The 72089-nt window shown below is 41.1% G+C and overlaps 1 protein-coding gene across 2 annotated transcripts; it reads right to left on the bottom strand.

The window, feature by feature from the left end:
* Positions 1-11134: 11134 nt before the first annotated feature.
* Positions 11135-34991, bottom strand: LOC148036191 (uncharacterized). 2 transcript variants are annotated; one of them, XM_087678198.1, is made up of 12 exons: positions 34160-34991; positions 33958-34003; positions 33662-33795; positions 14865-15008; positions 13784-13863; positions 13354-13392; positions 13203-13245; positions 13009-13113; positions 12815-12854; positions 12553-12655; positions 11814-11898; positions 11135-11686 (listed from the first exon to the last, which is right to left on the bottom strand). In XM_087678198.1, the coding sequence occupies exons 1-12, from the start codon at positions 34616-34618 to the stop codon at positions 11579-11581; spliced, it is 1386 nt and encodes a 461-aa protein (XP_087534324.1). In that variant the 5' UTR covers positions 34619-34991; the 3' UTR covers positions 11135-11578. The 2 variants fall into 2 exon arrangements, with proteins under 2 accessions (XP_087534324.1, XP_087534323.1); XM_087678197.1 differs by having other exon boundaries at positions 12815-12887; positions 34160-34989.
* Between the last annotated feature and the right edge of the window lie 37098 nt (positions 34992-72089).

Genomic DNA, 72089 nt, shown 5'->3' on the forward strand with positions numbered 1-72089 from the left:
TACTGGCATTCCTCTCTCAGTCATATGCCTCACCCAAAGTTCATAGTTTGGTCCAACAAAGTGCCCTTGACCTCCACAATAGTGGCATGCTCTCGTTTGGGTAATTGGCTGTTGTGCTTGAAATTTTCCCCAAGGTTGTCTTGCATGCATTCGTCTAGATCCCCTGAAGGGCCTCTAGGGTATGGTATCAAAAATAACCTAATTAACTACAGCTGGTTGAATAGGTCTCAACCTAGGCTGCATCAGTGGCATCTACTATGCCATCCTAACATTAGGATTATACCAACAAGTCCTAGTCTCATGGCCCTTTCTCTAACATATCTCACAATACTTTTCCTTCTTATTAGTATTAGAAAGACCCAAATCCTTCAACTTTTGTTTAATTCTCTTATCCAACTTGTTGTCCTCCCCCTTTTTCTTATCTTTATCCCTTGCCTTCCTCTTTTTAGTCATGGCTGATCTTGATTTCTTCTTTTTCCTCCTACGCTTCTTTCTGCTAAACTCATCATCATCAAAGTCGCTGGAATCATCCTCTGAATATGAACTATAATCATTGTCCTCATCATCACTATTATATGTAGCTAAATCTCAACTTGAATCTACATCAAAATCTGAATCCGAATAATCCTCGTCCTTATGGGTCTTTGATCTGGAGGTACCAAATCTCCTCTCCACTCTCAAAACAACCTTAAACAATGTATCCAAAGTATCATTTTGACCCATCTCCACATTGGTTATGGGGTTCCTAATCTTACCCCTCATGCCCCTCATAAAATAAGTGATCTGCATTTCCATTGAAGGTGCATCTTCAGCATCCAACCTATTTAACAATTTCTTAAACTTCTAGGCATACTCTTCTACCAACATAGTCTTTTTCTGAATCTTTTTTATCTTCCTTAAAATATCTCCGGGACATTTGTCCTTAGGGAACCTGCCTAAAAATGTTGTTTTTAAAGCATCATATGTATTGAAAGCTGCCATACCATAGCTGGCAAACCAGTCCATTGCCTTTCCCTGCTACAAGGTGGCAAAAAAATGCTACTTCTTAAGTTGATCCCCATACATCTAGTTGAATCCACTAGTTGTCCACCTTGTCTCAAATTGTGCCACATGGCAATCAGGGTTTTTCTTCTTCTTTCCTGAAAATTTAGATGCTCGAACCTTCAAATTAACAAGTTGATTTTCATTAGAGGCGTCGCTTTGTTGACTTCCTCTGAGGTGGTAAAGGATTAAAGTTCAAAAACCTCGGAGATGGGATTATAGCACTCCATAACAAAACCGTGCTCCTACCTAGGAGGAGTATCCTTCTATTTAAGAAGCAATATCCCCTCATCATCTGTCAAATTTCGAGAATTTGCTAAAGTGAAATGCTATCGAGGTACTTGCAGAGGTACCTCCCTCCAAAGAAGGTTGCCTTGCAACAATAAACTACTCTTCATCTAGCCTTCCCATGCCTTCTACTCCACTTCTATCATTCATCCCTACAACTAATTGTTGTTGTCTCGCAACCCTAAATTCTCGGGATCGACTCCTAATAATGATATGATTGGATAAATAAGGGTACTTGTCTGACATAAATCCTGCCCATATAAGGCACCAGATTCAATCTCAATGCCATCAGCATTCCGGCCACCTGATCCAGTAACTATTGATTCCAAGCATACATCTTAATCAAGGAATGATTTCCAAGATGATGGCAGGATCACCAAAGTGTTATGGGTATGCAGAACGAAAGCAAAGAATATATAAACACATGATTACGTTGGAATACAGAACATAAACTCAAACACAATTCATGCACAAACTCCAACAACCATAACCGAAAGCATTTATGATTTCATAATTCAAACACAAAGACTTAAACACTTAAAGAATATGGCACGGAGATTTAGATTAATCAGCAGTGACTATAAAGGCATTGTGCTGTCCATTCTCTGTATTTCAAATTCATACTACTCATCATCCAAAATACAACCGCCTGCATACTAGAATCAGCGCCTAACATACAGGTAACATGTCTCATGACATTTATGGACACACTTACATAGGCTGATCTCCAATGACTATATTCATATAATAAAGTCAAAAACTAAGACAACTATTGGGATTCAAGTTCTAGGGATTTGTGCCCCTAACACTCTCTCTCATCAAACTCAAAACTAAAGGCAATTTATAAAATTTGTAAAACGTTCACCTTTACACGAAGATAAGAAATCACATGCTTGCCTCACATGATATTTAGAAGTTTTAATGTTATACTGAAATGGATCACAATTGAAACAAAGACCATGCACCACAAAAAGACTTTCTCTAAGCGTGAATCATTTTTCTCTTCAAGTAGGATATTCCTAGTGAAGTAGAGTGAGATGCCATTATCTTTGGCCTCTTTCTACCAATCATGCCATGAAGGGAAGGAATAAGACATCCTACTTTCCATTAGCAAGCCACAAAGGCCAAGTTTCAGACATCCTATTTTCTATCCACACACACCCGCCAACTGTTTCCAAGGACCATAGGTAAATGGTCGATGCCAATAAAAAAAAGGCAATGTCTCCGAGGTACGTAATAGAAACAAAGCTTCCTCTTCTTTGAGGAATCATTAGCAAAATTACCATCCTCGAGCAAGACATGTGAAGATGAGGTAGTAGCTGATCCCATAGTTTCTACTAGTAATTGCATGGGGGAATGCGATAGTCTTACGTCTCTTTTTAGCATCTGCATTTGAACAAAATCATAATATAAGCACGAGAAACAACTAACAAAGACCATTTCATTCCCAAAATAATAATACATGGCTAAACATTTGTGAACCATTGAGTAGGTATACTCACAGACATTGATGAAGCATCACAAAACAACCCAAATCCTTGGACCCATACTTAAACCAATGCCTTGGTATCTTATTAGTATGAGAGCATTGAACCCTCTTATTGTGGTCCACCTCATACATATGCTCTCATACATATGCACCCAAAAACATTGCGTGTATCCACAATGTACAACTTCAATAAAAACAAGTAGCTTAATGTCTATATTGACATCATCATGTAAACACTTAAAAAATTTTGCAAGTGTCCTTATGATATCATCACTCGTTAGTGCATGCAATGTGCACTATAGCTCCTTTTGATAGTCAGAAGCCGGGTAATAGCCCCACTCTAGGGTAGGCATCTACAAAAGTCAACATGAAAAATAGCCCACTTCCAAAAGAGTGCATGCTAACCAAACATGGCATAAAGAGCAATTCACACATATGCCAAACTAGTGCCCCTACATAGTCATGTCAAAACTAGATCTTTGTAGAAAAAGTAATGCACATCATTGCACCTTCCAAAGTACATCCTTGTATACAATGTTTGTGGTCATATCCCTATTCTTCTCACCCAATAGGACTTTCACACCATGTGAAGATTTTACCCTTGAAAATATAATATACAATTGACTATGCATAAATATTGGCGCTTTTAGATTAAGCCTAACAATGGATAGAGTCTATCCTTGTGACTTTTTGATCGTCATAGTGAATGCTAATTGAATGGGAAACTACATGCGTTTCATAGTAAATGGCAGTTGCATAACATTGGAAATAAAATTAATCCTAGGAATAAAAACTCACTTGCCTATATTTACCCTTGTTATCTCAGCATCTATTGCTTTTCTATTGAAGGCCCTACAAACCAATCGTCTACTAATACGCAGACCCCTTCCTCCTGAGCTTAAGTTTCTAAGAAGAATAGCATGCGCATTTACCTTTAGCAACAATAAATGAGGAGGAAATCCACATCCAAGATCTAATGTAATTAAATACTCAACGAAGTACATAAATGAGTCATTTGCCTCTGCAATTGAGTCTACACTATAATACTGCATAACCTCCCTTGGCATCAATTGCAATGCATGTTCATTCAAAGTAGCTACCTCTATATTCTACAATGCAAGTATAGCCTACTCACTAAAATACATTGTATAGCCATCCACATTGGACACATCACCGTAAACACTACCAATCAAGGTTTTGATAGAGTGTCCATTTAACACCATGCCACGTGGAACACACAACTTATCATAGTTTTCATGGTAATGCCCACTCCATCCCCTATTCCTCAAATCCAACAAATGAACCCATTGTCCACCACATTACCAACTGTTGACACTTACATATTCCTAGATAGCCTTAAGTCCCTCACATAATGCCACAAATCAGAGTAACATAGTGCAACATTAACAATATCCTCATATTTTATTTACCGAAATTGGCAAGTCTTGCCTAAAATCCCCTCCAAATAAAACAACCGTTCCATCAAATGGCTCATCACAACTCATAACATCTCTGAAAGTTTTATCAACTACTTCAAAGGCATATCGATGGGTCATAGGAGCCTCATCCCACAAAATAAGGCTCAACTGTCTCAGCAACTAAGCAATGTTACTTTGAACAGGAATGTTATAGGTGGACCGATTATTTAAGTCTACCAAGATTTTAAATAGAGTGAGTTGTATGACCACCCAGTAGAAGCAAGGCAACAATGCCACACGATGTTGTTGCCAATATTGTACAACCACCACTGGCACCTTCACAAGCAAACACTTATACAAGAAACTCTTCCCAGACCCACTGGGGCCATCCAAAAAGAATATACCCCTAGTATTTGCATTAACAGCATCCATAACTACACTAAAGGAAATTATGTGTCCCTCATTCAATATTGCCTCCATAGATTCAAAAACCCTACGCTATTTCGATGTGTTGTATGCATATTCATCTTGCAAAAGGGAATTAGCATGCAGTTGAGAGTTTGGTTGGTGAGGTTTTGGCAACCAGTCAAAATCACATCCTAATGTTGCGCTTACCACCGCAGGACCTCTGCTTTGCTCCTTGGTGTTTGGTTTTGGTGGGGATGGGGGCTTGTTTCCTTCCACGATCATTGCTTTCTTGGATATTCTTATCTCACACATAAAATAAGATCTCTCGTATCACTCATTTCCAAAATTTCAAGCAGTGACACTCTCTTATCCCATAGGATACACCCTTCTTTCTCCCTTGGGATTAGTAACAAGGGGAGCTCTGTGCATAACACTTTGCCAAGACTAGCTACGATGGCATGTATTTTTGCTTCCAAAATAATGTGCAAATTAGGAAATGGCACCCATATAGGACACTCAAATAATAGAACTAATAGGAAACCATGGTAAAATGTCAACTAGATTACCCTTGTACATCACATAGCATGTTACCTTTGTATAAGACCCAACCAAACCTTGGTAAAACACTTTCCCACAACAAAGTGATCAAAGTACAATGAGCTTGAAATGTACCAAGGAACCATTTAGAGAACTCTTCATCAGTAGGCACATGGCCCATGAAGAAGAAAAACAAACTCATAGAAGAAAAGTCAAAGTATCTTTGGCATATGGCCTCCATAGGAAGCTCCATCTCTAGTTTATGAACCCTTGGTTGAAGACACCAGATATTGGCATCTCACATGACAATATTTTTGCATGTCACATGTGAATGCTTGAACCACATATTGCATATGAGGGTCCTTTTCCTTCATGTGAGCAGGATAAGAATCTACCTCCACCTCATCATCATTTCTTACCTTCCACATGGTTTTGTCAGAGTGCTCCTCGGAATTGTCCTCCCTTGTCTACTTAGTCTGCATGCAAGCGGAGGCAAGTAGTAACTTCAAGTGTGCAGATCTTGCTTTTTTGAGTTTCTTGTGTGCTCATGATGCTTCCCATGATCTCCCCTAGAAGATTGTTCAACCTTGGACTTTTCATCTTTATGAGTTGTATGAGAAGCAAAGTCCAATTGCCAAGGATGATCTAGTGGATTTCAAGCTCTACTCGAATGGGGCACTATGGAGGTATCTAAAAATTTGCTAGATATGGCATCACATTCTTTTAAAAACTACCCCTTTCTTTTTAAAGGGAGTGGAATGGCATACAACTATTTTTCTAAAACATTTTAAGTAATATATTTGTAGGCCTTCTCTAAAAGGGTAAAGCCCTTTCACAAGGTGTTGCAACCTTTAAATTTTAGGCTTGCATTGAGTGGGAATGAAAGTGTATTATCTCTAAGGTACTGAAGTGCCTCACTCCAAGAAGGTAATGAAAGCACACTATCTCTAAGGTACTAAAGTACCCCACTTCAAAATCATACTGAAAGCACACTCTCTCTAAGATACTTAAGTACCTCACCCCAAGAAGGAAAGAAAAAACCCTTCCTATTACAAAGGTAAAGGTGACCATGCATAACACACCCTCCCCACAAAACAAGTAAGAGGAAGACAATGTGTGCAACACTTGTTAGCCTTTGATGATAGTTAAGAGTCAAATTTTTAAATAAAATCTAGTCACTATGTTATTTTAGATACGCATGAGGAAGATGATGTGTGTACTACTAGTTAGACCTTGATGAAAATCGAGTGCCAATTTTTTAAATAAAATCTAGTCGCTAGGTTGTTTTAGATGCGACATGTGTCATCAAGGAATCAAAACAATGGGATAGGGCACATGTGATGATTGAAATGGTAAACATGATCTTCCAAGTGCATGTATTTACTGTGTTTGATTTTATACCTTAGGGCTAAGTTTTTCATTAAAGGTGAGCCCAATAAAGAGGCATTATATCCTAGTTTTGCACTGTATTTGCCAAACTTTATACATGAGTCTCATATTTTAGAGATGAAATTTGCTAACATGTTGCATTATTATTAGTATTGGACCAATGTGGTCCGACTCCAATGGTTTTAGTGTGGGTTTAATATCATACTTATCACCTTGAATAGAGCAAAGCCTACACAAGAGTAGTCAAAAAATATGAACTTGAATATAGTATATTCACATATAAGCCTCATGCTACTTTGCCATGACATAAAAAGCAAGACATAAGCAATGTATAACTCTCATTGAGACACATTCATTAAGGCTAATAGAAATTAGTCCTTAAAAGCATTTGCTCGAGCTTTTTTAGTCAATATCACATAGCATCCATTAGAATGGTTGCAATAATTACTCTTACATGTAAAGGTTCTTACAAATAGAGTTATCTGCTTATTTAGTTCCTTTTCACTCCTTTCACATTTACTTATTGTTTTACAATCACATTTTAGAAGAGTCACAATCTATGTTTGCATGATATGCTTATACCCTTCATTGCCTCTCATTGTGTGATGTGACCATAATCGATGTTATAGCTTCTATATTGACCTTAGTTTCTATAACTAAAATTGGCTACCATCTTGTAATAAAAAGTTTGTGCAAGACATAAGAGAGTGCCGCATTAATGTTAAGTGATTGTCACAACTAGCCTTGCAAGAAAATGTAAGTGCTTTTGCATAGACACAAAAGAGTATGTGAAAATAAATGAAGTGAAGATGTACTAGAAAGCTCTTAAAACTTTCTTTACACAAAGGAACTTAAAGAAAAGTTTAACAAAAGATGGACAATAACATAAAGAGTTTAACATAGTAGGAACAATCCAAAGATGTCTTAAAGAAATCCCACAATCCAAGTTTTGAAACCTAACAAACTCAAGTTGAATACTTTGGAAACTCTTTCATTAACTAGTTTGCATATGCCATTGCTTGGTTAAGGGGCCCACTTTCAAACTTTCTTTTATTTGTCAATTTTGAAATGTTTGATTAGATTTCATCTTGGTAAAGGCATCATGGAGTCACCCAATCATAGGATTTAAGCTCTTGACCTACCATTCCTCTAGTAATTAGAGCCAAGATATGCCTAGGTAAATTTTACTTCCACAAGTCTACATAGTCAAGTAAGTTTAATAATGTGTGGATGGTTTACTTAATCACTCTTAACCTATGTGTTAGAACCTTTGGGAGTTCATGGAGTGCCTCCAAAAGACATAACTAGCTGGAGTTCAAAAGACATAATAGTCATCTATTGCTATGTAGTGTTCTCTCTCCTCAAAGCTCTTTTCTCTCCTTTTCTAAATGGCTCTCTCTCTTTTCTCTCAAACAATCTCTCTCCCAAGGCAAAGGGGGATGTAAGTCATGCTTTGTTGTGTATGGCTGCTATATATTTACTCCACGCTTCCACACACCCAAGTCAATAGATTTGGGCATTGCATGGGTCTTATCATCCTAATTGAGTTCCCACTTGTTGGTGCCTACTTTTAGAATTGTTAAGAGCTCATTTAATTTAGCTTAAGTTCACTTTGTTTGTATCTTTTATATATTTAATAGGAATGCACCAAAGGTACTACACTAAACCACCACATTGCACCTAAGCCTATAAGGGAACGAATCCTAACACTAATATTAAAGCATGAGAAAGAGCCTGATCCTATGTGTCAAAGTTGTGTAGCTTCACTAGAAAAGGAAATTATTGGAAAATATAGTGTGGAGGCTCTTCAATGCTCATATGACTCTCTCTCTCTCTCTCTCTCTCTCTCTCTCTCTCTCTCTCTCTCTTAGTGGCAAGTACCTCCGTGGTAAGCACATATGTAAATATAGCATGCAATGGTGTCACGCCATTTTGTAGATCGAGATGTATTTGTTATGGGTTACCCGGTTCAAGCTAAGGCTAGTTACACACCAAATGACAGATGCCCACTTTGTGAGCTTTAACCAATCAAAACACTTATTTAGAGGTTGGGCATTCACAGTCCTTTACACACTGGAGAGGAGATGAATTGTTGTCTACCTGCTAAATAGGTGAACTCCCCGCCCACTTTTGGACGAGTCTCCCCTGCTCACTTTGTAAAGTGGCAGACAAGGATGCACTTTTTGCATTTACAACCAATCAAAAAATTCACGAGTTCATTATTTTTTATTTTTTTTACAAATTGTGTCCATTTGGTGTGTAAAGGCATGATGCCCATATCCGTGCCTGGTTTCAAAAAGTGCATGTCCACACTCTAGGCAAGGGTTGACCGTCCATCGCTTGGTGTGTAACCAGCCTAAAGATTTAAGAGCCTTTGATACACGTGGATGATCGACCATATGGAGTCTCTACAACCAAGGCTCTGCTCCTCACCCTATCTATGCACTTGCAGTCATACCCCTCACCTCCTTCGCTTCATGTTTGTCTGCCTCCTAACTCTCTCCTCGCAAGAAAAGATACTACAAAGCCTATCATCTGCGTGCACCGACTCAACCATCCACTCCATTGGTAGTCTCATACTGCAACTCTCTCTCTCTCTCTCTCTCTCTCTCTCTCTCTCTCTCTCTCTCTCTCTTAGTGGCAAGTACCTCCGTGGTAAGCACATATGTAAATATAGCATGCAATGGTGTCACGCCATTTTGTAGATCGAGATGTATTTGTTATGGGTTACCCGGTTCAAGCTAAGGCTAGTTACACACCAAATGACAGATGCCCACTTTGTGAGCTTTAACCAATCAAAACACTTATTTAGAGGTTGGGCATTCACAGTCCTTTACACACTGGAGAGGAGATGAATTGTTGTCTACCTGCTAAATAGGTGAACTCCCCGCCCACTTTTGGACGAGTCTCCCCTGCTCACTTTGTAAAGTGGCAGACAAGGATGCACTTTTTGCATTTACAACCAATCAAAAAATTTACGAGTTCATTATTTTTTATTTTTTTACAAATTGTGTCCATTTGGTGTGTAAAGGCATGATGCCCATATCCGTGCCTGGTTTCAAAAAGTGCATGTCCACACTCTAGGCAAGGGTTGACCGTCCATCGCTTGGTGTGTAACCAGCCTAAAGATTTAAGAGGCTTTGATACACGTGGATGATCGACCATATGGAGTCTCTACAACCAAGGCTCTGCTCCTCACCCTATCTATGCACTTGCAATCATACCCCTCACCTCCTTCGCTTCATGTTTGTCTGCCTCCTAACTCTCTCCTCGCAAGAAAAGATACTACAAAGCCTATCATCTGCGTGCACCGACTCAACCATCCACTCCATTGGTAGTCTCATACTGCAACTCATCTCTCTCTCTCTCTCTCTCTCTCTCTCTCTCTCTCTCTCGTTAATTTAACCTCCAGTTTGACAGAGTTGAGGGGAAAGATTTGAGGCAGTTTTAAAGGCTCAAGGGCAAAGACAAAGGAAGCATATTTGAAAGGATGATGCTGAAAGGCTCAAGTCAACCATGTAGAAAAGTTCTCCATGAAGTTTGCAAATACGCTCTCCTTGACAGGTTAATGACTATCTATGAGGTGTGGTATAGAAATTGCATTAGAGAATGCTTCTCCACCAACTCCCCTTCTTCGACTTCACTCTCTTCCCTTAATCATTCCCCTCAACTCCCTCCTTCGGGCCTTTTGGTAGCACAACATTAATGGCTTGGCACACCTACGCAATGACTATGGACATGGCTAAGATAGTTGGGCATGTTCCCCTCCCCTCTAAGAGGGCACCTGTCTTCACCACGAAGTGTCGGCCATGCAAGTGCAAACCATTCTCTACAGAAAACATTTGTGTGAATGCACCTACTATGCAGTGTTTTTCTGGTGATGGCATCGGTGATATGCAGTGTTTTTGCTGGTGATGGCACTAGTGAAGATAACTGGGGCACCTAGACCCTCGGCCTGTGGCGTCAGCAGCAGCTTCATCCTCCCATGATTAAGGTCACAACCTACACGATGCCAGATACGCTGAGCGTGATACCCGACATCATAATGTTGACAACATGGTTTTCTCTATCATGATGGCATGATCATGTGATCCTCGAGTGGGCATTGTGGTGGAGGCTTGAGTCCAATGTCGCATTGGTGTCCAATGTTTTGAACAAGTGCTTAGTAGTCACGGTTTTCAACGGCCAATGTGCAATGATACTTACGGATGCAACTACCAAGTCAAAGCATAGAAAGCCCCTGGTCTCAGAATTCTCCACAGACGAGCACGTCCAGTCGGGACTAGCTACTTCCATGAAGCAAAATTTAACACATAATTTGATATCCTTCCGTGTGTCGTCATTGTTCATGCTGCTCGAACTGTTAATAGTCTCAATGGAAAGTGCAGCTATAATGCTTGGCGTGAGCAGGGAACCAGCAGCTGCATATCGTCAAGGCCAAGTGAGTGAAGCTGCCCCAGGAATTTGCAAATTCTTATCAAACCGATGCATATATTTTACAGCATTTCGATTGCCTATGCTCCCTGTTAACCCAAACTGAAGCAGAACCAGATCACTAAGTATATACGAAAAAGTTCAACCATTTCGTTGGCGTAATTTTTCATCTTCATTTCTAAAAACAACAGAATATTGTGGACCCAGCATTGTCAGGATGTAGGTTAGGCCATAATGCCTCGACAATATATGGTCTTTCAATCAGCACCAATGGTACATTCTCGTATTCATAGAAGTTGGCATCTATCAGGCCTGCTTATATACACATCTTTCTTTCAGGTGCCATTCTCGGCACACAAGGAGCCACCCGTGTACATATCCGGGCTACTTATATCACAATATAATGCATACACTTTTCATTTTAGGTGCCCTTCTAAGCATACAGACGAGGAGCCCTCTTTGCAAATATTTCAATTACTTGCATCACAACAATACATTCGACAGCCATTGCAAATGCATATCATCGGATACCTCAGCATGCTGCATTACAGTACCTTCCTCAGTTTGAAAATGTTCAAGAATGAGGCTTCTCTCCCTTGATTTTTGTCTTATGTGGACTGACAACCCAAGTGTCTAGCTGCTGGCATGCAACCATGGTCTTGACATGCTCATACTCATCCCCCTGAAGCAAATTGCAGAGTACAAGTCAAAAACACAGGTTTGTGCTCAAAAGTTGGAATCCAAAACAGAGTTGCTCAACAATAATTACTTCACACATGCAACAAAAGGACTTGCAATATCACACTCACTGCTATAGCAGAGAACACATCGTATAGGCTGTTAATTTTAGGTCGCCGCGTTTCTGGTAACCGACTAGTCTGGAACTCATCATACCTGCAGAAGACAGGCAACAAGTCTATAGGTCCAACCCTGCAACCTCAAGTAGCTATTTGAATCCATTTATACTCTAGGAATCTTTCTTTTTCAAGAGTATGAATAGGCACACCTCTTGTTATTCATCAATTATCCATGTGAACATGCAAGACAATGTGCAAGCTAGTGTGTGAGGTCAAGTGCTTGGAAGATTTTCAGACTATCAAGCTGCGGTTATAAATTGGAAAGTATTCAGGAATCGTTGTTAGTGATCCCATATCCATGTAGTAGATTCGAAGACACTCAGAGAGGCAAGAGGTCCTCTTCCACATTTTGAAGGCGTATCCTCTATTTCTTGAAAGGTCTCCAGTTTTTTGTATTTGCTAGCTACCCATTAGGGCAGCTGGCCTTGGAGCATTGAGGCATTCTATATTTTCCTTGTATGGAAGGCAGTTTTTTTAAGCTATTTGGGCATTTTCCTTTGGACTTCTTTCCTTTTTGGCCTTGGAAGTAGTTTGTTGCGTGTTAATAGATTCAAGCTTGCACAATAGACAATGCAAAATGCTAAATTACTCCACATGTAATACAAGGAACTTCCATTGCCAGGATGCAGGCTAATATGACAATTATGCTAAAGCAATAGAACTGCACCATTTTATGGGCTGAAGTACTTACATATAAAGGTCTTCACTTTCATAATAATCAAATGCCACTGGTGGAGGTGGAAGTGTTTTTAAGAGCTTTTCATTTTCATCAACAAACTGACCATAAGTGTCAACTGCCACGGGAGAAAGTTGCTTAGAGCTGCTAAAAGTGTAATACTCTGAAACATGTTCTAAAAGAGTGAATTCTTGAAAGCTGCCTAAGATTGGAATTAGAGTAACATTTCCAAGATTGGGATTAGGGAAACATTTCCTTTAACAAAAAGAAGGCTTACCTGCATGCATTTCAATCAACTCAGAAAAGTTGTAAGCGACCTTGGGAGATATCAAGAACATCACATTCAAAATCTGCATCCATTTTCACACACACACAGAGAGTATTCGACTACCCTATAACCTAAGGTAGTATAATAAATATTGCCTGAAATTTTCAGATGATTCACGCTTACGGGTTATTTGAAAAGCATACCCAATAGTAGAAGAAAGCTGCATGCTGTCCAAAGAATCTATCTCGCCACTCCAAATCGCCTCCAAGTGACTCCATTATTTTTAAATGATGCATTTCATTCCATTCCTTTGTTCATGAAGTCCTTTGGTTATCATAACTTCAAAACAGCTGAGCTATTTATGGTGTAACATCAAGTAAAGGTCAATATTACATACCTCAGCAAAGTGAACTTTCCGTACTTCCGCACCCACACGCCACCTATTTTGCACATAAAAAATTCATAGCAACAAGGTCAGCAACAGGATCCTGTGTTTATGCCATCCAGCAAGAACTTGAAGTGGCAGGAACCCAAGAAGTTTCACCCACCATCCAAGAGTTTCATACAAATGCAGCATGGAGATATACCTGTGGCTTACTTAAGGATTTACAAGGAAAAGTGAGATTAGAACATCTTACCCATAAGAAAAGCAAATGGATTAAAGAAGAATGATGCCTGGACAGTGGGGCAGCTTGCACCAAACATTGAGTCGATTGATGAACAAAAAAATAACACACTTGATGCATGCCTGGATTTTATGTTGCATAAAAAGCACAAGATCCTAGTGCTTACTTGAGACAAACTTCAAAAAATACATGGAGACCTTGCACCGTGTAACATGTTTCATTAAAGATTTCAAGATTTTACAGTTTGTATAATGCTAAACAATGGAAATATGATTGTTTCTAAAATCTATCTCACTCCATCGGAAGATGACAATGAGAAGCCAACAGCGGCAAAAAAAACAAAAAAGGATACGAGAAATATGGCATACGTGCAACCGTTTCAAGAAACCAAAATCTTTGAATGGGTCTATCCTTGAAGATAACATCTAGCATCTGCCAAAAAAGACATGGATTGCTTCAGGGTGCCATTCTAACCTGTGACTTTGACTTCTTTATGTTTACTTATATTTCAGTTAAAGGAATAAAATGCAGAACAAATTACAATAATGTAGAAACATATATAATCTCTATGGCTTCTCTCTCACCAATAACAGCAATTAGAGCAGAAACAGGACTCTGAAATGTGTACAGAAGAATGTCTGAATCATCAGCATATTCACACAAACTAGGATGACTTGATTAATCCTAGATGGAATTGTGAAGCAGAAAAATAAAGCAATGCAAACAATGCAACACAAGACCCTGTCTTTCCATAGAGAATGATTTCTGACAAAGTCTCCCATCCCCATCTCATACACAACAAAACCATGTCTATGCCTAGATGCTTTTTACCAACATCCCATCTCATACATGTACTCGTCATTTTTTTCAATCTTACACCTGATAAACAATAACAGTGGCTTATTATGCCTTGTCTGTGGTAAAGCTTATTTACATCTTGTGTCATATCTGCGAGTAACACTTTCAAATATCTGTGCCTTTCAGTGCAGACAAGGTGTAAAATAAGCTACCACCTTAATTATGTTTGTCACAGAGCAAAGGAGAGATGCAACACTTAAAAAGTTATTAACACTTTTTGTGATCAGGCTGGAATAAATTCTTGAGTTGCTCAGGAGACTGATCCCGCGACTCTCCCAGTTCAGTGAGTTACTGGCCACCAGCTAATACCATCAGACCAGGGGCAACCATTCAGATGATCGCAGGTTAGGTGCAGGCAATATATCCCAGCTTAACTGATTTGACTTTCTCAGATACTCTTTGAGTACTGCATAAACAGTTCTAGTGATTTAAAAGAGCCATTACTTTTCAAGATTTTCCTTGAAGGTGCAGTTAAATATGGAGGAAAGGACACAAACCAACAGAAGTGTAACATAAGCATGAAAGACCATTTTTAGAATTCACACATTGACTAATCTGCTATGACAAAAGCGTACCGTACAAAGGAAATAATAAGGACCGAGTATCCACCAAGGTGCTTCAACAGGTGGCCGACTTCTCTCCCGCTCCCACACTGCTTCATCGCTAAGTGTCAGTCCTTTCAATGCTTTCTGCAGCTCATCTACTTCATCCACCACACTCTGAAAACCAAGCACATGAAGCATGTTCAAGTTCATAATTCTAATGAACTTCAACAGTAAATGACATGCAAAATTGTTAACAACATACTGCACACATTGAACTTACAAGGTAGCATGATGAGATTCATAGCCTATGCAGATTAACTGCATAGTCAGGACAATGTCTCTGCTACAGATGAATCTCTACTTGCCTTCTAAGGTAAGGACCCGGATAATTAGCCTATGCAGATTAACAGATAGACTGTGATGATGTTTCCGCCACAGATTGAATCTCTACTTGTCTTCTAAGGGTAAGGGCCCTGATAATTGGAAGAGATGAACCTGTTGAGTAGATGTTTGATTTATCATGACTAGCGTAAGGAGACCAGCAAAATTCCAAAATGTCGTATTTCAGCTCCTCCATCTTAGCTAAACCAGCTAAATCTGGAAACAATGACTCAAATTTGCATTTTCAAACTTTCGCACTACCACCAGCTTTTACATGCCTCGCTAGATGTCCTGAGATTCCCCATTTCCTTTTCCCAAACGATTTTCCACTGGTGACTAAAAAGTATTCCATCTGCTGTCTTCCTCACATTTTTGTTGTACCAATTATTTCCTCTGTAGCTAAAGGCCTAGATGAGATTGTGTTGGATAAACAATGCGTGTTAATTCAAAGACAAAAGTTATTCAGTATATTGTTTTGCATAAAAGATCAATCATTTGGAAAAACCAAGAGGATCCTGGTATGGAAACATGCAGGATAAATAGCCTGATAGAACTTTTAAAAAAGCTAATTGACTATTAGCCCATTATTGACATTCAATTTTCATCAAATATGACAGTTTGCTTACTCTGGAAGAGTGATTATGAGCTAAGAAAATACACCACCACTGATAGGTGATTTTAGTGTTGCAGTCCGATTAGCTGTTGTTATTTCCAGATTCTCAAGTTTTTCATAAACATTACCGTCTTCACTACCAACTGCTAGTTTAGGCTCGATGCTATTGCTAGAGCAGAAGTGTTTCACCTGCGCCTTTGACCTATGTATGGAAGCTCACCATATCTCCTCTTTGTCGCCTTTGACACAGCCTGCACAAGACTAGGGGGAGAAGAATTGGAGAGGAGAAGCAGAACAACTGAAGGGAGAGGAAGAGAAGAAGATGCAAAGAGCTAAGAGTCAGTCCCTGAGAACACGTTCAGCAACCACCTATCACCACGGTAACTTGTTGCCATCAACTGCCTGTTGTTTGCTGCTGAGCATCGCCGTTGTGGCGTATCATTAGCACTGCCACCCAACTATGTTTTTGTACAGGAAGCTATTTTTTATATTCCACTTGCCCTCACACAATCCATTCATTGATCCGGCGCTTCCATAAGTGGGTATTGCCATTTCTTTTTTTTGTTGTGTGCTTTTTCAATTGTTCAAACGACAGCAAAGCAGCAATATTTTGGGCATGGGCACTTTTGGCACTCATTTGAGTTGTACTTGTGTTAGCATACAATTTGGCAATGTTGCCATGGCAGGCCATAATGATTTTCTTGGAATGATTGGCACTGATAACAAATTGGATGGTACTAATTTCCTCATGTGTCCATACATGGTCCATTGTGTATGGGCTGCAAATAGTTGTAGCGTATGTATTAAGGACAAAGTTGATGCTTATAGGCCAAGCTGTGCATCAGTGGCAAACATCTTTCAATGGTGGAGAATCACATGTTAATAGTGGTTCATCACGCTCAGTTGCTCCTCCTACTCCCAAACAACTGAGGTACCATGGAAAGGATGCACATGCACATGCATTGATTGATCTATCATGCAAGGGGTATGTTGTTCCTTTTTTCAGTTAGGTTCTATGGACAAGCACACTTGGAACTTACTTGGTTTGTTGTATAAGGTGCAAAATGCAACACCTCTTGCATACTCGTATAAGTAATTGAAGGTTGAGCATGTCATGAGGACATGTATTTTTGAAACCTCACTTAACATGTGGATTAATTTTTAATCACATGGTTAAGTAAATGTTGCACATGTGAGATATAATTGGGGTTAGAGTAAATTTACAAGCCTGAGACCCGAGGAAATCACGGGATGTCAAAGGCAAAAGTTGCTATAAGTTATACCGCACAGGTAGTTGGTGGTATTTGGTGCCAGTTGTTGGCCTAGGTCATTCATTTGGCCATAAGTGTCAATTGGTGACACTAGAGAAGTGGCGTTTAATGATACTTAATGCCAATCTAATGGTCAAAGATGGCGCAGAGACACTCAGGAATGGAAGTTGCCCAGCCAATTTAATTATTGGCCAATCAGGTTATTTTTCAAGGCACTAAAATAATTATTAGATGAATTTTCAGTATTTAACGACTGAAAATTAATATTTAATTACAGATAATGCTAGAAAAACCATTTGGAAAGGCTATCACTTGTCAAAAATGCCCATGCAAGACTGAAAAACGTCTTTAAAGGCTGGAGAGATGCATTTTTAGTGTATTCAGTCTATAAGAGAGAGAGAGGAGATGCTGTTGGTCTGATTTGTAGCCATTGGAGGACCTTTTGAGGTAGCCAAGGGCAAGAGAAGACCAATCAACAGCAAGTGACAGCATCTATAGACTGTTGAGACACAGCAGCAGCAGTAAATTACCAATTTTCTTCAGTTCTTTGCATCTACAAGCTATCGAGACAGGGCAGCAACAGTAAATGACAGATTTTCTTCAGTTCTTTGCAAAAGTCTGAATTTTGTCTCTCCTCAGCATTCTCTCTCATCTCCAGCCTTTCTACAACCTTGCTCCGAAAATTACAGCATTGAGATCACCAGAGGCTGAGAAATTTCAGATTTCTATACTATAAACCCTAATCTGCAACAAAAATTAGGGTATAGCAGCAGTCTCGAGAAGCATGCCAAAAATTGAAAGATCCAAGACTTGGATTCAAACAAGGCTGAAGCTGATTTAGCCTATTCAAGTGGAGGGACCAACAAAGAATTGAATTTGGGGCATTTTCCATTTCCATCAAAGCGGGTGAAGGCCAATTGATTGCCCGAATCAAGGGGCAAATCAGATTAAAGACTTATTGGTCATTTTGGATAGCAAGAGGAGTTGGAATATTGAAAGGAATTGGGAGAATCCCATTGTTCATCAACTTCTTCTTCAATTAAGTTAAATAAATACCGAAAGGGACGTCAGTTTTAGGGCCACCAAGGTGTCCAATGTCCAAGATTATATGGTAAAGTGTGCATTTCAGTTTTGTGAATTTGTTAATTGTTGTAAATACTGCTTAATCAGGTTATTAAACCACCCTATCCAAGGAAGAAGGCTGGTTACAGAGCACATAAATGGGGGCCTTGATTTCTACATCACATTAATAAAATATCTCAAGGAGCAATTGACTGTTGACCAACATTGATGAGATTATTGTTGATGCATCTCTTCTTTTTATAGTTGAGTGGGTTGCTAGATTCTTATCACAACTTTGCTACTACTCTTTCCCCAATTGCCAAAAGCAATGCCAATGCATACTCTTTTGATGAGTTGGTATTCTTATTGCTATAGGAGAAGCAGTCATGGGTTGACCAATCAAGTATGGTTTTAGGAAATCAGGCATTTGCAACCTCCCATAGAGGCAAGAGAAAGTCATGCCAGTAGTTTAAGCAAAAGTTTAAGGGCAAGGCAACTCCATCTTCTAACTCTAGTGTGGCAAAAGATGAGAGGAACAATAAAGATGCAATTAGTACATGAAACCCAGTCATCTCATCAATAAATGCTGCAATCACATTGTCAATGAGAAAAGGAAGCAATTGAACATGTCAATCATGAAGAGCACATCTAGTCAAAGGATAAGGCAGTAAACCCAGCTCGATTGAACATATGAGTAGATTATGCATTTGTGGTTAGATGATCTTATGATCTTTCATTGCACACATAGTGCTTGTCAATGGCTCACGCTAAGGGTGCGTGGTACTTTGACAGTGGTTCTTCTAAGCACATTACCTCTTACAGAAGGTTGTTTGTCTCCTTGCCCTCTAGTGTCTGTCTCTACGTAGGATGTATCTAAGAGGGGTCAATTGCTTGTGTTAACAATGCATCACATGCTATGAAAGGTATTGGAGAGGTTTTCATAGCTGCAAGTGATGGGGGTATAGTGACATTGAAAGATGTCTTACAAATGCTAGAAATTAAGGAAAATCTATTATCATTCTCAGCAATTGCATGTGCTGTTTTTTTCCCCCATTTTCATATGGATAAATGCATTGTGGATGATTGCAACGATGATGATGTAATTGTTATTATTGGCACGCTATACAATGGGCTAGATACCTATTACAAGAGTACATTTGAGGATGCTATGGTAATCGATATCCCAATCAACGATGACATTAAGTTCTGCCATGGTTGGTTTGGCCATTTGAGCTATGGCAAAAAGGCATGACATGGTGCTTAATTTGGTCTGACTAAAAGCGATGCTCAAACATATATGGGAAGCTTGTGTACGTGGCAAGATGCAACAAGCTTCATTTCCAAAGGATGCATCCATGCAAACTTCGTGACTTTTGTTGACAATTTGACCTATCATTTTGAGTTGCGATGAAGCACAAATCAGAGGGTTTTTCTTGTTTTGAGTGCTTCCTAGCTATGGATAAAAATTCCAATGGTTGAAAGCTTGTTACACTATGCATTGATAGTGGGGAGTGTGTGCCATACAAGTTGTTGGAAATAAAGGGCCATCGTGCCTTTTATATGTACTTGGGTGTGAACACACCCTTAGCACTTGTACTTTAGTACTTTACATATAACTATCACAAAAACCTAAAAGAGGTACAACTCTTTGTACCCACACATCATGCATCTCACTCTCTGCTATTGCTCACTCTTTCTCTCTTTCTCTTGCCATTGCCATTGCTGAATATCGAATCTTCACTGCGCCTCGGCCACCACAAACTTTGCAGGGATTAACAATGTGCAATTGGTATTTTAGCATGGTTCAAAGTTCACTTTGCTCAACTCAAGAAGAGCTTGATAAGCACAGGGCAGCTAAATGATGAAGGCTATCACATCACTTTTGGGGATAGCAAATGGAAGATATGTAAGGACTCTAGGATTGTTGCTAAAGGCTCTAATAGTGTGCGTGATCATGTTGTCCCCATAACCGCGCAGCCAAGTGTGTCTTTGTGGCATAGCCGGTTGGGGCACATGAGCCAAACTGGAATGAAAGTGCTTTCTCATTTGGGTTATTTGCCATGTATGAGGTATGCTGATTTTGACCATTGTGATCATTGTATTTTTGGCAAGCATGCTCAAACATCACATAAAAAGTCTTTTTCATTAAAATCTTCACCCTTAAAGTTGGTACATTTAGACATATGTGAGATGCCAAGGTTGTCTCTAAGAGAAAAAAAATATTTTATCACCTTTGTTGATAATGCCACACACAAAGTATAGGTTTATCCAATCCATCGTAAAGATGAGGCTTTGAATACGTTTAAAAAAGTCCTTACACTTGTTGAAAATATGACCAACAAGACATTAAAGTATCTTCGCTATGACTATGGTGGGGAATATGTATCAAAAGCCTTTCAGGCCTTTTGTGATAGCAAAGGGATAAAATGGGAACTTACAACCCCTTATAATCCGTCCCAAAATGGTGTCATCGAGCATATGAATAGAACTATTCATGAGAAGATTCGTACCATGCTATCTCATGCTGCATTACCTCATGGATTTTGGGCAGAGGCTGTTATGACAACTGTACATTTGATAAATCAGTCACCCAACAAGTCTTTTTTTTTTGGGGGGGGGGGGAGGGAGTCCCTCGAGAACTGTGGTCGGGCAAGCCACCTTCGTATACACACTTGAGAGTGTTTGGATGCAAGGCATTTGTACACATACGCACGAAACAACGCAACAAATTGGAGGCAAAGTACTATAAATGCATTTTCCTAGGATATGGTAACAAGAGTGAAATGGCTTATAAAATTTAAATTATGGGATCCCAATAAAAGAAAAAATGTACACAACAATGATGTTTATCTTCTAGGAAAATCGCATGCATAAATAGCCCGAAAAGACACAAGAAGTCAGAAGGGTTATGTTCTAAGAGAAAATACTTGTAAAACAGCAAAGAGTGCCTGCTGTACAATAGCAAATACTTGTTGTAAATGACTCTATAAATGCAAGGAATGATGCTGAAATTGATCAACAAGAAGTTGCCCATGATATACCATAGTTTTAGCAAGAAAATGTGCCATTGGAACAATCAGAACAAGCAAGACTGCATACCAAACCCTTTGAACAACAACCTGTTAATGCAGATTTGCAAGTTGGGCAGCCAGCAAACACTAATCATTTGGTCCAAAGGTCAATCCGAAACACCAAACAGCCAAATAGGCTTGTTCCTAATGCAAATTATGTCATGTTGACACATTGTGGTCAACTATCATGCTTCAAGGAAGCAATGGACAGAGAGGACAGCAAGAAATAGCATAAAGCTATGCTATCATAGATGGAATCTCTAAAGAAGAATGGTTCTTAGGATTTGGTACATTTTTCCAAGGGGCGGAAAGTCCTACCATGAAAATGGGTTTACAAGATGAAGGTCACTTCTGGTTCCTTGCCAAAGTACAAAGCACGACTTGTTGCAAAAGGATATAAGCAAAAACATGGAATTGGCTTTGACGAGATCTTTTCTCCTGTAGTCAAAATGACTACTTTGCAAACCATATTGGGCTTGGTTACATGTGAAGATATGGAACTCATAGAGATTAATGTAAAGACTACATTCTTCCATGGTGTTCTGCATGAGGACATTTTATGCAACAGCCAGAAGGTTTTGTGGCTAAGGGGCAAGAAAAGATGGTATGTAAACTCAACAAAAGCTTGTATGGGCTGAAACAAGCACCACGTGAATGGTATCATAAGTTTGATGTATTCATGCAATCTTAAGGGTTTAAAAGAAGTCAAGTGGATCACTGCTTATATACCAAAAAGGCAGTAAATTGCAACCTTATTATACTGATTTTGTATGTGGACGGCATGCTCATTGGTGGTAGGGATGTTCATGCTTTGGACACATTGAAGCAGAACCTACATAGAAATTTTGATATAAAAGACCTTGGTAAAGCAAATCACATCCTTGGCATGCATATACTCGGGGACAGATCAAAAGGTCTTCTTTATCTATCGCAGCAAAAATATATATCCAAGATTTTCTAGTGTTTTAATATGAAGGGGGGAAAGCAATTAGTGTGCCATTGCCTCCATATGTGAAACTCGGTGCAAAGGACAGCCCTACATCTAATGATGAAAAGGTTGAAGTGGCTAAGATTCCGTATGCTTTAGTTGTGGATAGCTTGATGTATGCTATGGTTGTTACACGTCCTAGCATAGCATTTGTGGTGGGAGTGGTTAGCACGTTCCTTGTTCATATTGGTAGAAAGCATTAGGAAGTAGTGAAAGGAATCATGAGATATCTTAAAGGCACAAAGGATTTGTGCATCTGCTTTCAAAAGCAGAAGGCATCTATCTTTGGCTTTACGAATGCAGACATTGCTAGTCATGATGACTGAACAGAGTCTACTTCACGGTATGTATTCACCTTCACAAGGGAATTAGTTTCCTAGATCTCCAAACTACAGAAGTGTGGATGCGAGAGGAAGCAATCAAGATACGCGCAAAAGGTTGAATTCAGCTGTCTTTTCAATGCATTAACCTCGCTTTTATGCTTACCAGCAATAAGCATATCATTCACATAAAGCACAAGTATTATAAGACTTCCATCATCAGCCTTCTTTATATATAAGCAGTGATCTGCATTGCTTCTTTTAAACCCACGTAAGAGCATAAAGGCATCAAATTTTTTGTACCACTACCTAGGAGCCTATTTCAAACCATACAAGCTTCTCTTAAGCCTACACACCAAGTGCTCCTTTCCTCGCATAACAAAGCCTTCTAGCCATTTCATATACAACTCTTCTTCTAAATCACCATGCAAAAATGCAGTTCTAACATCCATCTGATCAAGTTCAAGATCCATAGATGCTACAATAGCAAACAATACCTGAAGAGTGGCCATTTTGACAGCAGGTGAAAAGACTTCTTGAAAGTCAATCCCTTCTTTTAGTGTATACCCCTTAGCCACAAGCCTCGCTTAGTATTTTGGTTTGCCATCCACACTTCATTTTATAGACCCATTTGTTAGGAATAACTTTCCTATCTTTCGGCAATGGGACCGAATCTCAAGTATCATTCTGATACAATGATTTCATTTCTTCCTGCATAGCTAACTTCCACTTTTTCTTTAACTCACATGATAATGTCTCTTTATATGTAAGAGGCTCACCTTCGTCTATGAGCAAAATGCAGTCCAAAGAGGGATCAAACCTTTGTATAGGTAACATGACACATGTCGACCTTCTTACCCAACGATCTATGTTATAAGGCAATGGATCCACATCCAAAGGAATATCAATAACCTCATTGTTTGGCTGCTGAACTGCATGTTTAGGTTATTGTAATACATTGTCACACTACTATAATTCATTTTCAGCATGCTGATTTTGTTACCCAAACTGGTTTTCAACGTCCCTTTGCTAGCCATTTTCATCTGGCTCAATGATGATACGCTGATTATCATAACCAGCATCAAATGGAGCTGAATTTTCAGCGGTTGATGGCTGTTCAAGTGGTTGATCATGCTGAAATTTCACTTTCTTCTTATCCAAGTCATTAGATGTGACATTTTTCAGTAGCTTTGACTCATTGAATACCACATCCCGGCTGCGTAGCACCTTTTTCATGCTTGGAACCCCAACTCCATAGCCCATTTCACCTTCATCTCCATAACCCATGAAGATGCCTCTATGGGATTCCATGTCAAGTTTGGTTCTGCTATCAATAGGTATATGTACATAACATTCACAACCAAAGGCCCTTAAGTGGTCATATGAAGCAGGTTTGCCAAACCAAACCTCTTCAAGACTGACACTTTCAAGTGCACGATGTGGAGATCGATTGCAAATATGCATCATGATTTTAAGTGTCTCTCCCCAAAAAGATTGCAGGAGATTAGCTGTAGACAGCATGCACTGAATCTTCTCACATAACATGCGATTCATTTGCTCAACCACACCATTAGATGACATATTATAAGGAGCTATAAGCTCCCATTTAATCCCATTGACATCACAAAATGTATTGAGTTCTTTAGATACATACTCTCCCCCATTGTCGATACTTACGCATTTTAATTTTAAACTCTTTTGAGTACTAACAAATGCATAAAACCTTTTAAAGGCGTCCAATGTCTCACTTTTCTGCTTAAGCAAGTAAAACCCATAGCTTTCTAGAATGGTCATCAATAAAGGACACAAAATAACGAAAAACCACTATGAGTTTTTATTGGCATGGTGCATGTATCAAAATGGACTAAATCCAAGATGCATACCTTCCTAGAGGCTCCATGAGAGTACGAACTCTTTACATGTTTTCCCAAAACACAGTCATCACAAAAGTCAAGCTTTGAGTTTTTCACATCAACTCTTGCAAGTGAAAAAAGTGCCTGCAAACCCTTTTGGCTCATGTGTCCAAGACGCTTGTGCCATAGAGGACTTTTTATGGACAATGAGAAATTATGAAGTGAGCTCTTTGATTACCTTATTTACTAAGTGTGTGCCTCCGTCAGTGACCAATTCGATTAGCGTTCCATATCTCGTGAAGATATCCTAGAATAGACATTTAGCGATGACTTAGCAGTATTGTCTAGGCTTCTATCCATTTGGTGCAATAGTCAGTTGCCATCAATATATACTTGCTAGGGTGTAGACAGCAACCGGAGAGATAGGTTCAAAATCCCCACTTTTGGAAAGGTTCTAGGGGTAGCATTGGTTGGAGTGGTAAGTGATTTTTAGCTCCAAGTTGGCCCATTTGTTGGCAAGAATCACAATGCTAGATCCACTTTCGAACATCACCATGCATCGTTGGCCACCATAGACCAGCTTGCTAGATTTTTTAGACTGTGATATCGGTAACAAAGTGACCACCAGCAACTCCTTGGTGTGCTTCCCCCAGGACCACTCTCTGTAGTACTCCAAAGAGAGTACAGTAGTACAAATGGGCCATGATGACTTCCAAACACCGGCTTTGGAGAACCAGCTGTTTCCAGTGGTCCTTTTAGAGATGGGGTGAGGGTACACCTATTTCTAAGAAAGTTATCATCTCATCATACCAAGACCATGGAGGGTTTGGCAGCTCAAGGACTATGTCATCTGCTGCTGCTACAAAGAGTTGTGCATCCGGACATTCGTCATCATACCAAGACCATGGAGGGTTTGGCAGCTCAAGGACTATGTCATCTGCTGCTGCTACAAAGAGTTGTGCATCCAAGCATTCGTCCTCAATGCCGATTGGTGGTTCAATGAAATCTAGGCGGGACAAAAAGTCCTCAATGACATGCTAAGTTCCGAAGTCGTGCACTACCGTATACTCAAATTCCTGCAACAACAAGATCCAACAAGCTAGTCACCCTATAATGTTTTGTCATTTGACCAAAAAGACCAAGGCGGAATGATCCACATGAAAAGTAAATGCGAGCCCTAGCAAATAGTGACGAAACTTTTTAGTGAAGTAGATCATGCCCAAGCATTCTCTTTTAGTGTCAGAGTGCATTGGACAATCTCCTACTGGCATAGAACACAGATCGAAACCATCCATTGTCATCTTGTTGCATCAATACACTTCCAATTGCTATGTCAGAAGCATCCACAAATATATGAAAGGGCATGGCGCAATCGAGCAGAATCACAATAGCACCTTTGAGAGTAAAAGTCGGAGGCAGTAGAATATTGGCTTCTTCATTCCATTGGTAAGTTGCTTTGGGCACATGCGCCAATTTATTAAGTGGGATAGCCTAACGCGCTAAAAGACGCGGGTGGTGGCCATGCCGGCAGATTTGACCTAAAAAGCAAAGTAACATGGATGGTGAATCCAAGATCGGAGCTTGCATTATTGCGGCCACCTTGGTTGGGTCGACAACGATCCCATTTTGCAAAATGATGTGGCTTAGCAAAATACTACCTTGAATAGCAAAGACACATTTGAGGGGATTCAAACTTAGACTTGCCTTGTGGTGCCTGGTGAGGCAAAGCCAGAGATGCATCAGGTGGCGCGTGGCCTTTCCGAAAACACTGAAATCATCCAAGAAGACTCGCACGAAATCCGTGAAGTAGGGCCCAAAGATCTCCTACATATCTCTCTAAAAGGATGTTGGAGCATTCTTGAGGCCAAACCACATCACTATGCATACATATACTTTCCATGTAGTGATGAAAGTGGTCTTAGCTTAGTCTTTTGGAGCAAGGTGCACTTGATTATATCCGCTAAAACAATTGAGAAAAGAGTACATCTCGTGGCCAACTACTTCATCTAGTATTGTATCCAGGTACAAGATGGGGAAAGGATCCGGGATTGTGGCTACATTCAGCTTCTTGTTCTTTTTGGAAGCAATGACAATCGGGGATATCCAATCCACATTGAAACCTTGGACATATAGGGTATTCAACATTTCATCCTTCGGTTACTCATTCGAATCGATGCGGCTATTCAATATTGTAAACTTTGTGGTGTCGACTTGAATTGACTTGTCACCTTGCTTGAGGTAGCAAAGTCGTTCTAATTTTTGCGCATCCGTTCAGTCTGGTTGGAACTGAATACGGAACGCGGTTAGGGCCTTATTCCATGATAGCCAACCATTTTCTGCAGATAACTAGGTTGCAGCCTTCTTCCACATGGAGGATTCAAAAACGGCAACCTTGTGAGGCTCATTAACCTAACCAAGGTAATTTACTATGCATGCTACATCAAACTATTGGATAAAAGCATCCAAATCTTCTTTGAAAGATCCCGAGAACTTAGGGAGGAAAATGCGAGGATGGTGTGTCATTGGGATGGGAACAGCAAGTGGAGTGGAGATGAGTTATGAGATACCTACTAGGTTGAGTACAGCGAGAAAGCGACTAGTCAGATTCAAAGGTGAGATAGACGAAAAGACAACAAGATTTGGGTCATTCCCAATCGGAGGCGTGGACGGCAAACAACACGTCCGGAATGCTTGGGAAGTGGATGTCAGAGTGCAGCAGTGCGAAAGCGTAAGACTGAAAGAGAGAGAACGTAGAGAGAGGAGAGAGAGAGACTGTGGAAGATGAAGATCTGCTGTATAAGTGTGCTGTATACAAAGATATGCAGATATATACACGGGCGCGGTGCGCTGGATTGCTTGTCTCCACCTCGACGATGCAACCTGTTGTTCACCTCGAAGTCCGCTGCAGTCTGCACGATCTCCTGTCTGAAATCTGCGAACAGAGACGGAATCTGCACGTATCTCCAGCCAGAAACCTGCGTACAGAAGTGTGGAAGACTGCTGAAATCTCGGCTATAAATAGCCAAAAAACTAGGCACCACTATCCTGAATCAGGTCGGACTGCCACGTGGCAGTCTGACTGGGCAGTCCGACTGGCTGCCCGACCAGGACCTGATCTCGCTAACACCCCCTCTCAGAGCCTGGGCGGGGCAGAAGCCTGAGGGATCTGGCATGTCTCCGAAGTAGAGCCTAGGGAAGTGCCTTCATAAACAAATCTGCAAGATTGTCCTCCGTCTTGCAGTACTCCACAGCGATGGTCTCATCCAGAAGCTTCTCTCTAATGAAGTGGTACTGGATTTCTATGTGCTTCGTCCGGGCATGGAAAACAGGATTCCGTGCCAAGGCAATGCAACTCTCATTGTCGCATTGCAACAAAGTAGGACGAGTCTGGGGGCAGCCAAGCTCCTCCAACAATCTCCGAAGCCACACAGCCTCACATGTGGTGGAAGACACGCCCCGATACTCCGCCTCAATAGACGAAAGGGCTACCGTGGGCTGCTTCTTGCTACTCCATGAGATAACACCTGCACCCAAGGTAAAACAGTAACCTGTTGTAGACCGCCTATGGTCCACATCACCGGCCCAATCCGAGTCACTCCAACCTGCAAGTACAAGATCTGAACCACCTATGCCTGCTAGATAGTGAATCCCTAAATCAGATGTCCCCCTCAAATACCGAAGTATCCTCTGGGCAGCCTGCCAATGCACCGTCTGAGGTTCACTCATGAATCCGCCAAGAGCCCAACAGCAAAACAAAGATCAACACAAGTGTTGAGGAGCCAAATCAATGATCCAATCAACTGACGATAGCGGGAAGCATCCGCCATGGGAAAAGCTGAATGGGAAGTGGCCTTCCAGTTCGGATCCATAGGAGTAGAAATGGTCCGACAATCCTCCATCGCAAAGAAACCAAGAGCTCCTATACATATCTCTGCTGAGAGATGAAAATACCCCTCTGAGACTGATAAATCTCATGGCCCAAGAAGAAATGGAGTAGACCCAAGTCCGTCATCTCAAACATCTGATGTAAAGCTGCCTTCATCTCTTTGGCCTTCTGTTCATGATCACCTGTGACAATCAAATCATCAACATACAACACAAAAAGCACACAACCAGCCTCGGAAGTGTGTATATAAAGCTGCGGATCGGCCTTGGAACACCGATATCCCAACTTGCTTACCCTGATGTTCTTGTTTACACATTTTGCATTGAATTTGGCCAACTTAAGATTCCCCAACACTCTCATCATGCTAAGTGTTGTGATCTGATAGTCCCTCAAAACCTTGTTACTTTTTCTCCAACATTTCTCATAAGCTCTTCCTTTGTTGTCTCTGACTTTCCCATCTGAAGATCCAAAGCCAGGAGGCTGCTCTACATAGATCTCCTCCTTCAAATCACCATTGAGGAAGGCCGACTTCACATCCAACTGGTAGACAGGCCATCTCCTATGGCCAGCCAAGGCAAGAACAGCTCGAATAGTCGCCATACGAGCAGTGGGGGCAAAAGTGTCATGACAATCAATCCCTGGGCGCTGTGCAAAACCTTTAGCAACAAGGCGAGCCTTGTGCTTGTCCAAAGAACCATCGCTAAGGTACTTGGTCTTGAAGACCCATTGGACGCCAATCACCTTCTTATTCGGGGGGCGAGGCACGAGATACCAAGTGCCATTCCTCTCAATAGCCTCCAACTTGGCTTCCATAGCTTTCTTCCATGGTGCGGACTGTAAAGCCTCCTTCACGGAGGTGGGCTCTCGATCCTGCATAACACGGGTCATCAAACAATAGCTAGAGCAAACAAGCTCCGTAGAATGTGCCTGGTGCCTCCGTGACGGCCGCGGACCATCCTGTGGTCCCCATTCCTCAGGGACCCCCTCGATCCCTGAATCTCAAAGTGTGTCACGGGCCCAACGAGGAGGAGGCCGAACCTCTCCTTGTCTCTCTCCATCAGCTGAAGACTCTGTATCAGAAACAGAATCGGAATCAAAAGGCGCGAGCTCTAAAGGAACTGTCTCGGGAGCCCAACTCTCCCCTGGATCTCCAAGAACGGGATGCTCCTCACCCGCTGCTATGGCCGGAACCTCCATGAACCGCACATCTCGACTGGTCTTCACATCCCGCTTGACAGGATCATACAAAAGATAGCCTTGGGACTGAGAAATGTAGCCAACAAACACCTGTCTTCGCAATAGACACCGAAGAGCTATCTCCAATGAGAATCTGCCCACGCGAAGGTCACAACTGGGCAACACCATCTGATAAAGGAGTCATGTGCCGGGAGGCACCACTGTCAACGATCCACTCTCGAGCCTAGGGAGTTGTCATCGCAGCATCAGAAGTAGTCGGTGTAGAGTCCTCAATGACAGCTAGATGAAGAAACGCAGCTAATGAGGGTACAGCCACCGCTCCAGAATCCTTCGTGTCCTTCTTGTTGGCGTCCTTCTTGTCTTTGTCAGGGCAATCCTATTTCCAATTGCCAGTCTTTCCACAAATATGGCATGTGGATTCTTTGTCCTTGTCCTTCTTTGACTTGTTGTCCTCCTTCTTCTTCTTTTGATCCTTCCCCTTCTTCTGAGAGGCTTGACCTGTCAAGGCTTCCGACTTGGAAGCATGTTGTCCCTTCAATTGTTCCTCTTGGTCCAAGACCATAGAAACCAGCTCTTCCCACCGAAGAGTGGACTCACGCCCCGAAGCAATAAGGGCGGAGTAGAAAGCACCGAATCATGGCGGCAACTAGAACAAGTGTGATCGCCATGTCTTCGGAGGAAATCGGCTTCCCCGCATTCTGAACCTGCATTTGAAGCTGTCTAAGCTTGTCGATGTGCTCCCGCAACAAAGAAGACTTGTTTACGGACAAGGTCCGCATTTGCACCTCCAAAGAAACCCACTTCATAAGGGTCATCCGGTTATACATCTGATCAAGCTCCAGCCATCTCTCCCGAGCCACCGTCAAGTGCTCGATGTGGGCTATCACGGCTGTAGTACATGACAGAAAAAGAAAAGAACGAATCCGGGCATTCAAATTGTCCTAGTGAGACTGTGCCTTGGCCAACTCCGCACGAGCATCGAAAGAGAGTTTGGACTCATCTCTCACCGAGGGCCGGTCGATCTGTACAAGCTCCGCCAAATCGTAGGACTCAAGGATGGCCAACATCATCACGCGCCAGATGCGGTAATTGTCGCCATCGAGCTTTTGATCTGCGGGAAGAGCCGGTAAGACAGGCACCTTCTGGTCCATGATCGTTTGGAACTCCAAGTCAATCTCTGTAGACATTTTCACCTGTAATGCCTTTACAAACGCAAAAGCAGCCCCCTCTGACTGTGAAAACGCAGCCTGCTAGGGCTCTTTCTTCCACGTCCCGAACCTTCTTCACCCGCCGGAGGCGATGAAAAAGCAAAACCTGCACTTGAAGACTGAAAACTCAGCCTTCCTCCTCTTCAAACAGCAGCAAACAGCAGCAAATCCACCAACTGGACTCCTTTCCCATGCGCCCACGCTCGCTTCAGCCTTGTTCCAAGGCGCAGCCCTCCTGCTTGCTCTCAAACGCTGGAAACGTAGCCTTGTGTCGCGATGGAAACTCCTCTTCAGGTTGGTTCTTCACTCAGCCAGCCCTTCTACACTGCTCTGAAACCATGTCAGAGTGCAGCGGTGTGGAAGCGTAAGACTGAAAGAGAGAGAACACAGAGAGAGGAGAGAGAAAGAGACAATGGAAGATGAAGATCTGCTGTATAAGTGTGCTGTATACAAAGATATGTAGATATATACACGGGCGCAGTGCGCTGGACTGCGTGTCTCCACCTCGACGATGCAACCTGCTGTTCACCTCGAAGTCCGCTGCAGTCTGCACGATCTCCTGTCTGAAATCTGCGAACAGAGACGGAATCTGCACGTATCTCCAGCCAGAAACCTGCGTACAGAAGTGTGGAAGACTGCTGAAATGTCGGCTATAAATAGCCAAAAAACTGGGCGCCAAATATGCAGGTCGGCTGCATTAAATGCAGCCGACTGTCCTGAATCAGGTCGGACTGCCACGTGGCAGTCCAACTGGCTGCCCGACCAGGACGTGATCTCACTAACAGTGGAATGTGCCTTGACTATGAACTCATTGAGGAACGAGCTTGCCTCAAAAGGTAGTGTCATCTGGTGTTGTCTAGACCGAGACCGTCGTGTATGGCTCACAGTCATGATTGCCTTAGGAGACTATGCGAACACATATGCATTCAGCTTAGGGCGTAGAGAAACAGAAATCATGGTCACCATGTGTTATCAATATCACAACCACCACAGATATAGGATGGCGGTCACACTCAATACTAACACAGACAGACTCTAACATCACTTTCGACGATCAGAGCCCAGGTTGAAGAGCGAGACACAATCACAGCACAGGAATCAAACACAAGAATGAACTCAAAACTAAATAAACAATTATATTGCTAAAACTCAGGGACAATACACCAAATAGAGACGAATTGGTTACAGTGCAATTCTCTGGAGGAACAAAGACTGGACAATCGACTAATACAAATGACCAAGGCAGTACTACTGACGAGAACCCAATGACTGAAGACAATACAAATAAAAGCTCTACTGTGCGAGCACTCAAGATGCCAGTCAAGAAGACTGGGCAGCAGACCAAGGATATGGCATACAGCAAGAGGACTTCCTACTACTTGGTTTCCAGGGCTATGAGTAAGCTCGAGCAACAACCACTACCCTGTTCCGCTCCCTCCTGTTATATAGATCATTGCTAGTGGTGGGGCGGTCTCCCTACCCATGTCCCTTGTCAAGCGGCAGGACATTCTCTGCCCATGTGCCGTGCTAAGTCGCCATTGCTCCTCCACTCCCATCAACTCTTCAATGCGCTGCAGGCAGCTCCTGTGATTAATGCCACTGCCACCTTTAACACTGTGGGAGTGTGCATGCAGGTGTGGAGGCAGCTTGTGGATCAGTGGTGATCTTCATGGATTCCACAAGACTTCCAAGTTCAGGTCTCCCCAATGGATGGATCAAGAGCTCCTACTTGTCCACTACTCTAGGTGATTGTAGAGGATTCTGATGTTAATGCTACTGATTTGTGAGCCGTGGGTTGAGAGTGTAATCCATTTAAATGAGGACTATGATTATGAAGGAACTATCATGTCCGAAGACGGGAGTTGTTTTGTATTTACTATACTTGGGTTTATGCCTATACCTAGGAGTTACCCTCCCGGAGTTACTGACATCAAATTAATCTATTGTGGATATGCCCCTATACATTGTGTTGCACTGATCATGGCCTAAAGATTGTGATGTCGCATCCTACTGTGAGCTATATGGAGGTTGTACTTTCTATCTTGTATGAGCACAACCCCTTTAAGTTTTAACTTAGTAACTCAGCTATAGTGTGGTGTGTTTCTCTTTGGGATTGGAGTTGTTTGCATGTGATAGTGCCCCTGGGTTGTGCACTAGCTGTTGAGCCTTTTACACATGACAATAGAGCTGGAGATGGCAACAGATGCTGCAGGTTATGAGCACCTTTAGTACACATTCCCAGCAGTTAGGGTATTAGAGGGATGCAATAAGCTTAGCTTATTACCTTATTCTGCCAATTTCAGTTGATATTGACTGATATCTGCCAATTATGACACTGAACAAATAAAGTAATGGACCACATTTGAGAGAGTATTGCCAGGTGATTAGCATTTCGGAATACAGTAAATCCAGCAGACAGTTGCTTAGACAAAATACGAGCTGCAGTTTACATCCAACGAACATTCAGAAACAAAACAGTATGTATACTAAAAGTATTGCAGGTTGATTAGCATTGCAGAACCATGTAACTCCAGCAGACAGTTGCTTAAAGAAAACAAAAGCTGCACTTTACACCCAACAAACATTCAGAGGCAAAACATATCTAGGAATGAAAAACCAAGTAAACCACAAATACAGTCAGCACCAACTTATACTCTTACTGTAATAAACCAGCACTTGCACTACAGATTCACGCTTCCAAGTATTGTTTTGATGAAGTGAAAACCAAAAACTTAGCTGTTTTCATGGCAAATATCATGTACTGCATAACCAAAATGAATGAAGTTGGCATGATCATTTCAATACTGAATTCAATCATTCAGAAGACCAAGAACTCTCATCACAGAAGGAACATCAAGTGATTTGAAAAATAGTGAACAAAGAACCAGTCTTGAGCAGAGCAAAGATGAAAAGATCTGACTTTTCCACTAGGATGTAAATGCAGAAACGGTACTGGCAACACGAGTTGTATATACACCTGTATCTCTGGCTTTAATTCAGGAAGTCCATCATACAGTTGAAGAAGTTTATCGAAACCCCTCAAAAAGAGAACAATGCCACGACCTAGATATACTGAAACAATTCTCAAAGGACCTCCTTCGACATTTTTAACTGCATTTAGTCAATAGAGATCAAATTATTGTGATCCTATTTCTACTGATGAAAATCATAAGCACCAGAAATGAAAAGAAAGCTTCAAAAAATAATTTGATAAGGTTTCCCATGATGCCTATACTAGAAAACAAAGATGAACTATCAATGCAAAAAAATTACCATCAATCTTCTCTAGCTCGCCGAACAAATAGCTTCGCCGTAATGCCTTAACACATGAAAAACAAGGAAATCTATGTTATCGCCAGGATACCAGCAACTACACTTATACAGTAAGATTTTCCAGTATTGACACAAGGCCCCTGTAAACAGCAAGTGCAAGGAGATCTTTCAGTTGCATGTATGACAAGAGAACAGAAGTTACCCGCCATTCTCGGCCAAAGTTCTCAAAAGCCAACTTTATCACATTGCCAGGAACGGTGGGACCTTTCCTTAGGAACGTTGCTTGAAAACCATAATCAAATGCGATTCTCTTAGGGTAGTGACTCTCTTCTATAACCAAGGAAAAAGTCTTCTGTCCTTCCTCTTGGACATCTGCCTGCTTGTTTCTGATCTCGGCTTTGCTTCCATCACCAACCAAGGTATTGCTCCCAGTTGTGTCCGTGGATACTTCACTTCTTGCAGTACCACAAGGAAACCTTTTCTCATGCTTTCCTACCAGTCTTACTGAGTCTGGCGACAGAATTCTACTCCTGTGTAGTCTCGTGTTTCTTAGCCCAATCCTACTCTTAGCATCCACCAAGGGACCTGACTCTGAGACGACGCAGCTTCCAGAAGCAAGCAAATGATTGGAAAACGCCAATATAGTGCTGGCAGAAGCCATCTCTAGTGGTCCGAAAGCAGGATTTGAACCTTATTCTATACAGGCAAGCTTTCAAAGAGGAACCTCGTCCTGCTCTTCTGTAACACCAAAGAGAATCCACGCCCTGCTCTTCTCTGAAAGGCTAGATTGTCTGAACGTCTGTCGTTACCCTGCACTTGTCCTGCCTGTGTAGAACCATCCAACCACTACATGAGATGGTTAATCGATCCACCTGTAAGTAATGAGTGGTTGCCTCAATCCAGCTTTTGTCCAACACTTCGACTGATCACTCGTCGTAGCCGAAGACTTTCACGTACCGCGAAGGAGGTAAGAAAATGCCGTGATCGGCTTGCCAAATAGGACAATGCAACGTGCCCTGACCGAAAAGTACCTTATTCTCCTTCCAGAAACGTAAGTACCCTTCACATATCGCAGGTTCGTGCCCTTATTTTTTACGCGCATAGATGATATCAAATGGATATATCATATCACCTTTCTACATCTTAGGCTTTAGCCAAAAGAATCTATGCTATTAGTTAAGGAGAGGTGGGGGACGGGTGCCACGTGGCAGCCCCCCACCTCCCCCACAAAAAAAAAGAGAAACGCGGGGGCCCGCAAAAATCACGCCCGCGAGTCTAGGCGCGGAGTGCCTAGTATCACCTTAGCCAAAAAGGTGATACATAATGAGGTGGGCACTCGGCAAAGTCAAGCTGCTTGCAGCTCAATTAGAGCACCTTTCACCCTTTTTGTGCAAAAGCTCCCAAAACCATAAATGCTTAAAGACTCTATCCTCCCAACAAGTTATACTAATTTGGATTGATTTAGTCATTTAGGAATCTAATCATCTGAAAACTCAAACTTCTTATGTTACTTAGCTCTATGCATGCACTAAAGATGCATATCTATACTACTTTATTATTTGATCTACAGGTAGCACCAAAGAGCTCCCAAACCTGTAGCTCCCATACCAAACCAAAGTTGAATTGACCTTTCAACCTTTCCTCTTGATTGCTTAGCTCATGATTGGAAAGGTGGATTGGCGAAAGTGATGTGATAGTGGTGGAAAGGTGGTTGCTCATGATTGCTATTGGCCGACTCTTTCCTCATCTCTCTCTCTCTCTCTCTCTCTCTCTCTCTCTCTCTCTCTCTCTCTCTCTCTCTCTCTCTCTCTCTCTCTCTCTCTCTCTGTGCAACCACCTGTGGGCCTAAGCCACCAGCAAATTGCCTAGGAGTTGGGGCATTCATGAGCCGATGCCACCCACTATGAGCCACTCGTCATTGTCATCATCGTCATTGTCATCATCGCCATTGTTGAGTCACAGTCAACGGGTCACCAAGTCACCCTCGTTGCAAGGCCGCTATAGTCACCACCATCACAAGGATGCCGAGTCGTCGAGGCATGGCCACAAGGCCGTTGAAGAGAGTCAGTGAGTGAGTAAGGTGAGGTGGAGAGAGAGAGAGAGTGTGTGTGTGTGTGTGTATGTGTGTGTGTGTGTGTGTGAGCAAGTGAGAGAAAGAGAGAGGGAGGTAGTAAGAGAGAGTGAGAGTGTGTGAGAGAAAGAGAGAGAGAAGGTGGTGAGAGGCTAGAGAGACGAAGAGGGGTTAGTGAGAGAGAGTGTGTGTGAGATGGAGAGTGTATGTGTGTGGGTGAGTGAGTGAGGTGGAGAGAGAGCAGGGAGGTTAGTGAAAGAGAGAGAGGTGGTGAGAGAGAGTGTGGAAGAAAGAGAGAGGGGGTGGTGAGAGATTAGAGAGAGAGGGGGGTTAAAGAGATAGAGAGATTGGTGGTTGGAGAGAGTGAGAGAGAGAGGTTAGTTAGAGAGAGGGAGGGAGACAGATTAATTAGAGAGAGTGTGTGTGAGTGAGGTTTGTTATTTATTGGTTTATTTGTTAATTTTTAATTTATTACTTTATTTATTTTTGTTATTTACGTTAGAGCAAATGTGAGTTAGTTATGAGAGAGAAGGAGGGGGAGAGAGAGATGCTCTTTATTGGTGTTTTGATTGCATCTTTATAAGCATATGGGTTTTGCTTGCGAGGATCGGTCTTTTGGGCAACTTTTGACAACTATTGTCCATGTTGGTAATCTCTCTCTCTCTCTCTCTCTCTCTCTCTCTCTCTCTCTCTCTCTCTCTCTCTCTCTCTCTCTCTCTCTCTCACACACACACATCTAGGTTGTAATTTTGTTTTGTTCTATTTGTTGGTTTATTTGTTATTGGTTTAGTGAGAGAGAGAGAGAGAGTGTGTGTGTGTGTGTGTGTGTTTTGTTTATGTCAGTGTCGGTTTTATTAATAGGCTAGTTGGTTTTGTTGATAGGTTAGTTATTAGTTTCTTCTTCTTCTTCTTCTTCTTCTTCTTCTTCTTCTTCTTCTTCTCTCTCTCTCTCTCTCTCTCTCTCTCTCTCTCTCTCTCTCTCTCTCTCTCTCTCTCTCTCTCTCTCTATTATGAATTTTATAATGAGAGAGTAGGTTAGTTATCTTAGTTAGCTAGTTAGTTAGTAGGTTGGTTGGTTAGTTGGGTTGTTAGGGAGAGAGAGAGGAAGAACAAGGAAAGAGAGTAGGTTAGTTAGGTAGAGAGAGAGAGAGAGAGAAGGTTTGTCATGTTGGTTACGTTGGTTAGTTAGTTAAGTAGAGAGAGTGTGTGGGAGAAAGAGATTCTTATTATTATTATTGTTCTTCTTCTTCTTCTTCTTCTTCTTCTTCTTCTCCTCCTCTCTCTCTCTCTCTCTCTGTCTCTCTCTCTCTCTCATTCTTCTCTCTTCTCACCACTCTCTTATTCCTCTTCTTCTCTCACCTCTCTCTTTCTCTCTCTCTACTTGGGCCAATACTTTTTTGTGATAATATATGCTTCTTTTTTGTGAAGCTTGCATGGAATGTGACATGATGTGCAAGACTTGCTTGGGTGGAAACTTATAAGCTCATACTGTCTTGCATATTTTAAAGTGCATGGGCCAACACTTTTTTGTAATAATATATGCTTTTTTTAAAATAAAGCCTATGTGGAATATGCTAAGGTGTGCAATGCTTTTGATATAACAAAGCATATTTGAGTAAAGTGTATTGAGTATGTACAATGTGATGTCTCTTTCTTGAGGTTTATATGGAGCATTCTAATAATGTAGTTATGGTTGGTATATTTATATTTAATATTTAATATTTATATATGAACATTATATTTAATGTGCCTATACATATATATTAAGCCATGCCTTCGATAAAATGTATTGATAACAGATTCTGTAAGCATCCAATCATCATGGGGTGTTCACATCAAGCAACTAGCAAAGACTATGAGTTGCGTGTTTGTAGGGGTGTGCTCAGCTCCAGTAGGTGTGAATGACAAGTTGCTATGTTCAGGGCTCAAAAAGGGTTTTTAGAGCACGACAGATCCATTCATAAGAGATGTTCAAAACCTACCTTTTCATTAAGAGATTCCAAATGGTCATTATAAAATTCCATCAAGAGATGTTCAAAACCTACCTTTTCATCAAGAGATGGTCACATGATTTGCACGTTCTCTCTCACACAACAGTTTGGTATAGACTTGGCTAACACTTTACTATCACAAATTGGTTGCAATGACTGACATCATATGGGTGTAGAAAATCATGTGATTAGTGAGTCACGTGTTAATAGTGTTCTGATTTTTAACTCCCAAAGAGGGGTTTCAGGTCATGATGGATCTATTAGAGGATGTCGCCAAAGGATGCATGATGTTTTGAATATGCCTTTTCACGTTAAGATTGCAAGTGGCGATAATGAATCAGTTCAACAACAGTTTGGTGTAGATTTGACTAATGCTTTGGCATCAACGGGTGGTTACAATTGCTGAAAAATTAGGAATGTGGAAAAGCATGTGATTATTATATCACATATATATAATGTTCTGATGTTTAACTACCAAAATGAAGGAAATCATTATGGAGTGCTTTAGAGAGTGTGTCTCACCATGTTGAGATTGCAAATGGAGATAATGAACCAGTTGAATAGCAAGTTGATATAGATTTGACTATGATGCATGTTTGAGAGCGGGGTTTTGAGCTCCGGATGTGCCTAAAATTTGCCAAAAAATCTAAAATTCAGGGAAAAAATATTCAACGTCGAAGGCAGTGGCTCCAGCTACTAGGACGATTTTAAGCACCAAGTGAAATACGACTCTTAAAAGGCGCCCGAGCAACACTTGTTGATTTTTGATAATTTTTCAGACTTCCGTGTGGGTTGTCAGGAGTTGCCAACCAATGCCGGATATCAAGCCGGACACCCAGGATTTTTCAGAGCTCAAATCGGAGCCAGGACGGGGAAATGGCCACAAAATGGTCAAAATATGAAAAGGTGGACACTTGGGAGGCCAAAATTGGGCATGCCTTTTGAGTTTGGACCCCCCCTTAAAAATTTTAAGTATACAAGATGAAAAAACGTGGAGAGAGAATGAGGGAGGAAGGCGCCATCTTCACGCCCCATTTTTGCGCCTCCATGGATGGAGATGGAGATGGCAGGCTGTGAGTACCCCATACAACCGATCTTGGGGTTGATCTTCTCGACCGGATTGCTTCCGGATGGATGAAGACATGAAGAGTGCTGTTCTTGAAGATGCTGAGCATTAAATGCATGCTGGAAATCAGTCCCGCAACCAAGAACAAGAAATCGAGACCTGAAAATAAGCGGTAATGCTATTTTTACAAAGAAAAATGATCTTTTTATGCTATTTGGTTTATGAAACTTTGTTTATATGGGATGAAAGTTAATTATGATATTGTTTGCCATGAGTTTCAAGTGTTTGCAACCTGAAAATTAGAAAATATAAGGCTACATAGCCGAAATTAGTGGTAAAACCCGTAAAACACGTGTTTTAAGGGTAAAATTGGATTTTTTGCTATATAAATGAGAAATATGATATGTCACACCAACTAAATCTGAGTTTTTTTCTGTCAATGAACCTAAGGGCCATAGCCCACAATCAACTTTCATTTTTAGTCATTATTTATTAAAGACAAATAGGAAAAAATGCCTAAAAATGGGAAAATTTTGGTTTAAAATTAGGGAAAAATAGGAAATGGGCTGAGAAAAATTAGGAAAAACTATATCCATGTTTGTGCAATGTATAACGATGGCAAATGCACAGAAACCCTATCTAACCGATCAATGATGCAAAATGCTAAGAGTTGGATGAAGAGGGGCTGAAACACTGAAAGATAAAGAAAAGATTTGATTTATGCATTGCACTTGCCATATAGGAAACGGTTTAAATAAAGAGGATGGTAGCATGAGCATATGGCTTGGTGCCTCCTTTCAACGCAGCACGCTTTAGTGAAATTCATGGAAAGAATGCTTTATGCACTATGCACGATGCTGATCTTTCTTTTGTCTGAGCACATAGCCATACGCGATTTGCATTAAGCATAACAATTAAAAGGTATTAGAAAAACCTCCTGGATGCATGGCACTTGTTTTCCTTAGATTGTGACCAACGATGAGCGTGAGAGGATGTCCTAAGCTGTAGGTTAGTCGTTGGGTCCTAAGGGAAAATTGTAGTGAGGAATGGTACATCCTAGAACGTAAAATATTGGTACCTTGAGAGGAGTTTGTGCTCGTTTGCGTTATATGTTTAGCAGCGCATCAAAGGGTCAATCCCTGCGATGTAGGAGAGCTGCAGTGGGGCTCCGACTATTAGTCAGTGGAGTGCCTCCTATGTGCGTGTGACGAGGCGTTATGCCTATGTACTTTGGGATCTCCCTCTGAGGAGTTTAAGGGAAACGTTGGACTATAAACTACAAACGCATGAATTAAGCTTTAGGGCAGTTTGTCCTTTAGCATTAGATTGACGCTCCTGGTCCGCGAGGCCGTGAGGGTGTTTATGTGTCATGAGCATGAGGTCCGGCTAGTGTCATAGCCAGTGCCGGCCCATTTCAGGTCCCATCAATGTTGATCGTGTTGTGCCAACATCAATCGATAGTTGTGATGTTAGAAATCACCGCAATGTGGAAAATTCCATGGTTAATGAGTCACATGTTAATAATGTTGTAATATTTTATCCCCAAAATGGTGGATTGTGCTCCATTCTGCATACTTTGCATGCAGCACATGTTCATCCAGTAACAATGGTATTGCTATTTCAAAAGCCATATGTGCATGTCATGGGGAGTCTTTCTAAAATATGTGAGAGGTGGTTAGATAAATTGTGGAGATGTGAGACTCGAGTACAAGGGTCGATTTTATTTGAAAAACACCATTGTCAAAATGGAAAAGTAATGTTACCATTGTTGCAATGTCCACCACAGCCATTGCATGGTATGCACCCTCAGAGTAGGATATTTAAAGACAACATATCATCATACAATAGTGCTCTTGCGTTTGCATCACTTAGAGCTAATTTTGATGAGTTGCCTATTGTCGCTCTGGAATGGTTACACATTTAGAGTGCATGGCTCTATTTATCATCGTATAGGCCCTCTGCTTCTTAATATACAACATCAAGAAAGGCCAAGATTTGCTGAGCTATATGTTTATGATACTAAGCATGAGTTGTTTAATTGGTTGGGAGTTATGTATGATTTGTTACCAAATTTACTTGGGGAGCTTCAATCTATGATGCATCAACACAACATGTATGCACAAGCTTTTAGGTCTATGGGTATGCAACTGCAAAATAATCCCATGTAGGAGTTAAGAATGAGTATTTTTTGTGTTCAAAGGACTAGCAAACAATACTCGGCTCCTACAGCACAACTGAGGTTGCAACTATTATGCTAGGGCAAGGTGATGAGAATACTCTTGATCATCGGGATATTCATGTTTACACTCAGGGTAATGTGTTGCCATTTCAAACTTGCATAGAGTATATATGCCAATGCTATATGTCCTCCTTTTCCCTATGGGTGATAACGGTTGGTATATATAAAGGTTCCATATAGTAATGTCAATATTCCTATTAACATGCACAAATTATCCAATAAAAACTGTGTTACCCAAATGTAATTTTATGCATTTTGACTTCAAGTGCATGTGAGGCGTGCATATTGCGCAGTGGTCGACTATTGCAATAGTTTATTGTTTATGCTTTTTGTAGCATAGAGTAGTGCAGGTCAACTTGGTGTCACCAAAATTAGTCAGTGTTGTGATCCAAGGCCTACAAAGGCCTAGCATACATGATGGGGGCAAACAATAATGGGCCATTGCAAATTGTTAGTGCCTCTGTTGTGACAGGAGGATAGTTTTACCATTGTCATTTACGGATGGACCTTATATAAGGATGCCATGGCTATAGTGTGATGCAAGGGGAAACCTAATCTTTTTATAACAATGACATGTAATCCAAAGCAGTTGGTGATAACAAATGCTTTGTCACCTGAACAAAGTGCCTATAACCATCTGGATTTGACTACTTGCATGTTTTACAAAAAACATGCCAATTTGATGCACATGTCACAAAAAGACCTCTTTGGAAAGGTTACAATCTATGTTACTATGAATTCCAAAAGATTCCTTGCATGGAAAAGGGTAAATTTACTAAAGACTACCCTAGAAAATTAGTGGGCATGACCATGGTTGATAGTTCTAGCTATCCCATCTATCAAGGTGAGATCATGGAAACATAATGATCATAAATGATAATATTATCAGTAATCAATGGGTTGTTCTATATAATCCTTACTTGAGCAAGAAATATAATGCCCACATAAATGTGGAGGTATGCTTGAAGTAGTGGTTGTTAAGTATTTGTATAAATATGTGTACAAGGGGATAGTACAAGGGGGTAGCAGCTATTAAGTATTTGTATAAGTATGTGTACAAGGGGCATGATAGTGCAGCTATAAAATTTACTATTGGGGTTGATTCAACACTGAATGGTGGTAGTGCTCATGAAGTAGACAAGATCCAAAGTTATTTGGATGCATGATATGTTTCTGCCTCTAAGGCATGTTAGTGGATCTATGATTATTCATTGCACAATGAAAAGCATGATATATAATAGTTGTAGGTACACTTGCCTAGTGAGAATTATGTGGTGTTTCGAGATATAGATAATATATCAAATGTTGTGCAAATTCAAAGGATATAACTATTCGCTATTAAGACATTCCAATCTATTGGGTGTGGAATACATGACATAAGGGGTGGACAAAGAGGAAGCATGGGAATACATGTGGTTGGATGAATTATGTGGTGTTTCGAGATATAGATAATATACTAAATGTTGTGCAAATCCAAAGGATATAACTATTCGCTATCAAGACATTCCAATGTATTGGGTGTGGAATACATGACATAAGATGTGGACAAAGAGGAAGCATGGGAATACATGTGGCTGGATGTATTTTGTGGTGTCTACCTATGGTGAGCTTTACTATTTATAAATGCTTTTAACAAAGTGTCATGGGTGGGTGTACTTCTTTTGAAGATTTGAGTACTGTTGATAATGTGATCTATGATACTTTTAGGGATGCTTGCATTCCAAGGGGTATGTTGGAGAGTGGTGATGAGCATGTTGTGTGCTTGGAAGAAGCTGCCTTTGTGCAAACTGGTGCTTAACTTTGTACTTTGTTTGTTGCAATTTCGGTCTTTTGTGAGTCAGCTCAGCCTATCCAGTTATGGAAAAAAAATTTGGTACCAATGGTAGAGGTGTCATTACTATTTTTGGTAGAGGCAAGGGTAAGAATCCCATCACGATTTGGTCACAAGGGGTAACCACTCCATGACATCGATCCTTACAAAGCGAGGCTTGCTAAGAACGTGCAGAAAGCTAACAGGAAGGAGAATGCTAACCCTAATCATACTGATGATGCTATCGATAAATCGAAGAATGGGAAAGTGTAAACATGAAACTAGCAAAGGGAGCACAAAACTACACTAATATTTACTCACTCCTGGCAGCCATATTTAGTACTTGAGATATTCAAGCATTGAGCAAGGTCACAATAGTTACCTTGGTGAAGTAAGCAAGATGTTGCTAGTACATATACGAGCCCAAAATTGGACGTGAAAGCAGCCTCAGATTGGGCATACCTGACTATCATTGTTGGTCAAAGATGATGATGGATTACTAATTGGGGGGTGAGAATTATGGTCAGTTAGGATGTACTTACTAGACTGCTATTCTATTTGAGAACAGAAGCTTATCTAATGGGTAAAGACGCCAATATGGCTTTATTTATGGGAGGACTATACATGATGCTATATTGGATATTGTCCTAGGTATGGATCATGCAATTGTGGAGTAGGAGGATTACATATTATTAAACATAGATTTCGGGAAGGCGTACAACTGGCTTTGATGGGAATCAATTTATTGTGCTTGAGAAATGTGGATTTGGGCACATGTTTTGCAAAATGGTCAAATAACTATTTGATAATGCTACTGCAACTATTTCAATTAATGGCTAGTATGCATCTAGAGTTTTGAGCTAAAGAGGAGCATGAGGCATGGATGCCCTCTCTCTCTTCTCTTCTATTTGCACTAGTGATCCATCCCTTGATATGTGCAATATTGACCAAGAAATTAGATGGGGGAACATTAAGCCTCTACCTCTTGGTAATAACCGATATATATGTGCACAAATGTTTGCAAAGAATAATTCTATCATCAAGGTCAAGCCTATTTGGTAGAGGAGCTACTCTAGATTTATGATGGATTGGCCCCTCAATCCAGATCCAGGGTGAGTAAATCAAGTTTGAAATCTTGTTCCTGTCATGGAAAGATAGTCCCAACTAGTTGCAACAACGTGGTTTCTTTGAGGTCAGCAAAGGGCAAGTCATTTGCTATCTCGGTGTCCCTACCTATAGAGGTTGGGATAATTGTGAAGCAATGCTTCGAATGATTTGAGGAACAAATGATCAAAATCAAGAGCATTCTTGGATACTCATTGGGTTTGTTTGAGCGAGTGATTGTGCTAAATTCCAATCTCTCTCTTATCATAGTTGATGCCTACAGAAGTCATATGGGGCCTGCAAGGGAAGGGCAGCTATGAATGCTAAGGCAAGTCACAAATTGCACTACAGTTGGGATGCAACCTTCTAGATTAGCATACAGAACATGGAGCAACATGAATTTCACTCTATAGATAGATGGCAACACAGTTTGGACTGATTGATGTGAGGAGAAATACTAGCTGCAAACATCTATTTTAGAATGCCAAATAGAACGAGAGAAGGATAACCCTCTAATAGCCCTTTTGTTCCTTATACAAGGAGGAAGAAACTATCAAGCACCTATTCTAGGAGTATATTGAGGCTTCCGCATTGTGGAAAAAGGATAAGAAAATGCATGGAGAAGATAAACATGCATTCTTTAGTTAGCTAGATATAAATAATATTGGGAAATAGAGGGAACTTCAATGAGGTTTCAAGGAAGATCAAGGATATACTTAGAGGATTGGTGGTGCAAGCAATATGCACTTGCAAAAATGATGTTGTTCATGGTTGCATGAAAATCACATGAGGAATATTAGCCAGCCATTGTGCAAGTATGTTTGTTGATGCATCAGTTTTGTTGAAAAATCTGGCAAAGAAGGACAAGGCCTTTGCCCTCCCTGTTAGTAAGATGTTGTTGAAATCACTTGTGTAAAGGCTTATAGGCATGTTTTACTAATATTGTGGTGATGTAAATGTTCTTACTAAGATGAATTGCACATTTTTTTAAAAAAATCACAAAAAGATTTCTTAGGGATTGCACTAAACACTCCTTCATAAGAGAAGGGTAGTTTCTTTTTAAAATGCAAAGATGAGATAAATTTATATTAATATTTATAGCCTTTATGAAGAAATTCAAGCTCTTATAGAGCTTTGCAATCTGCATCCTTGGTTTTGACCTTCAGGACCTGTTAAAATGATCCAAAGCACTACTTAGACACAAGGTTTCTCTTCAAAGTGATTTCCACCCTCCTGAATTGTAATAAGAGCAACATTTCTTTTAATATGCCAAATGTCAAATATGACTAGTGACATTCTCCCATTCTATCCCAAAAAAGCCACTATTCAAGTAATATTATCATGCGATTGGACACGATTAAACTAGTATTGTAGTTTTAAACATAGCCATCAAATCTTAGGGCAAGCCTAAAAGACATGGAACACATTTTCTTCAATTTTTTTGCAAAGGGCATAGTGCCCATTGACATGCTTCCATTTACAAATCATGTCTCTAGTTGGGAATGTAACCATAATTAACCTCCACAAGAAAAGGCTGTGCAAACAAATGATGTTGCTCTCCACATCTGCAAGATTAGACTTCTCAGCTTTCTAAGGGACAAGATGTGATGGTACTCAACCTCTAGCACAATTCTAGCTAAGGTTAATCCTTAGGCTCGATGATGAGTACTTGTTTTAAAATAATTAGTTTGCCAACAAAGGAAAGGGGGAGTACTCGACATTTTGCACAATATTCTAATCCAACCGCACTTCAAGGAGACACCAAGACTAATCAGGTAGCCTACATAGTGTATAACTCTGCCTAGGCCAATATCATGCAGGCCAAGGCTTTCTATCACACTAGGTCCTCAAAGTTAAAAAGTCTGAGCACCTCCATCTTCTCTTTGCTTACCCTTGAGACTTGGAAACATTAGCATAACTGCTCATAGACTACAAAAAAGTGTTTGAATGCTTTCTTTTTCTTTACAATAATATTGGCATTATCATTTGCAAACATTTGCCTAATGAAACAAGAGCCATATGGGAGAGGGAGACTTTTGATTCCTTTATTGGCCACACATAGGTCAAGATTTCTAAGCAATGGGTCAAAGATAACTACAAACAAATGTAGTCCCAATGGACCATTGTGGTTGTGGGCAAATCTATAGAGAATATGTAGAGGCAATCAACCGCCAAGACCCACGGACTGCTTATTGCTTCAAGTGTTCCAAGCCGAGCACTAATGGCTACCTCTCACACAGCCGATGCGCTATCCATCTCTATGGGTGTAGTAAGCTTACCTTCATGCCCGATCGAGTTACCGCCTCTCTTGAGCACTCCAGTAGCTCCACGATCCAAGTGCAAGCTTCAAGCAAGCTCCATCCTTAAGCTCCATGCTCCAAGCTCTATTGCCGCGAGCAAGAGAAGAGAAGAGAAGAGGAGAGAAGAGGAGAAGATGGAGAGCTTCTCCACCACGGTCCCTCACCCTCACACACTCACTCCCTCACACTCACACTCCCTCTCTCAAGCACAAGCTCAAGCAAGAAAGAAGAAGAAGAAGAAGAAGAAGAAGAAGAAGAGGAGAGCCACTTTTGGCCACACACAAGAATGAGCTTCTCATTCACTTTTCAACTTTATATACAAAGCCCTGAATCCCATTTGGGCGGTCATCCCCTTTTTACATGGCTAGCCCTAGCAACCTAGGTCCTTTTTTCCATTGTTCTCCTATCTTTCTAGCTTCCTTCCTACCACCCATCTATATTTACAATTTGCACAGCAGGTCAGAGCCTAGCACTCTTAAAATAAATCACTGTGCGCCTTGTGCTCTTTTACAAAGTATTGACTTGTGCATTTTCTTGAGCGTCTCTCCTTGATTTAGGACTTTTTCACACTTCTTGTGTTTCCTGATTTTTCTTAGCGTGCCTTCGTTCTCCATTCCGCTTTTGCCTTGGCTCTATCTTTTGCTTTAGATTTTCCCGATTTTCCACCTTGTTCGTTTGAGGGTTAACATTATCCCCCTTCTAGTTGAGTGCCAGTCCCATGGCACTTGTTAGGGGTTGAGTTGGACTCAGTTGCTCGAGTAGACAAATAGCTCTTTGAGTTTGTGTACGAGTCGAGTTGGAAGGTGTGTTGGAGGGATTTATGGAACTGTGAGGCCCTGGAGTTGAAGATGATCCCTTGTCTTGAAGGGATTTATGGACCTAAAGGGCCCTTGAGCTTGGAGCCTTAGTCGTGGAGAGAGGCTGGTGGGGGGATCTCGCATTGAAATTGAAAATTGTGTTGGATGGATCTCTCTGGCCCTCTGTGGTGGTGACGACCTTATGCACTGGTCGAAATGAGCCTCCTCATTCATCATTCGATTAGGGTTATTGCATTCGCCCCTTGGTTTGGTGGGTGGCATGGTAGGATGTTTCATAAGATGGGGAGGACATTGCATGAATGATGGGGTCGTTGAAGCTGGTAGTGGGGCCTTCGATTATACCTGGAAAGAAAAGAAAGGTGTGTTACGTGTGGTTGTGTCCCACTGTCGAGTGGTGGATTGTGCGCGTGCTAATGGGATGGAGTTGAGGGTGATAGGTCTAACCATAGGCAAGTGTTACCTCCCTAGGTGTGTCCTGCCCTTGATGTGCCCTAAGCAGGAAGCGGGGGGTCAAAATAAGGCTAGGGGGTTAGCCGACTGACAGGGGCCACCGGAAGCGCCTATCTTGAGGACCCCTAGGTGCAGTGGCTGTAGTGGATGTGCAACTTGCGGGGGCGATATTTTTTTTTCCTTTCTTTTTTTTCGGTCACAGGGATTCTCTCAGACTGTACCCTATTCTTACTTAGACGAATCGCAAGGTGGCCTTAGAGATTTAGTCAAGAAGGCACAACTTTGCAAGTATTCCTTGATGTTAGCCCTCGCATTGAGAGGTGTGGTTGACAAAAAAGGGTGGCTGCACCTCGTAAAGTGGCTATCATTCATGTCTTCAAGGATCCTCATGCAAATTGAGGGAAGCAGGGTTACCCTCATCATGAGCCTAGCCATAGCACAACTATCTATTCCTAGGTTAATGTAAAAAAAGAGTGGGGGAAGGTGGGCTTCTTCAGCCACTAGCTTTTCTTTTAGTGGAAACCTAATGATCCTCAGGTAATTACAAGTGGTTATGAAGGCTGGGTCTAGGCATGAAGAGAAATCCTCGAGGAAGTGGTTAATAGAAGGACGCAAGTGCCCTATTCTGAAAGTCATGCATTCCCAGGGAGTTGCCGCATTGACATTGTAGATCTTGAAAAAGTCATACTTGCCATGCACCCCCCTATCGTAATCCACCGCGTATTTGCGAGGGTAGGGCATATATGCGGGATCATTCCGTTCTTCCTATAGAGTGCCGTAGAAAGCCATCCACACACCAAAATTGGTGTCCCAAATCCTCCTTCGCCACTTTGGTTGCGTCTTATAGCCTTGGACGGTTTTCAGAACCTGATGGACCTTGTCTTGCCAGTAGTCCATGGGCTCCCACCTCCATTGTGTGATGATGATGCTCTGCTCCTTGACCCATCAGCTCGCTATAGTACTGCCCAAACAAATGATTCCTTTCACTACTTCCAGGGATAAGACTCAGTTGAAGGCTCGTGGGTAGAGGAAGGAGAACTCGAAGCATCGAGATTGGAGCTCTTGTTGTTGCTAGATAGTCATCTCCTACAGCTAGTTGACGGGGTGGTGATCCTTGCATGGTGGCATGGGCTTGTCAAGAAGCTGATATGGTCGTGCCTATGCCCTCTGCTGGGCTTGTTCCACAAGTTCTCTTCTTCTTCTTGCATCAATAATGTGCTTGGGAACTTGGGTGCCCTTCGGCTCTTCTGGGGGTAGATTAGGTAAGGGAGGACTAGCCTCCCTGATTTGCGGTTCTTCTTCAAATGTTTGCTTGAGGTTAGACCCTTCCTTGATGTCTTGCTCCATAGAGAGATGGAATGGGGGTGGGTGGGGCTACTCTTGTTCCTCGAATCCAAGTTCCCTGAGCTCGTCAATGGAGAGGCCGGCTTGTCGCAAGTAGTTACGTTGCTGCTCCTTGGTTATGCCCATGTCGGTTGGAAGTGTGCGCTCCTGCAGGCCATATCTTAAAGCTCTGGTTGTCAGTTCCAGCTTCCTCCTCATTCTCTCCACCGACTCCTCGCCTTCAACTTGTGTGAGATGAAGCACAATGCTAAAAAAGGCTTGTCTCTGCGTGTTGGAGCATGCTTCCAACGGCCTTAGCTCTAGACTCTGCGAGCACCCTCTCACATTTTGATACTGCTAGGCACTCTGTTAGTTCTCACACTCTTTCAAGGTTACATTCTTTCCACTGTTGTTGTTAACCGTCAGACGAATAAGGTGGAAAATCTGGAAAAGCTAAAGCAGAAGAAAAAGGCCAAGGAAAAGTGAAACGGAAGACAAAGGCGCATAATGAAAATCTAGAAACACAAGAAGCATAGAAAAGTCCCAAATAAGGGAGAAAGACGCACAAGGAATAGCGAAAGTCAATACTTTTGTAAAAGAGCGCAAGCGCATCGTGATTTAATTTAAGGAGTGTCGGGCTCTTACCCATGCAATTTGTAAAGGTAGATGGGCGGTAGGAAGAAAGCTAGGAAGATAGGAGGACAATAGGAAAAAGGGCCTAGGCCACAGCCGGCCATGTAAAAAAGGGGATAAGGGGATGACCGCCCAAAAGGGATTTAGGGTTTTGTATATAAAGTTGAAAAGTGAATGAGAAGCTCATTCTTGTGTGTGGCCAAAGCTTCTTCTTCTTCTTCTCTTATTTCTTGCCTTCTTGCTTGTGTTGTTCTTTCTTCATCTTCTCTTCTTCTCTTCTCTTCTCTTTTCTCGCGCGGCTATGGAGGATGGAGCTTGACGGAGAGGGCTTGAGGTTGCTTGAGCTTGTCTAAGGATCGTGGAGCTATCGGAGTGCAAGAGAGAGGAGGGAAGTCGATCGAGCATCAAGGCAAGCTCACTACACCCATAAGGTAGGCATTGCGCATCGGCTATGTGAGAGGTAGCCATGGCCGCTCGGCTTGAAGCGCTTGATCAATAAGCGGTCTGTAGGTCTCGGGGTAGAGCTCCGAAGCTCCCCTTCATTTTGGTTCCGTTTTGCCGGGATCGACGGAATCGAGCCTCGAGCGCCGCACGCATCAAATCGAGCATAGAAGTAGAGTTTGTAGCCCAAACCGATGCTCGAGATAGTTAGGAGATTTAGGAGGTTTTAATCCTTGGAGCAAGTAAGTATTTTGATTTTTTGTTGAATATTAGAGTAGGACCATCCATCTTCATCTCTGTTTTTGATTTTTGTTGCATTAGGTTAAGATTAGGATAGGAAAAAGAAGGAAAACAGAGAGGGTTCTGCTGCTGCTGGAAACAGAGAAATAGGGGCACAAATTCAAATTTCTTGTATGAAGAGTGTGAGGGATTAGCTTCTGAGGTTACAGCAGACTGGGATGGGGCAATAAGAGGCCCAGGGAACCAGGAAAGACCACATTTGACATTTTGCTTTGTGAGAGAGAGTGAGCTTGAGAGCCAGGGAGAGAGAGAGAGCTGTAGGGAGATCCTTGGAGTGCTGTTCGATTTGAGCACCACAGTGATTCTAGGTATGTCTGACATTTCCTTGTAGTGTTTTGTACCTATTTGGAAGGCACTGGATGAGTCCATGGAGTAGGCGTTGAGCTTGAATCATCGCGTGCAACTAGCGGGCCGTCGTCGACATAGTCGGACCAGCTCGTGCAAGTCCCAAAATCGGACCACCCGAAGAGTGAGAATTGGACCATTGGTCCTAGCACCACAATCAGACCACCTTGTCCGATAAGGGAAATCAGACCAAAGTAGAAATCAAACTGTCCGATTTTCACGATCGGACCAGTCCGTCCGATTCCCAAAATTGGACCACTTCACCAGAACTTAAAATAGAGGGTTTTGGAACCTGCCTGACAGTCTTGGCCACCCTTCACATCTCTGACCCCCCTAGAAACCCAATTTAGCCCTTAGAAGCCAGAGACCAGACAGGATAACCTAGGATTCACCCCAAACAGCTAGACACTGAGCGGACTAAATTTAGAACTTGACTTGACTTTCGGTAACCAACCAACCAACCCTGAAGCAAAATAGAGAACACATCATGAACTTTCAGTAAGAACTTAGATCAGCCAGAACCTGTGCTTAGAGCCATATCAGGCTACGAATGTGAGGGGAAGAGTGGAGTTTGCATTGAGCATTTCCTGCATCCGCACCTCACTTTTGATTGTATCACCAAATGTGCACTACAAGAAAAGAAAAAGCCTGTTTTCGCACTGAGCACTAGAAAGCACGAAGCACAACTTGTGAATAAGATTGACAACTGCTTTTAATAACAAGGAACTCATCAGGAGATATAATAACATCAAAGGAACCCACTATTAGGAGAAGATCCCAAAACATAGTTGGGACAATACGTCTGCTGAGCAGAGTGCAACAGCCTTAGCCATCGCATTACTCTCGGGATTAGGGGTCATGCAGGGGGCAAAGGGGCAATCTAGAATCCCTATTGTAGCAAAGCAGCTAGACAAGTATGAACCTAGCAATGGCCCATATAGCTTTGTGGAGAAATTTGAACAAGTTTGCAAAGCAAATGGTCTCACGAACCTTGCACAACGCTCTCAAGCTTTCAGTCTGTGCTTAAGTGATAAGGGGAGAATTTTGTACACTAGTCTAGATGCAGCTGAGCGCACGAACTTTACCCGTATTAAGGACCTCTTTATCAAGAGATTCTCTAAGGCAGGGTACTCTGACAATCTCATCGTCCGGTTGATGTAGAGGAAAAAGGAAGACGTAAGGGACTATGTCACTCATGTGCGTAGCCTCTTCAAGAGGATCCCTGCAAATGAGCGACCTAACAAGAAGGCTGTGTCTACCGTATTTATAAATGGAATTCGAAGCGAGGAGCTCTACAAGGCTTTGGCTAGTAACTCCACTCTATACCGAGACGCGTTAGCTAGAGTCTTTGAAGAGGCAATAAGGGTGGACGATCAGCTTAGGGAGCAAAGCATGAGGAACACCAGTCGGGACAGTACAAGTCAGAGGGCTCCAGAGTGGTCAACAGTTTCAGGAGAGAGAGAGAGAACTCTAGCATATAGGATAAGGGAAAGAGTGTTGACCAAGGCTAGGAGCTGGTTGAGATGAGAATGGAGCTTGCACGATTGCAAGACCAAATGAGGAAACCTGTGGAGTCGCATGTGCAGTGTATACACTGTGGCAATAACCATCTCCCAGCTGAGTGCCAAGATCTTAGATCTAGGCTGTGCTCGAACTGCGGTAGGTTCGGTCATGATGCATTACATTGCAGATTGCCAAGGAGATTCCCATATGCACAATAATACAACCCTTCATACTTAGGCAACAGGCCACCTAACCTCTTTGGTAGGGGAGCCCAATTGGCGCTTCCAGCACCAAATGATGCAAGGCTGGCCATTCCTAGGCTAGAGATGAACCCAACAGGCATATCCAGACCACCAGGGCTCTATGTAACCCATCCATCGGAGTGACGCTCCTATTCACTATGTGGAAGAATCTAGTGAAGAGGAGACCTACGTGAACCCATACATATCCTATGATGAGGAAGGAAATCTAGTCCTGATGGACTACCGACCAGTACTGGTGATGGCGCTAGGTAGAGGAAGAGGCAGAGGCTTTGGAGGACCAAGCCAAGATCCAATCTCATGCTGGACTTGCGGTCATCCAGGCCATGTTTCATCACACTGCCCGAAAAGGGAACATGCAAACAAGGACAAAGCTGACCTTCGATGCACCGAGTGTGGAATCACACACCTATTTCCTGACTATCCTAGACGGAAGCCATCAACTAGTTCTGCCAACGTGCCCTCAGTACCCTTGGGGCTGTTCGATGTGGAGACCTTTGACAGAGAGGATACGCCCATTCCACTACATGTCATAACGCGAGCATAAACAAAATAGGCAGACATCTCATTGCCTGGGCCAAGTAACCTGGATGCAACCTCGGTGGGAAAGAAAAGCCGGAGGAGAAGGAGAAAGAGAACAGATGCAAAGATTACCCTTAAGACTAAGGAAGCTACAATGCTAGTGATAGGAAGGAGGGTCACTGATGCAGAGGCAAAGACCTCAGCTCCTAAGACATCAAAACTAGGGAGTGCCAAGGTAGGGGAATACCCCCGCCCTAAATGGCAACTCGTGGCTATAGCCAAAGTCAAGGAGTGGGTCAAGGACGCCCAGGAACACCTTAAGGACGTAGAGCCCATACTGGAAGACCAAATTGAAGATCTCTCTAGTGTGAGTACACTCATTTCACTGTCACGACCTCAATCGGGGAACGCACCCACACCACATGAGATGCCACAGAGGCAAGACCAGGAAGAAGCATATCAGCAAGCTAACCAAGACATATGGCCAAATAGTGCTGACCAAGGAGGAAGGCAACCACCCAAAAACCTCCTCACCACTTTAGTAACCACGCCAGTAACCTTGAGCCTAGGAGATCTGCTTTGGCAATACCTTTCCTTATGGCAAGAATTAAAGCACTAGGTGGAGGGAAAAGAGGAGCACACTGCCGCTGACTTGCAAGAGCAGGATGCAGTCACGCAGATCCCAAGCCTAATGCTACACTCAGTTCCAAGGTCACTACGTGTCAATGCTTTCTGGAAAGGCACTGAGATGCATGCAGTCTTACCTATCTTAGCCTTGGGGGATGAAACACAAAAAGGAGTTGTAGACACAGGCACCGGTGTCAGTGTCTTGAGCCACGCAGTTCTACAGGCTTGGGAAAACCCACCCGTGGAAATGGCTAGGTTCAATGTCACCTTGGCCAACAGAATAAAGGTCAAACCATTCGGGATCCTAAAGAATTGGCCAGTGAAGGTCGCAGGGGTATAGTTTTCTGTGAACTTCATTCCCATGAAGGGAGTGGACTACGACATACTGTTAGGCCGACCCTGGATGAAGAACGCTCGAGTTATTGAAGATTGGGGTAACAATCTCAACTTCTTGGGGAATAGAACAGAAGTGGTAAGGGTTGAGATGGATACCTAGAAGACTACCCCAGCTGACCTTAATGCTATCTCAACCATGCTAAAAGGTGATGCACAGGCAAGCAAACCCTATGGGTCATTGACCAAGTACATCCCTTGCCCTGAGGACAAGCCGGATTGGATGCACATCTTGGCAATCATTGACCTACCATTCTCAGATGAGGAAGAGCTATATAGGCAAGCTGCTAAATCCCCAAGCATGCCAGCAAGGGAGCCCATCGTGCCACTCTGCATGATGGCAGGAAGCTCACGTAACCCAGGGAAACTGGTCCCCTTCCATATCCCCACCAACAAGCTCGAGCTTCAGGAAATCATAGAGTACCTAATCGATAAACTGAAGGGCAACATGGCTACCAATCTAAAACCCCTAAGTGATCTTTTGGCTAAGCTTGAGTGGAAATGGACCAAAATTCACGATCTGAACCTATTATACAATTAGGATTTAGTCACTGACGAAAAGGAGATTTGGAGAGGAAAGCCTGGGGGATGACAAGCAGTTAGAGGGGCAAGACTCTGATGATGAGGAGTATGAGGACTGCTACTCTATTGGAGACGAGAGTGAAGAAGAGTTAGACACGGTAGAATGTGACACTGAAGGGAGAACGATCGAAGAGATCAAGGCAGACTCTAGGCCTAGAAGGGAAAGGGCAGGCTGGAATGAAAGAGGAGTCATGCGGATGGAGTGCGATAGATCTTGGTTGGAGCACATAGGAGCTATGGATTACGAGCAGGCAGGAGTGACGCAACCATTGGTAGTCAGTGCTTAAGATGGATACACCTACTGAATTACGACCCCCTAGCGAAACTCCTTTCTCAAGCGAGGGATATGAGTTTAACTCGGATTTAGAAGTTAGTACAGAGAGTGATCCCGAAATACCCCAACCCTCTAAGGTCAGATGTACCAAAGGGGACTTACTAGTCCACCTAAGGCTTAGATGGCTAAAGGAGGAGACCAGGAAGCGAACTAAGGACTCAGAAGCAGAGAGGCAAAAGAAGCCGCAAGATCTCCCCAAACGCTTCACAAAGTTTAAAAAGGGTGATAGAGTGGTGATTCTGCTAGGAGCAAAGAGACAAGGGCAAACCAGTGAGCCAATTGAGGGACCTTCCAATGTCAAGGAAGTCAACTTGGCAGGGGAAGGCGAGAAACCTCGACCTGTGTTCATTGCTGATGACTTGACCAAGGATGAGGAGGCTAAACTTGTTACTCTCCTACGAGAGTATGTCGACGTGTTTGCCTGGTCCTTGGGTCGTGACCCATAATATCCCAATGGTTCCAGATGTGGTGCCAACAAAGCAACGACCTTACCCTATAAATCCCAAACACACCTATGCAGTGAAGGAGGAAATCGATAAGCTCTTGAAGGTGGGATTTATATATGAGATTGAGCACACGGATTGGGTATCACCTATAGTGATCGTTATGAAAAAGAATGGTAAAATTTGAGTATGCATGAATTACAAGAAAGTTAATGCCGCTAGGAAGAGGGACAACTACCCCTTACCATATACCAAGCACATGCTGGAGAGGGTAGCAGGTAAAGAAGCCTACAGCTTCCTAGATGGCTTCTCTGGCTATAATCAAGTGTAAGTGCACCCTGATGACAGGCACAAGACTGCCTTTGCCACGGAATGGGGTATATTCGCCTACATCGTTATGCCCTTTGGGCTAATGAATGCGCCTGCGACCTTTTAACGATTAATGTACACCATCTTCAAGGACATGCTTAGATGCGAGCTAGAGGTGTTCGTAGACGACTTATGCGTACACTCTAGTTGGGCCAAACACTTAGAAAAGTTGAGAGTTGTCTTTGAACGGTGTCGGTTATACAACCTCTCGTTGAACCCCTTAAGGTGCTAGTTCTGGGTGAAGCACAGATGTACCCTAGGGCATGTAGTGTCAAGGAACGGCATTGCCACTGACTTCTCAAAAGTTAGGGTCATTGTCAACCTATCACCACCCATTAACTACAAGGGCGTTCAGTGTTTCTTAGGCCATACGGGATACTATCGACACTTTGTACTGAATTACGCACTGATTGCTAAACCATTGTATAAGCTGTTGATCGTATTCGAGTGGACTGAGGAATGCCAACGTGCATATGAAGAGTTGAAGAATGCTCTCACCACTGCACCAATCTTACGAGCCCCAAACTGGAGCACAACGTTTCATGTACACATAGATGCCTCTAAGTTTGCTATTGGAGTTGTTCTATGCCAGCCTGGTGAGCATAACCTAGATTACCCCGTGAGTTTTGCCAGTAGGCAGCTCACTGAAACAGAGATAAACTATTCCACTACAGAAAGGGAAGGGTTAGCCATGGTGTTTGCTGTAAAGAAATTTAGGCATTATCTGTTGGCCACCCCCTTCATCTTTTTCGTTGACCATTAAGCCTTGCTTTATCTCGTGAACAAGTCGTGCGCTACAGGTCGCATAGCTAGATGGTTACTTCTCTTGTTGGAATTCGATTTCTCTGTGGTTGTACGTAAGGGAAAGCAGCACTACATGACTGATCACATGTCTCGCATACCCACAGGAGAAGATGCTAGACAAGGCATACCTGACGACCTACCGAACGCTCATCTCTTTGGCCTGTCTGGCAAAAGAGACTTGTTTAGAGCCGATCTGATGCCTAAAGGAATAAGATGATAATAAAATTGAGATGCTTTCAAAGAATCTCTTTCACTTGCATTCGGTTGAAGAAGAGACCTAAACAAAATCAACATCACAAATCAATACAATTAATTATAAACAAAGTCATATTTCATCTTTTTAAAGTGGAAAAAAATGTACCTTGCTACTTGGATTCTTTTACTACAACCACCTCCTCCTGGTTTGAGACTCTCAATATTTCCTAGAGCCTTTTGTCGATTTCAAAGGCCTAAAATAGTTTACTTTCGTTGATAAGATTTGATGCATTTTTCCAACGAATGAATCCTCTGCTGATAGCCCTCTAGCTTCTATAGTAACTCGTTGTTATGTTTTGATAAAATATGGTTCTCCAATTTTAGGACATCCTTTTCTACAAACCAAGTTAAGTGTATAACTTAGAAACCCATTATATCCATCACCAATGACCTCAACAATGAAGAGCTATTATAGAAAGGCGGAATGCTACTTTTGCTAGGATCTTTGGGATATAGCTTGCCATCTAACCAAAGATCAAGATTCTTCTTTCCTTCAAACTTGAGTATATGTTTTACAGACTTTGTAATAGTAATGGGTTTTGTTCTCTTCCTTGTTGGTTCATACTCGCTATCCAACTCAATATGAAGATGATAAAGAGAGGTCTTTTACTAGAGCTACAAAGATCATTAAATGTCTAATCCATAGCTAAGGATGTGATTAGAAGATTGGATTGAGAAACTATGCGAATTAGAAATAAGAAGGAAAACGAAAAAGAAACTAGTAAGGATGGGAAAGAAAGAAGAGAGTGAGAATGAAGGGAAGTAATCAAACGTCGAATAAAATTCAAATTGAATATTAGTTTTCACTTTAATGAGGATGAGTAAGATCTTCATTATGACAATCTTTGTCACCTTTATGGCGGCCTAGATTTCTAGGTTTGATGTGACCACGAGAATATTGCGACAATGACTTATTACCAATTTTTGATATATTTACTTACCAAAATATATATTTTTTAAAAAAAATCTAAAAATGATTTTATTTTTAAAAATATTTTGTCTCTCTAGGATCGCTTACAGAGCATTTTCGAGACCTCAAAACTCCCCTAATGGAAAACTAGTTATTTTAGTGACTTGGTTCAGTTGGTCTAAACTAGTTATTTTGGTGAGTTGGTTTAGCTAGTCTACTATAGAATGGAAAATGTGGAAGACAAAAATGGAAGATTTTATACAACCTTTTGGGACTTGCTTTTTCTTGGAAAATTTATTGATATTTTACAAAAATCCATTGACTAGTGCTTGTACTACATTGCATCAATTTTGGGCTATTTTGGCATTGTATCTATCATTGCTTGGCCATTGTGGTAGCACTGGGGTTATTGTCGTATTGGTCTTCTTGGTTGTACAATTGATATGAATTTGGTTGCTTCTTGGTTTTCATCTATTGCAATGATCGACTTCATCATTGCTTCAAAGATTACACTTTTTAATATCGAGAAGTTGGAGGGCACTAACATGTCCTATTGGAAGGAACAAATTTGTAATGTTTTGGCACAAAAAAAAAAGAGTAAGCCTCTTGCATGCTCTACTATCATATTGATACTCTCTAAATTAGTTTACTTTAATGTAAAAGACATATATGGCGGTGTGAATGGAGTTTGGAAAATCTACACAACCTCTATGAAAAGCAAAGTGTTGTATATCAAGCTTACTAGTTGGCAAAACTCATTCAACTTTGTATGAGAGAGGGAACATCCATGCCCAACCATTTGAATGAGTCTAATACTATATTTAGCTAGTTGTCTACTCAAAAGATTGCTTTTGAGGACTTCATCATAACCATATTTCTACTTGTGACATTGCCTGATAGTTGGGATACTTGTGACATTGCCTGATAGTTGGGATACTTTAGTATTGCTATCGGTAATTCAAGTCTTATTGGGGGCTTCAATATTTCAAATCTTGAGAGTAGTTTGCTTATAGAAAAGGTCAATAGAAACCATAACTCAATTACTAAGGGCTCCACTACACTTATAGTGAGAGGAAAGCTAAATGCAAGGGAAAAATCTTGTGAAAGAGGAAACTCTAGAAGTGAGTCCAATACAAGAAAAGATATTAGATACTTTTACTACAACAAGAAGGGCCGCATAAAAAAGGACTACTTTAAATGGAAAAGCAAGGCCGAAGGCAAGCAAAAGAGTGACGACGATAGCAAAAAGAAAGAAAAACTAAAAGTAAAGATTGAGGTAGTAAACATTATTTTGCAACAATAGTGATGATGGTGATTTATTGTATATCTCTACTCTTGGTGATGCATGTCTTATTGCCACTAATACTAGTTGTCATAAGATTGGATCCTTGACTCAAGATCATCCTTTCATATTACTCTACACTAGATGTGGTTTGCTACTCATGATTCAGGGATAAAAGAATGAGTTTGTTTGGGCAATGCCTTTACATATAACATTGTTGGAGTGGGATATGCACACATTTACTTCCTAATGGTTCTTCTTTTGTGCTCAAAAACATATAATGTGTATTGAAATCTAAAGAGGAATTTCCTATACAATTAAATGAGTGAGGATACCATGTCATGTTTGGAGACTACTCTCAGAAGATATGCAAAGGATCTTTTTTTGTTGCATGAGGGTCTAAGTCTTGCACTTTTTACCCTTTGTGTGCATCAAGTGTGAAGGATCAAATTGTATTTGTGTGACTAAGCATCCATTTGTAGCTATTTGGCATCATAGTTTGAGTCACATGTCAATGATAGAGTGAAAGTTTTTTCTCATTCTAGTATCCTCCTTCTAATTTTTTTGACTTTGAGATGTGTGTGCATTGTATATATGGGAAGCAAACTAAAGTGTTATGTAAGAAGAGCCTTGGTTCAAAGACATCCAAACCATCGGAATTAGTGCTCACATTGATGTGTGTGGGCCTATGTCTACATTGTCATTGGGATGAGCATCATATCTTGTTATATTCATCAATGATGCTACAAATAAAAGTATGGTCTTATCCTATTCACAAAAAATAGTGATACATTTGATGTATTCCAAAAGTTCTTGGTTTATGTAGAGAATCATTCAAGTAAGAAACTCAAATGCTCAAGGACTAATAATGGTGGGGAGTATATTTCTTAGGTCTTAAAGAACTTTTGTGAAATGTGGGGTATCAAGAGGGAGACAATTCTGAAAACCTATTCAATATGGTCTCTTCCACATAATACAAGATTAGGACAACCAAGAAAGGCTAAGGTAGATGTACCATAGCCAAGTGGGCAAGCTCACAACAAGATAGATAGTTGGAACCCAAACCTGCTTTTGGAGGGCATCATGCATGTTTTTAGGTCTATGACACTTATTTTCCTTTGACTTTTCTTATGAAACCATGTTAGGACTTGGAATCAACTTATACCTTACTCTTAGTCTTATTATATGTATATGTCTTAAATGTCATGTGACTAGGTAGTTTGTGGCTCTTACCAACATGATATGCATAGATGATTGTCATTCTTGAGGAGGAATTTAATGAAAACTATGATAGAACAAGATATTATGGATGCTCCCTAATTTCTATGTCTTTCTCTTATTTTGTACAATTATTTTTAAGTCTAACAAGTTTGATGTAGTCTCTTGATAATGTTATTGGTAGTTTGTTGTAATTTCTCAATCAAATATGCAATTTGCATGCATCATTTTTGTAGCCCTTTAATATTGTGATGTTAGAATTAAGGCACTGACACTTTGGTGATCTTGCACATGAAAACTTGTAATTTTGGTTCCAATGTTGTGCAAAAATGATAGGGTTTGATGGATGAATTGTGAAATTCCTACAATCAAGCATAGGTATATCTTGTTGAGCAGGATGATACTTGTTAGAGGGATGATTTTTCCTTCTCGTGTATATGTCAAAGAATTATCCTTGCCATCCAATATCATCTTGACCAAAAAGCAAGTACAAAGAGTCTAGGGAACTATCAGCCCAAGCATTAGAAGAAGGGTCATTGCAAAATGAGGGAGGAGAAGCAATAGAATCTTCAACTATGGATTAGAAAAGGGATCAAATGTATATATGGGATTTTCAAGATATAGGTGCCTTTGGAGGAATACCCTCTATGTACCATTCTCGTGTTGGTTCTAGAAAAGAAGAGGAAGCACTGTGTATGTGAGTTATGTCTACTTTGTCAAACCTAAAATCTTGCAGTATCTATCAAAAAGTTGGACATGATGCAATGCAGTGTTAGTACAATCCACATGTAGGACATGCTTGAATGATACTAACACAAGTAATTGCATAGCAAGCAACACTTGTGATTCAAGTTGCACCTACAATGACACCTCAAAGGGATTTTAGAGGACTTAAAACAAAAAGCACGTAACAGAGAACATGGAATAATGATCAACAAAGACAATGAAATAATGTAGCACAAAGGCCAATCAGATGTTACTATTATTGTTGAAGAGAGGGATATTTGTTAGGACCTAACTGAGGGATGCATTGGTAATTTGTAAGAAATGCAACCAATAGGAGCACCATAGCCATCGACACTAGCTATAGTTTTCCTAGTAGCGATTCCTGAGAAGTTGCAAAATGACTATCTATAGGCCACCAAGACAAGGAGAGAAGTAAGAAAGTCTAGTTAGTAGAGGTGTCATGTATAAAGGAGCAACTTATAGGTCAATAAGTGTTGGAATCACATCTAGGATGCAATTGTTCTAATTGTATTGTAATAGAGGATTATCCTTAGGAGACTCAAGTCATGGTTATTACCAGAGCTAAAGCAAAGAAAAATACGTATTAGGATGTGTAGGAGAAAGCTAGGGAAGCAGCACTAAATGAAGTGCAAAGATTGCAAAGGAAAAGCAAGGTTGATTAGTTTAGCATGTAGATTCTCTGCAAAATATGTAAGAAATGCAAGACATTACTGACGAACACGAATGTCTACAAGTGGTATTGCAGAAGAACAATTATAATCAACAAGGTTTAAGCACAAATAAATAGCAAGAGGGCTCTCATGATCTATTTAGAGCCTTGGTCCATCCTTGTAATTAGCTTTAGAGCAAAAATCGAATTGAATCCCAAGTTTTAAGAAAAATCTGTTGTCAAGAATTCTTACTAGTTAAGGGAAAGTGTGGTAAAAGTATGTTGACAAAGAAAAAGGCATTCCAAAATGTCAAGCAATTATTCCTACCCAAATAGAGCTAGTAGAATATAAAGTACCCATTATTCAAGTGGAGTATTTGGGAAAAATCTTGACGATGTGTTGTTAGATGGCAGATAAGGAGTTAATATCATACCTGAGGTACGATATCTTTATCTTGATAACAAGATGCAAGATTTAGTGTCAACACCTTTGCAAGTTAAAATAGCATATCGTAGAAGACTTCAATCTTTAGGGGTTTTGAAGAATTGATTGATTAATGTGTTAACTTTGAGCCTGAAAGTGAGTTCTATTATGCTCCATATGGAAGGTTTAGGTGATTCATATCAAAAGGAAGTTCATGGTTCAAATAATCCAAGCAAGGAAGACTAGGGAGCAAATATGGTGATAATTTCTCACGGCCTTAAAAGGTAAAACTTTCGATAGCAAATCAAGTGATTTTAAAATCCAAATTTAGACCATTACTAGCACAAAATATTAATGTAACTCTAGAAATAGAGGATAAAGAGAAAATTATTCCTTCAAGCCTACCCATCTATTATTCGTATGCTTGAAATAGATGTGGATCAAATTTTAGCCAAATATAGTGTGTTAGCTACAAATCCTCTATAAGAAACTAGCAACCCTGTGTAAGAAATTAAAAATCTTGGAGAAGAAAGCCAATCACACATTGTGACTATTGGAGTTCCCACATACAGTCTCTCTCTCTTTCTCTCTTGCTCCATCCACTATAGCTCTTGCTTTCACTTGTGTGCTTCCACTCAGGGTCTACATTGTAAGATTATGGTGTGACCTTAAAGCATACATCAAAGGAGGTAGCCACTTGCATCATCAAAAGGTGGTGCTATTGTTAACATGTTAGTAGACAGTAATATGCTAGTGCCAAGATAATAGAGATTAAAGAAAAAGGTGACTTTAATGTTCATGCAATAATGACAAGGCACCTTAATACCACCAATTAGGAAGTGCAAAGGCTAGGAGCACCTTTAAGGGAATGCAGCCTTCCGCTTAGAGAGGGAAGCAAGATTTTCTCAAAGTGTAAAGAAAATGAGCACTTCAATATGAATACTACTATCATCATTAGCACATACCATGAATCAGAAGTCAACATTTAGATCAAAGGTGGAAATGTTGTTGATCCAAAGGCCTAGTCTTCATCAAACTAAGATAGTAACAATGACTAATTCACTCATAAAAAGGTGGCAAAAGCTATGGTTGCTAATACATGAAGTGTCAATTCCCTGAATTGATCATTTTGCCTCTCTTCTTATCTCAAGTTTGTCTATGTATTCTAAAATCTTATTCTCCTATCATTCAAGCCATGACTTGTTACAATGCTTCTTAATTACATTGAAGACTAATGGGAAAATTTCTAATTCCAAAGAGGTTTTTGTCGTGGTGGTTAAGGCCACATTCCAATTGTTTGATCCAATGAATCATGTGTGGCTTAACTCAAACAATTAAAGATAAAGATCCCTTACATGTTCTTATGGCTAGTGTGGAAAGAAAGTTATGAAGAAAACTCGGGTCTAACTCATGACTGAAGAGGTATCCTTTTAATATTTGAAGCTTTGAAGTGACTTAAATAAGGTTAACTTTAGGGTCTATAGTTTTGATCACTCCCAAGCCATGGAAGTGCTTGGATGAAGTGGAGGGCTAAACAAGCTTCAATCACTCCTAAGCTATGGAAGTGCTTGCATGCAGTGAAGGGCTAACATTTAGGATTTTTGTTGAAAGAAAATTGTGGTTTGGATTCAAAGATTTTGATAGGGATTGTAATATGGGATTTTATTATTGTAGTGCAAAATAATCAAATTTTCTCTTCTTGTTCGGCTAATTCTGCCACTCTTCCTCCTCTTTTCTCACCCTCTCTAAAACCTTTTGCCTTTCAGTCTATACGTGCATCCTTCCAATAATGGCACTATCACTGGGGAGATGAACCACCATGATGTCACATGTAGTGTTTGTGGTTTCTCTGTCAACCTCGACCATTTTGTGCTGGTTGACCTCCTCCAATGCCTTCATTAAATGGGAGAACACCTCACCTGGTTAGTTTCTTCATCAAACTCAACCATTTTGTGCTTGTTGACCTCCTCCAATGCCTTTGACAATCATGAGAACACCTAACTTGGCCAATCACTTTAAAGCATTTATTGTTTGGAATTGGTCACAGAGAACGATATGCCACTCCACCTTTGCCATTGTCGAGCTATGGGAGATAATGATTTGTAAGGGGGCTTCCACATAAATGGCAATATGGCTCTCTGTAAAGAGAGTTGATTGTTAGCTATATATTTCCCTTTTTGAGTCATGCTTGTTTACCTGTATATGTAAGTGGCAAGTCCTCTAGCATTGTAGGTTCATGCTCTTGATTTCTTTCCTCTTTTGCAAAATACAAAACATTGTTATTAATATTGTAATGAGAAAGGATGTGGCTCACTTACCAGTCTAAAATGTTCTGCCCCTGTGGTCCAATTCCCAAAATTGGACCATCCGATTCTGGGTGCTCCGACTATCTAAGTCAGATTGTCCGATCAGATGGGATGGTCCCCGACTGTGACTGGGTGGTCCGACTAGTTGGTCTGGTCTTACTGGGTGGTCCGCGACTAGAGTTGGTCCAATCGCATAGTTGGTCTGATCGGACCGGGTGGGTCCGAGTCTAAGGTGGTGCGTTCGATCGGACGATTAGTCTGATCGGACCACAGGTGATCTGATTGGTAGAGTCAGATGGTCTGACTCTGAGAGTCGAACAGTCTGAGTGTCCGATTCTGGGACTCAAACACCTACAGCCTGGTCCAACTGCATTTGTTGGGGCACAGTTGTGAGGATGCGAGTGATGAATGCTACGCATGGGGGTCCTGGTACAAGCTCCAACTTTCCAGATCAAACAAGCACAACTTAGAGAAGGTCAAGGAATACCTGGAATGGCTGGACGACAGCAAAACGACTGGATCAAACCCCTTCTGTACCTGCACTCACACAATCTCTCTCAAGCTCTCTCTCTCTCTCTCTCTCTCTCTCTCTCTCTCTCTCTCTCTCTCTCTCTCTCTCTCTCTCTCTCTCTCTCTCTCTCTCTCTCGATGTCTAACTACAAAATGAGGCTTCCCTGACCTTTTGAGCCTCTTATTGCCCTGCTCAAATCTCCTTCAACCTTATGGTTGCCCCTCTTGCACCCATCTACTCAAGATTTAGATTGTATGCCCCCTTTCTCCCAGTTTTTAGCTTATTTTCAGTACCAGAAAACCCTTCTATTTTCCCTATTTCCTTGGTCCTAATCCTATCCAAGCGCAACAAAAATAAGAAACAATGGCTAAGGTTGATTTACCTACTTGCCTACTCAACAACAAACCAAAATACTTACTTGTTTCGAAGATCAAACAACCTAAATCTCCTATCTATCTCAAGCACCAGTTTGGGTGAAAACCCTACCTCTATGCTTGATTCGAAGCATGCGGCGCTCAAGGCTCGATTTCATCCGTCCCGAAAACGGAACCAAAATGAAGGGAGCTTCACTCAACCCCTAAGACCTATGGATCGCTTATTGGTCAAGCGTTTCAAGCCGAGCGGCCATGGCTACCTCTCACATAGTCGACGCGCCCTCCATATCTATGGGGTGTAGTGAGCTTACCTTGATGCCCGATCGAGTACCCTCCTCTCCCATGCACGCCGGTAGCTCCACGATCCTTGAGGCAAGCTCAAGCAACCTCAATCCCCCTCCAACAAGCTCCATCCTCCATAGCGGTGCGAGACAAGAGAAGAGTAGAGAAGAGATGAAGATGAAGAGAGGAGATGGGGTGCTTCTTCTCCTCGATCCCTCACTCTCACACACTCACTCCCTCACTCCCTCTCACTCACTCACTCCCTCTCTCAAGCACAATCAAGAAGGCAAGAAGAAGAGAAGAAGAAGAATAAGCTTTTTGCCATACACAAGAATGAGCTTCTCATTCACTTTTCAAGTTTATATACATGCCCTACTTTCCACGGGTAGTCATCCTCAATTTTTACATGGCTGGCCATGGCCTAGGCCCTTTTTCTCCATTCTTTCACTTCCTAGCTAGTCCTACCGCCCTTCTAAGTTTACAATTTGCACAGGAGGGAGCCTGGCGCTCTTTTACAAGGATTTGAGAGCGCCTTTGCATTTAAAGGTGCGCTTTCTTGCTTTTAACTCCTTCAGAATTCGACGGCTACACCTTGGACTTTTGGCAATTGTTTCCATGCTTTTGGATTTTTTCCAGACTTATTATTCTTTTGGACACCTTCTTCATGCCTACCCTACGCCTTTTCCTGCTTCTCAGATTTTTCTATTTTCCCACTTTTTTCCTACTGTTGGTGTTGCAGTAAATAGCATGCTCATATTCATCCTAGGTTGTTCCATGTAGCTATGATAGTTCTTGCATTTGTGCCTTGATCCCGCTCTCAACAACATTGCATTCAAAATGTTCAATCCTATAATCCTCTAGGATATCAAACTGTTGCATTCTTTCCTCAAAAATTCTAAGATAGTTAGGTATATCCTCTCCATTAAATAGAATTGCATCCTCTATAATCATCTGAAGAGCTTCCATTGCTAAATCCTCCATCCGCTCATGTTCTTATTTAGTAATTTCTTGTTCCTACATAGGTATGTCTTGATGTGGTATTGACATTTGAATTGCCTCCATTCCCTAGAAAAATTTTAAACTACCCATATCTTGCTCTTTCAATCCTAATCTTTTCGCTTGGCTACCTATACACAATCTTTTAATAGTTGCATCTATTGCATGCAAATGTCCATGATAAAGTCCCTATCAGCATCATGGTTTTTATGGTCTCACATCTTGTAATCTCGATGTGGCATTTCATGTCAGATTCACCACATACATTCAAAGGATGGAAAGACGTGGGATCTTTGAAAAGGGAGTCAAGAAAGAGGAGGAAATGTGGTAGAATTAGTTGAATAAGAAGAGAAGCTTCAATTATTTTGCATTGCAAGTATAAAATCCCATATTAAAACCCCTTTTAAAACCTTTGAACCCAAATCACAAATTTATTTTGACAAAAATCTTGGATGTCAGCCCTCCACTTTATCAAAGCACTTCCATAGCTTAGGAGTGATGGAAGCTAAATCCAAACTTTGCTTAGCCCTCCATTTTATCCCCAAAAAATCACTCAAAAGAACACTTCTTGTGTGTGCACAAACATAGAGAGAGAGAGAGAGAGAGAGAGAGAGAGAGAGAGAGAGAGAGAGAGAGAGAGAGAGAGAGAGAGAGAGAGAGAGAGAGAGAGAGAGAGAGAGAGAGAGGGAGAGAGAGGGGGATACATATTTGTATGGTTGGGAAGGGATATGCTAAAGAATTTACGAAGCTTGGGATAGAATGCCCAAAGATCGAGTTTAGCATGGTCCTTGCCATGGGCCATCCTATGCATTGAATTTTACTAGAAGCACCAAATTTAGTTGGGTGCACACTTTTTTATAAGATTACTCAAGTAGCTTTGCAAGAAAACTCTCTTTATCTCTCTCTCAACATGGAGAAGGACTAAAGCATCACAAGAGTAGCCAAATGCATATAGCTTCGCATACAAGAGGCAAGAGATGAGGATTAGGCATGCAAAAGTGGTATTAGGTCCTTTAAAAGCCTCTTTGTAAAGTTGTTGTGTGGAGGGTTGATGTCAGTTATTGACTAAGGTGATGATGGAGGGCTAGACACACTTTATCACCTCAAGAATTTTGACAACAATGATGGGCCTAACTGCCCATGTATGCATTATACTGATAGTATTCACACACATGTACACTATAGGTGGCAATTGCTTATCACTATCACTTTATTCTTTATTCTTTTAGTCGCATTTGAATAAGGAAAGGTCAGTCACACATTATAACTATTAGAGTTCCCACATGCTATGACTCTTGCTCTTGCTCTTACTCTTGCTCTCTTGCTCTCTTGCTTCTTCCACCATAGCTCTTGCTTCCACTCAAGGCTTCCTTCCTTCAACTGGTATTAGAGTTGAGATTGAGGAGCTTCTTCTTTAGTTTACTTCAGCTTAGATTTGAAAGGCTTCAACTCTTCATCAATGGTAGCCATGGCTCCTTCATCCTATTGTACGCATTGAATTCGCTTCTTTCCTTGAGGCTTATTCCAAGACTTCTTTGGAGCTCCTCTTGTGCCTCATTTTGCCTAGCAAGCAGCAAATATTAATAATAATTCCACATGAATTATGTTTATTTAAAGGCCCATTTCCATGATCAATTTGACCATCATAATTAGCTCTTAAAGCTCCTGTAGTGCTTGGCATTCATCATTATTGACAACCCCGTCATTCCTGTTGAGCATGCGGCATTGGATTTGAGCTTCCATACTTCAATCCTTGGCTGTCATATAGGATAGTTTGCATAAAAACATCTAGGACAACATACTCTTAGAGTTTGGAGCTTTTGTTTATGTCTATTGATGCCCATATGCATATGCATTGTTGATGCTAGGATGTTTGGCAAATGACTTGAGGTGCTAACGGTTGGATTTGAGGTTGTATTGGCTCAGTTTTAGCAAAGATTTCATGGTTGTAATACGGGGGATGACAAGCTTTCATTTGGGAAAACTAAATGCATGTTGCTCTTGGATATTATTCGAGTGCTTCATATCAATGTATTGATGCTTAGCATTAGTTACACACTTTATGATATGGGATGGTCTTGAGTGTTGATTTTAAACTTGGTGACATTTATCTTGGTTATGGTTATACGCCTTGATCATTTCAGTGGCTTATGCAATTATGGGCTTGAAGGATCTATTGGGTTTTATGCTCTTGGCTTATGCTTCACGTATCTTGGATACTCAGATGTCATGTACTTGATGTTTTGAGCTTTCATTACTAATTTGCAATTTGATTTTGTTCCAATGGGAGTTACTTGTGCTACTTGGATACTTTGCATTTGAGTAGAGTTTTGGGTTTATGTAGTTGAGGTTACTTCAGTGAGACTATAGGGCTTAGTTGACTCTTCGAATGCTATTTGGATGCAATTGTTGCCTAGTTGGCCGATTTGATTCATGCTTTGAGTTGAAACCTATCTCTTTCAAGTTATCAGTGATGTATTCATCTCACTTGGCTATGTATTGAGCTTTTCTACACTTAAGGAGTCAGATGTGTATCTGGCAGTTCTATTTTACTATCTCTAAGACTTACTATATACATGATAATTATGCCTATTGGATGTATCTCTCCCTAATACATTGAGTTTGACCATTCTCAATACTAGTTGTATGCTCTGTGACTGCTAGTGGTTTGTACATATCCCACTTCTTGTAGGATGATATATCTAGCAATTGCAGATTGGATTCTATCAATTGATTGCTCACACTCAGCTTTGGCTTTTATTGTTGTCATTATTTTTAGCTTGCTGTAATTATAGGTTTATGTATCTTTTATGAGGGCAGATGCTTTGACTTGACTGTCCTCTACTTGCAATTAGTGGACAATCCTACACTTTGCTATTTCTCCTCGGTTAGGCCTTATATTGGCTTTGATTTTTGGGATGTTTTGCTATCATTTATAGCAATCTGTTTATCTTGGATTGTGCTTTCATTTCTTGCATTATGGGGTTGGTGGGTCAAATAACAGTGCTTCCTTTAACATTGAGAAGTTAGGTGGCACAAATTACAGCTATTGGAAGGCACAAATTTGTCATGTTGTAATGCAAAAATTGCACATTAAGCCATTGAGATATGAGGGCATAAATCTCGAACACTTTGATGTAGAGGATTGGGCTGAATTGGATGAGTTATGTAAATCTACAATCATTTTGTCACTCTCTAAGTAAGTCTATTATAATTTTATCTCTAAATGGCACATCTCATGGGAGTTATGGGATAAGATTCACAATGTCTAGGATAAGTAGAGCCTTGCATCTCAAATGTATTTGCTAAAGAAACTCATGGATCTTTGTATGAAAATGAGACTTCTATGTCCACCCACTTAAATGAGTTTCATTCTATTTTCAACCACTTGTCTTCGTAGGGAATTGAATTTAAGGACAATTAAGGACAATCTTCCTCCCTTCTTCCTATTGATTACATTATCATGAGTCATAGGACACATTTCACATTGTTATATGTGAAAATATGCCTATTAATGGGTTGAAATTGCAAGATCTTGAGGGTGCACTCTTGAATGAAGAGGTTAATAGAAAGAATTTTGATACTTCCCGCACCTCTCATGCTTTGATAGTCAGAGGCAATAATGGTAGGAGCAGTAATGACCACCATGGGTGAGACTCTCAAAATTCTCATTCTCAGTCATGTGCCTAGTCTCATAGTAAGTCCCTTGGCTGTAAGTCTATATAGACTTGTCACTATTCTAGGAACCAGGGTCATATTCGGCCACAGTCTCATAAAATGCCTGATGGCAAGCGCAAAGAAAAGGGAAAGGATAAAGTGCATGAAAATAATGATGATCACATCGTTGTCCCTAGCAAGTCCAATGTCAAGATTGAAGAGATTAATGTCGTGCAAACTATTTCTGATAATGACTACATACTTGCAACATCTTCTCTTGATGTTTTGCAATTGATTGACGGCTCATCTACCTATGCTCAATGTTGGCTACTTGATTCAAGGGGTTTATTTCATGTCACCCCTCATGATGCCATGAGGCATATTCCACGGTGGATTCTGTGAGGTTTTGCAGTGGATTCTGTAAAACTATATTTATTTTCCATGGTGGATTCTATGAGGTTTTGCAGTGGATTTCGTAAAACTATATTTATTTGCTGGGGCTCGTATACAAGGTGGATTCTTTGTGCGAGAAGTTGATGGGGATGCCTGTCCTTTTTGGGCGTCAAATTAATTTAATGTGCACGTGGGTGATTGCACAACGAGTGATTCTGCAAAATGCATATTTAAATTAATGGACATTTATGAGTTTAGAGTGCACTCATATTAAATTAAGGTTAGGACAGAGTTCCAACCTATTTATTTATTTTATAGATGAAGACTACTGGGTATTCACTTTTGTCAATTTAATTTTATTATTTTCTAACAATTGTGAATGCTTCAGTTGATGTGTAGAGTAAGCAGTAGTGGCGTTGGGAAGCACTGGGCGTGTATTCAGATTACCTAGAAGAAATTATCATTTTTTATGGGCGCGCGTCTTATCATTAAAGGCGTACTGCTAATATTTATTTATGTGCACTTATTTATTGAAGTGCTTGATAAATATTTATTATTTTGTATGCGCATAGGCATCGAGTTTAATATTTCATTATTGGACATTGTATTTGGACATAGCCCGCTTTTGGAATGCCCAACTGCTTTATTCTTTATTTTGACAAAAGCAAACACAAAAGCCAAAGTATGCTAATTGTAAATTGGGCTACTTTTTAGCTTGGAGATTAATAAATTTATAAATACATGCCTTGTGGAGTGCTCACACAAGGCATGGGGGAGATTGCACCCAATTTCTCTTTTTGCCTCATGTCGTGCAAACTCTATTCTTGCTTTTATGAAGTTTATGTAGAGTTCTTTGTTCTTGGGGACCTTCCGGCACTCGCTATGCATGCATCCAGCATCCGATTTACACACCAGTGGCATCAGAGCGAAGTTGAGATCGAGGGCTTCCAATCACTTACCATCTCGTGTGAAGGCGAAGCTCCTGGAACGAACAAGCTCTAGAGGCACGAACTGTCAATAGCATCGTGTTCCTAGTAGTGAAGAAACCCCTACTGTGCTGTTAGATCGCAAAGGACCACTTCTAGGTGATGGAGGACCACTTCCCAAGCTCCTTTGTCAAGTCGTTTTCTTCTCAAAGAAACGGATAAGAAAAGTTCATCAATTTTGGGTTTAAAAAGCTTAATAAGCTTAAGAAGAGCTTAAGCTTTAGAATTTGTCAATTTAGTAACTTAGCATGAACTAATCAGCGTCGACGTCATCCACAACATGCCGCTGTCCTACGTGTTGCCAACGACTCAATTAAGCTTTTCTTTATAAAGCTTAAAAATTCTAAAGCCTATACTAAAGCTTCAAATCAACTATTAATCTCCTATCTAGCGGGTGCTCACACCGAGCTCTTC

This window comes from Lygodium microphyllum, chromosome 5 (genome assembly GCF_053477565.2).
Source record: "Lygodium microphyllum isolate KBCC chromosome 5, Lygodium_microphyllum_v1.1.10, whole genome shotgun sequence".
Classification (NCBI taxonomy): Eukaryota; Viridiplantae; Streptophyta; class Polypodiopsida; order Schizaeales; family Lygodiaceae; genus Lygodium; species Lygodium microphyllum.

What these genes read in the sequence shown, in the direction of transcription:
- LOC148036191 (XM_087678197.1), bottom strand. Translation starts at nt 34,618, where the DNA reads ATGGCTTCTGCCAGCACTATATTGGCGTTTTCCAATCATTTGCTTGCT. An exon ending in CGAGCTAGAGAAGATTGATG is followed by an intron (nt 33,796 to 33,957) that starts GTAATTTTTTTG and finishes GACTAAATGCAG; the next exon opens with TTAAAAATGTCGAAGGAGGT. An exon ending in ATGTGTTCTCTGCTATAGCA is followed by an intron (nt 11,687 to 11,813) that starts GTGAGTGTGATA and finishes AATTTGCTTCAG; the next exon opens with GGGGATGAGTATGAGCATGT.